The sequence below is a fragment of the Zea mays genome, chromosome 8 (assembly GCF_902167145.1).
Source record: "Zea mays cultivar B73 chromosome 8, Zm-B73-REFERENCE-NAM-5.0, whole genome shotgun sequence".
NCBI lineage: Eukaryota > Viridiplantae > Streptophyta > Magnoliopsida > Poales > Poaceae > Zea > Zea mays.
The window spans coordinates 4,275,656-4,347,507 of NC_050103.1; the positions used below are offsets into that span (position 1 = coordinate 4,275,656).

The window sequence follows — 71,852 nt, forward strand, 5'->3', positions numbered from 1 at the left end:
CAAACGAAGTACACGCAAGATCTGCTAAAGCGGTTTGGAATGAAGGACGCCAAACCCGCAAAGACTCCGATGGGAACCGACGGGCACACCGACCTCAACAAAGGAGGTAAGTCCGTTGATCAAAAAGCATACCGGTCAATGATAGGGTCATTACTTTATTTGTGTGCTAGTAGACCGGATATTATGCTTAGCGTATGCATGTGTGCTAGATTTCAATCCGATCCTAAGGAGTGTCACTTAGTGGCGGTGAAGCGAATTCTGAGATATTTAGTTGCTACGCCTTGCTTCGGGCTGTGGTATCCAAAGGGGTCTACCTTTGACTTGGTTGGATACTCAGATTCCGACTATGCTGGATGCAAGGTCGATAGGAAGAGTACATCGGGGACGTGCCAATTCTTAGGAAGGTCCCTGGTGTCGTGGAACTCTAAGAAACAAACTTCCGTTGCCCTATCCACCGCTGAGGCCGAGTACGTTGCCGCAGGAGAGTGTTGCGCGCAACTACTTTGGATGAGGCAAACCCTCCGGGATTTTGGCTACAATCTGAGCAAAGTCCCACTCCTATGTGACAATGAGAGTGCTATCCGCATGGCGGAAAATCCTGTTGAACACAGCCGCACAAAGCACATTGACATCCGGCATCACTTTTTGAGAGACCACCAGCAAAAGGGGGATATCGAAGTGTTTCATGTTAGCACCGAGAACCAGCTAGCCGATATCTTTACCAAGCCTCTAGATGAGAAGACCTTTTGCAGGCTGCGTAGTGAGCTAAATGTCTTAGATTCGCGGAACTTGGATTGAATTGTAGCATACATGTGTTTATGCCTTTGATCATGTTCATTCTGCATTTTGTTGTTTATTGAGGTGCTCAAGTTGTACAAACACTCCCTGGACCTCACAAGTCCGTTGCAAAGTGATGCACATGTTTAGGGGGAGATGTGTTACAACTTGACCCTTTGAGACTAACCATATGCTTGAGTTTGCTTGATTTAGTCTCGAAGGAGGATTGAAAGGGAAAAGGTGGACTTGGACCATGAAAGACTTCCACTGCACTCCGATGAGAGGGTAACTTATTCCAAGTCCATCTCATGAACTCTTATTGCCATTTGATCTTAATTAAAGACTTTGGTGAGGCAATGGGGTTAAAGGGCCAAGATTGATCCCGTTTTGGTGCTTGATGCCAAAGGGGGAGAAAATAAAGGCCAAAGCAATAAATGGATCAGCTACCACTTGAGAAATTTTTGAAAATAGTAGAATAGAGTTTTTGGTGTAGATTAGAGCTTTTGTCAAAACTCTCTTATTGTCTCTTTTGTCAAAAGTTGGCTTCTTGTGGGGAGAAGTAGTGATTATGGGAAAAAGGGGGAGTTGTCAAAACTCTCTTATTGTCTCTTTTGTCAAAAGTTGGCTTCTTGTGGGGAGAAGTAGTGATTATGGGAAAAAGGGGGAGTTTTTGAAATCTTTGATCAATCTCTTTTGGAATGACTCTCTTTATGCTTCAACATGTGTGTTTGAATTAGAGATAGTGATTTGAGTTTGATTTGCAAAAACAAACCAAGTGGTGGCAAAGGGATGATCCATATATGCCAAAATTAAATAGAACTCAAATTTATTCTATTTGAAGTGTTTTTGCACTTGTTCTAGTTGCTTTATGTTGTGTTGGCATAAATCACCAAAAAGGGGGAGATTGAAAGGGAAATGTACCTTTGGGCCATTTCTAAGTATTTTGGTGATTGAGTGCCAACACAAGTGCTCAAATGTGAATATATGCCCATGGATGAACAAAGTGCAAATCACAAGTAAAGGTATGTTTCTAAGCCTTAGTACATTGGTTTTGCGTACTAATATATTTGTCTAAGTGTTAGAAACAGAGAGAAGAAGAAAAGGAGAATGTTGGCTGTGTACAGCCAACAAGCTGTTTTGGTCTGGGGCACCGGACTGTCCGGTGGTGCACCGGACAGTGTCCGGTGCGCCAGGCTGCCTCGACCTGAAGACGCCGCTCTCGGGAATTTGCCGACGGCGTACGGCTAAAATTCACCGGACTGTCCGGTGTGCACCGGACTGTCCGGTGAGCCAACGGTCGGCCGAGCCAACGGTCGGCCGCGGAATCTGCGCGCGACACGTGGTCTGGCCAACGGTCGGAAGAAGGCACCGGACTGTCCGGTGTGCACCGGACTGTCCGGTGCGCCAGATCTGCAACGGTCGGCAACGGTCGGCTGCGCCTGTTAAGGAAAGAAATCGGGCACCGGACAGTGTCCGGTGTGCACCGGACTGTCCGGTGCGCCCGACGACAGAAGGCAAGGATGGCCTTCCAGATTTGTTCTCAACGGCTCCTAGCTGCCTTGGGGCTATAAAAGGGACCCCTAGGCGCATGGAGGAGGATACCAAGCATTCCTACAACATTCCTAAGCACCAAGACATCGATTCCACGCATTTGGTTCATTGTGATAGCATCTAGAGCTCTCGTTGAGTTGTGAACTCATTGAGTTGTGTTGCGAGCTCGTGTTGCGACTTGTGTGCGTGCTGTTGCTCTGATTTTGAGTCTTGTGTGCGTTGCTAGTTCCTCCCTTACTCCGTATTTCTTTGTGAATCTCAAGTGTAAGGGCGAGAGGCTCCAAGTTGTGGAGATTCCTCGCAAACGGGATATTGAAAGGCAAAGCAAAACATCGTGGTATTCAAGTTGGTCTTTGGACCGCTTGAGAGGGGTTGATTGCAACCCTCGTCCGTTGGGACGCCACAACGTGGAGTAGGCAAGTGTTGGTCTTGGCCGAACCACGGGATAAACCACTGTGTCATCTCTGTGTTTGATCTCTTGTGGTATTGTGTTTTGTTGAGACTCCTCTCTAGCCACTTGGCGATTATTGTGCTAACACTTAACAAGTTTTTGTGGCTATAAGTTTAAGTTTCACAGGATCACCTATTCACCCCCCCCCCTCTAGGTGCTCTCAGATGGCATAATAAGCATCTTTACTAAGAGCATCAACTTAGATGTTGCAAGCTTCATGATTTAAAGTCAAACATCTTAGTTCCTTCTTAGATGAGTTCTACTAATTTTAGAAGGCAAGATACTCCTGTAAAAATCCGTTCTAAATGAGGAATTATACTCCTAAAAGCATTTAGAATAGTAACGGACCACTCTTTCTCGCAGCAGCACTTCCTCTCTCTCTCTCTCTCTCTGACTAAAACACGCGCCAACACTTGATCTAGAGAAAAATACACAAGAGAGGGATAGAGAATAGTTGCACACTTATACTACACTTCTTTGTTGTCTTGGGGTCGCGAAGGGGTCATTTATAGCCCCCATGCCCCAAGTAGCCATTGAAAACAAAACAAGGAAATTGATCTACGTGGGAGCACCGAACCGAGTCCTTTAGCCCCTAGTCTAGGACCTTGATTAGCAGCTTCCTTCTGGTGGTCATCGGACTAGTCCGGTGCACCACCGGACCGAGGTTCACGTAAGCTTGTCATTGGGCCAGCCATTGCTATGTGAACTAGCTGTTACTCAGCGTTGTAGACGGTCCAGTGAATTATAAAATATAATTATCGAGACCGTTGAGTTCATCCGTACAAGCGGTCCGGTGCACCCGGACCACTACTGTAGGTCTGATGCGTCAGGCCGCCTATGTCTTGTTCTGACTTCTTTGCAGAGGCGGTCCGGTGCACCACCAAACCAATACTATTGAAGGTCCAGTGCGCCCAGACTTCCTACAGTGAAGCCCTTTCTTCTCCATTTCTTCTCCATTCAATTTGAACTTTTTGGAGGACTTCCCTATGACTTAGACACACATGATTAGAGTATAATCCAATTGACTGTCATGGAAACTCACATCTTTCTCGTCTCCTTCATTTCTCTGTTTCAACTCATCGACACCAAAACACACTTTTCGCTAGAAACTGAGTTAGCGACCAAGTAAAAGTGCTAGAAACACTGTAACAGGTCTATGCGACATGTTTGAATACCCAAACCTCTGATATTTTACCTTTTTCATCTTTTTGGCCTGTTTGAGCTCGGGGTTGGATTCGAAAACCTCAAGTCGACATAACTTGATCTCCTTAGTCATCTATGAGCTCCAACACCCTACAATGGTCAACAAAAATATTTTCAAACATAGGAATGACCCAAACTATAAGTCAAAAGTATACTTAGCTCTTTTGGGCTCTTCCCGGTTCTGATTCTGATACTTCTGCACTTCTTGTGACCATGTCTCTACTTGATCTTAGATCTTGAGCCTTATGACTTGAGTCATACAACCATAGGAATTACCTCGATGTCTTCAAGTCATGTCCTTATGTTGTGATCCTCAATGCACCATAACCCTCCTCAACTTGGTCAACCCTAACTTCTGCAAGAGCCTCTTCTTCACTCTGGCTTTAGATACATCTGTTCTCTTGACCTTCTTCCTTGCTCTAGTACCTCGAATATCATCTTGCCTTGTCTCTGATTTGACCGGTTGTCTCCAAGTCATGTACATTGAGTTCCACTTTAGCAATGTTCATCCTTCTCTTCGACTTGTGATATCCATAGTCCATAGCCACTTCAGCTTATATGGAGTATCACATTTGTCTCCATGTGTTGAGCCTTGTAATCTTTTCACTAAGTACCTGCTCAACGCTTAACACTCTGATTAGACTTTTAATTGTGTTGTCATCCAAAACACCAAAACCCACAAGGGACCTTTCAATAGCATCATTGATCCGCTCGGCCAAGTCACAGACAAATCGGTCCTAAATGTTGTTAAAGAGGGTGACCTTGTGGTTGCTCGTGGACCATCGATCCATAACCTGCTTAGGAGTATGATGGCGAGGGGAGCACGATGATGAGTAGAAACATACGTATATCAGTGCAATATTACCATTATTAATATAGAGAATTAAATGTATTTCTTGATTTTTGAATACGTCAAGGAGTAATAACGTATAAGTAACTTAGAGTGTGTTTGGTTGCGGGACAGTCAGGATAGGGACGTCCCCAGACGTCCTCTCTCGTCCCTTCAATTTTGAGAGACAACTGGAACAACACTGGGATAGTCATGTCACAACTCTTGACCCTGAACCAAACAATCTTATTTGAGTGATCGTCACGTCTCATCCTGTCCTGTCATTGCAACCAAACGCACCCTAAGTTAAATTATTCGAGACCGAAGAGACAAGCGTGCCCTGACAATAATGTCTTTGAGCCTTCTGAGGAGATATTATTCGAGAACGACGCCTGTGCTTGCGGGCTGCCACTTGTCAAATTGCCCTGCATCGACGGTGCCAATACCGACACTGGAGCAACAACTCTGCCATGGCCTACTAGTCCCAACCCTCCATTTGAATAACAGGGCTTCTCGGGTGAACTTCCACTTGATTACCACACCCGCAATACACTCGCCATAGCGAAACTGATCTAATCGTTAGATCCAAGGAATAGGATACATACTGTATTTGAATATCCTACGGATATTAGACATATTGTAACAAAATATATGTATCCGTTGTCTGCAGAAAAAAATCCAAATATCCAAAAAAAACTCCGTTCGAACCAGTATTCAAATATCCAAAAAAACTCCGTTCAAACCAGTATTCACCATCTTCAAACCTCAGATGGATATTTTTCGAACCATATTACATCCCTAGATACAGTACTCGAAACAGAACAAGTGGCATGCCAAAATAACACTTCACTCTGGTTGATGTGGCTTCACTTGCCAACTTCGTTTATATATTGTATTATAAAACGAACATTGTCGTAAGGTTTCTCAAAATAATTGAGATTGTGGCGCCAGTTTTAGTTTTCAAAATGATCCTGACATCATTTTTAAAGGAGCATCATTTTTTATTCTACAACTTTAGATGGTAGAAATAAAAGAAAAGGCTTTAACTATATGATTCGTTGCATCATTTTAAATTCGAGAAGGTATTCAAAAATCAAGTTCTCAAAGATGACTATGCCATCAACATAGCCCACACCCTAAAAAACAGCACCGAGCCACCACAAAGGCTTTAAACTCCATTCTCTATGATATGTCCATTTAACAAGAGAGGAAAAAAAATATCTATGTACAACTCCCACATTGACATTGGTGCCAGGAAGGTAATGAGAAAAGGAGGGAAAATTTCTGGGCAGCCACAACACACGGCACTGGCAGGGGATATAGCAAAATCTGCACATGTCTACCCGAATCATTACTTCTTCGCAAAGAAAAAGAAAACGCTACTTCCTCTTTTTGCTGGGGCGACCACCGAAAATTTTCATGCGGGACTCAGACCTGCTTAGTCTCAGCCTTGCTATGACTTGCGGCCACCACCACACTGCTGCTACTGATGCCAGTTCCTTTCTCCGTCGTCGCTCGGGCTTTCTCCTTTGCCTTGAAGTCCTCTAGGGTCTGGAACTCCTCCCTCAGAAGCCTCTCCAGCTCTGGAAGTTTATCTACAGGACCGATATCTGGATTTCGGTAATGGTGAAATGCCCTGGTGCAATTAGGGAAAAAATCAATGTCAGTTACTGCTCAAAATCAGGCAAGTTGCACTCCAATTTGCAGATTCCATTATCAAGTTGGACCAGCAGCTTTCCTGGTATACACCAGTTTCATGTAGAAACTGCATGCATGACAATTTATAGAAATAGAAATTGAATGAACTGCATGCGTGCAGCTACTCATAGGGTGGCACTATAACAGTAAGTTCACATTAATCGTAGAAGATTCAGCAACAGTATGTTCATTCACTAAAGATACACATAATCTCTGGTGACAATTTCACATACCAGTATTTTTCGAGTCCATAAAGATCACCATTACGGTAGAATTCGAAAGTAAGCTTCTCGAAATCTTCATATACATTGGGTTGGAATTTTTTCTCCAAACCATAACTGCAAAAAAAAAAAGTAATAATCAATGCTGCTCTAATGCAAAATGTACTGGCCAAATAAGATACTGTAAAATGCAAATAAACAGCAATTGGAAGGTTATTCTTCAAACTACAATGTCGATACCTATAAAATCTGAATAGACACTCGAGACCATATCTGTAGCTCGCTGCAGCATCCTCCAGTGCGAGTTTCTTAAAATCCTTGTATATATCTTCATTAAAATTATCTCTCAGATAGTATGACCAGAAGCGATACAGTGAGTTCATTTGCTGCAGAAAGCACACATGTCAATAGTAATGAAAAGTATAAGTTTTCAGTTAGGCCATTCACAGTGGAATATTTCATATTTGTGTTTCTAAGATGCCACATAATCAAGAAAGAAATGAAATGAGATCTTGGTTGAAAGTCTCTCACAGTGAAGAGTTTCATTCAGCACAGTTTTATAGAAAACATGCAAGAGAATATGTCTAGGTAACAGTGTAGACATGGTTTCATCCCCATGGAACCCATGTCATCTCTTTCTTCATTAATTGAGAATGGCCTTAAAAAACAAGGGCACATGCAGTATTAATGAAAAGTCTCCGATGGTCCAACTGACAAAACTACGAATACAATATAATGGCAGGAATTGATTAAAGCCAATTAGTTTTATGCTTTTTCGCTAGTTAACATTTACAAGGCTACGATTGCCAGATAAATATAGGAGAGAACTGCACCTCACTCTGGCCAGTGCCTAATTTCTTACGCTCCATAAGGCAGTGATGTTTGAACTTATTGTACCTTCACTCAAAACAAGAAGGTTGATATATATAGATATAAGACGAAATAGAATGAAGCACTGATGAATAATGTTTAAATAACATCAACTTATAATACACGTCCATGCAGGAAAACACGTACCTTTGCGGCTGGAGTTTATTTTTTTCTAAAAGATGAAAAGTAAGATGCTGAGATTGTGGAGAAGATTTGGGCACAGACCCAACAGGCGAGCTCCCAGTAGGAATTCCATGAGGAGATGAACTCAGCTTTGAACTTTTATAACTAGACAGCAATGGAATCATCAAATCAACATCAATTGAGGCAACAATTAGGTAGGTTTTACTAATGTAGACAAGGATTAATTGTTGAGCCACCTGTGATTTTCTGGAGTAGATCCATAGAAATATCCAACTGAATTGCCTGGAGGGCTTTCTGACACACCACCATACTGATCAGGATTATTCACAAAATTACCAGCAAAGAATCTCTGTTTACGTGAGCTGTGCGCTTTTCTGTTGCCTTTATTTTGGCGCCTACGTGGAATGGGCTGTCCTGCTTCTTCAGTAACTTTAGTCCCAGTGCGAATATGGCTTCCCTTTGAACCACTGGTTGGTTTAGAATCAGCATCTGCAGGATCAGCCTGGGAACTTCTTTGATTATCAGTGCATCGACCATGCAGTTTCTGAAGTCAGAATTAATATTACAATATTAGCATGAGAATAGAACAAAAGGTAAAATTTAATACTCCCTCTGTTCTTTTTTATTTGTCGCGGTTTAGTTCAAAAATGAACTAGTGGGCGACAAATATTCGAGAACAGAGGTAGTACCAAATAGAAGGTCAACGTATGCAGCACCCGTCTCAGAATGCCCTCTAAGCAGAAAAGCTAATTAGTACAATTAAGCTCAGACACTAAAGCCTGACCTCAAGCCAGCTTGATTCAGATGTAGCCCCACAAGGAATACACATATTTCAAGATTCCAAAACACTTATTTCAATGACTCCAAATTAAAATATGCAAACATTTGAATCAATGATACAGCTTATCAGTCCAAGACTCAAACAGCAACAGGGAACATAGCTGAAACATTATCTATTGCTACCAATAAGTTTACCTGGGAGCTGACACTGAAGGTTATAATTGTAAACAGAACACCTTGCAACTTTTCACAGATGAGAATTTGAAATAATGAGCTTATTTTACAAATGAAGCATTTGCTCAGTTTACTATAAATATAAGGACAAACGAATCTGTTAAGTAGGTAGTATTAATTGTACCAAACCCACCAGCAATCTATGTTCTCACAGACGTGGTAGAGGTGTTAAATGAGCTAACTTCGTTATAAGAGCCAAATAGTCTTTTTGCAGCCAATCAATTGTTGGTTAACAGGCAAATAGATAGCATGGCAATGTCCAATGAGCATTGGCCAGTGGCATATAAGGAATTTTCCCATTTTGTAATGCTAAGAACTGTTAACACATCACCTCATAGCAGTATAAGGCATCACTTATTCTTGAAGCTTCCTCAGTTGAAAATGCCTGTGGTATACTTGTGCGATTTTTGTCATCCTTTTCTAACCTAGTATCCTGTGAGATACAAAATTGAAACAATATATATGTGAAATGTTCTCAATATATCATCAAATGATACAGCTTAACCCTAGCTCGACACAAAAAGTTTCATCTCGGACATCAACTCGATCTGCAAAATACTTCGGACATCAAATTGTATTGTAAAAAAAACAATGAACAAACATTAGGATCCTGACGTTTACAAGGATGTTGTCTTTCAACTGAAAATAGTTTCAGCATGCATTATAAATGGCACTTTATTAATTCCTAGTGCTGGTTTGGTGGACAGTGGGGAGGAACCCTAAACCCTGAATTCCTCCCCCATATGGATCCCATCCATTTCCATGTCCACCAAACCAGCCCTTAGAGCTTTTCTACAACCCACCAGTCCCAGGTTCAAGCAAACATACAATACAGCTCACTGCATAGTTTGGGAAAACAGAAGAAATTAACAATTAATTACCCATTACTCAAGGGCAACAATAATCTAAACAAAGGCAAGCATTCTAAAACAAATAAGCATGATTTCAGTGACCACACAAAAGTATCTCAACCACACAAGTCTGAGCTAAACCCTTAAGGGACTGTTTGGACAGCAGGTGATCAGATTCCAGATCCACCCGTTAGAATTTAGTGCAAGCTTGAGCTTAAATTCCTACTCTGCTGCAATACAACCTCCTCTAAACAGGACCCAGCCCCAAGAAAATTTTTACAGATCTTATAATTGTAAACAGAATAAATAAAAGGACTCTGCTCATTGAAGCTTGAAATGCAAATCAAGTCTAGAGATACTATCAAAGATAACTAAACATAATCTAACAGTCCAATAACATCAACTGAAGGAATGCTATCTAATGAATCCACCCATTTGCCCCAACACTGTCAAATATGACTAGTTTATTAAGTTGCATGTGTCAACCAGTTCATCCCAAAAGCTTAAGTTGTTAAGAAAAGGTAGGCAATCCATTTATACAATTCAACACCCCCACTCACGTGCAGCGGAGAGAAAGGAACAAACGTGGAAATAAAGGGGTGGAGGCACAATTAAAGCATCTGTCATGATTCGAACTTCAGACCTCTGCCTTTGATACCATATTAAGTTGCATGCACCAACCAGTTCGACACCCCCACTCACGTGCAGTGGAGAGAAAGGCACAAACGTGGAAATAAAGGGGTGGAGGCACAATTAAAGCCTCTGTCATGATTCGAACTTGAGACCTCTGCCTTTGATACCATATTAAGTTGCATGCACCAACCAGTTCAACCCAAAAGTTTAAGCTGATAGGAAGCGGTGGTCAATTGACTTATATTATATTCCAACACTCATGTTCACGTCGAGCCTCTCTTGGGTCTTAGACGTGGAATAGGAGCAAGCAACAATTATTTTATTTAAGTGTGCTAACCAGGATTCGAACTCGAGACCTCTGGCTCTGATACATACCCTGTTAGAGTGGAGATACTAACCAGTTCAACCCAAAAGCTTAAGCTGATAGAAACAGGTGGCAATTCACTTATATATTCTAACACTCCTCTCACGTCGAGCCTCTCTTGGGTCTCAGACGTGGAATGGGAGCGAACAACAATTATTTTATTTTAATTGCGCTAACCAGGATTCAAACTCGTGACCTTTGGCTCTGATATCATATTAAGTTGCATGCACAAACCAGTACACCCCAAAAGCTTAAAGTGTTAAAAGAAGGTAAGCAAATCCACATATACACTTAGTTAACCTCCAACTAGTCAATGGAGAAATAATAGATAAAGATTACAGATGTTAAAGAAAACTATGATTTAAAGTTTCAAAAAGCAAGTGTTGTGTTTTTGGCCTACCAAGTTGTGACATTTGTGCAGTATGGCATTACATGTAGCCACTCAGAGTAAATGTATTGTTTGGTCCATCACAAATTTTATTGAAGAACAATTCCTACTACTAAACTATGAATGTGCTCTCCTTAAGGGCAACAATAGCAATGCAATTATAAAGAGTGGCATCAATGCAAATATCTTAAAATAGGCAAACAACAGACAGAAAGAATTAACTGAAAATTCTAGATTTGGTAGTACATGATACATGTGACATGAAAAGGATGAATCAAATAAAAGAGCCTATATTACAATGAACTTCTAAGTTCTAACCCAAATTGCCTAAAAGCATTTGATCATTGTCCATATTAAGAAACCAACAGAGACTAACTCAAAGTTCATTATTGGATATGATAGCAGAAACAGGAAAGTTAGAGGCATTATATCATTAAATAAAACAAAACACACAAAATCATGCAAGTCCAACCTGTGTAACAATCATTAGCCTACTAACGTCTTGATCATCAACAAAGAAGTCCTCATCTTCATCATCACCCCTGCTTGAAACAGAAATATTGCGGGGGGAAAAACATTAATGCATGCACAACTTCTAGTCCCTGTAGCATAGGAGATGTGGAATGGAGCACAACAGAACTACTTGACTTTCTGATGTGTCTGGTAAGACTTGACATCTAGTATGCCAAATTTCTTTTTTTATGCAGAGATGTTATTATACCATTCTACTATGGAAGCAGACCATTAGTTGCTGGAAAAAACATTTTATGTGTAATGCAACTAAAACATAATATTTTAGTAAAATGGTGACATTAAATACGGCTCGTGTATATTTTTCTGACATTTACATAGTAACTTAAGATTTCTCCTTGTGGTTTTGCCATCTAGTTTGCATGATAGGAAGTAATAAACAAGCACATGTATAAAAGTAACATTTTCTGCTATTTAAAAGGTGTATTATTGTTATTATTATCTAAAGTATATAGTACCTTTTGTTCCAAAAGAAAACCTATGATGCACGGATACTTCACAAAACTCATGTACCGGTGTCGGATACCGTATCTGATACGGATACTTCCCATATACTTCCGGATACGTATCGTAGACGTATCGGATATTTTCGTGGATTTAAATAAATAAAAATACCGGATACTCCTGGGACACCTGTGATACGTTCCAACCCTAGACTTCATATACGCACGTACTCCTGTATCGCATAGCCGCTGCCCCGAAGCCGCCTATCTGTGCCTCCACTTGCGCGTTGGTAGCCACAACCGTTCGCCGATCTAAGCTGCCGCCGTTGATCTGTGGCCGTCGTCGTTCGTTGATTGGAGCCGCCGTCGTTCGCCGATTGGAGTCGTCGTCACCCAGTAGTGTCCGATTGGAGCCGCCGCCGCGAGGCCTGTTGTCGTCAGCCTGTCAGGCGCCGATTGGAGCCGCCGCCGTGAGGTCTGTGGCCACTTTCTTCCCTTCTTGCTTCTCAATCTCCTCCTTTCTCCTTAATCTGCTCACTGCTACTTGTCTGGTCTTGTTAGATTCCATGGCCACGAGTTCAAATGCGTCTACTGAAGTCAGTGGCAGTGGAGGAAGTTTTCCCGTCGCCAATAACCCTGCCATCGCAGGACAGGTCTTGGCTGCTGCTTGTATGGTTCCTCCAGATGATGATGAGAAAAAGCCATTATGGAGGTATGCTGAGATAATTGAAAGAACTGGAAAGGGTCTGGGGGAAAATGTGAGGATTAGATGTAGACTTTGTAACCATGTTTGGAATGGAAGCTATTCTAGAGTTAAAGCACATCTGTTGAAAATTCCTGGTTTTGTGGTGAAGTTTTGTCGAGTGGTGACAGTACATGTTCTTGATCAACTGAAAGCTGAAGTTGCTGCAGCCAGTGCTGTTGCTGATAGAACCATGCCTAGAGATATCCCACTCCCAGTTGAGGGCAAAGAGAAGAAAAGGAGGAGGGGTGTTTCAGCTATTGAATCTAGCTTCAATTTGGATGTTCGGTGACAGCTTGATGAACTAATAGCTAGAATGTTTTACACTGGTGGTCTGCCTTTTAATCTTGCATGTAACCTATTTTAGACAGGCTTTCATGTTTGCTGCCAATAATCCAATTGGAGGTTATGTCCCTCCAAGCTACAAGTTGAGGACAAGTATTCTTATGCAAGAGAGGACACATGTGGAGAGAATGCTGCAGCCCGTGAAGGAAACTTGGAGCTCTAAAGGCGTCAGTATTGTTTCAGATGGATGGTCAGATGCTCAAAGACGCCCACTCTTGAATTTCTTGGCTGTTACAGAAGATGGCACAATGTTTCTTAGAGCGATCAACACTGAAGGAATATCCAAGACCAAGGAGTATATTGCAGAGAAGATGTTAGCAGTAATTGATGAGGTTGGGGCACAAAATGTTGTGCAAGTGATAACTGACAATGCTGCCAATTGCAGAGCTGCTGACATCATAGTTGACCAGAAGCACCCTCATATTTTTTGGACCCCTTGTGTTGTGCATACTTTGAATCTTGCTTTGAAGAACATATGTGCTGCTAACGAAATTGAAGATGTGCTTTATACTGAATTCCAGTGGATTAGCGAAGTCATTGGAGATGCCAACATGATTAAAAATTTCATCATGAATCACTCCATGAGGTTGGCTATGTTCAATGAGCAAAGCAATCTGAAATTCCTTGCAATTGCTGACACAAGATTTGCCTCTGCTATTGTGATGTTGAAGAGATTTATTATTATAAAAGATGCTCTTTCAGTGATGGTAGTAAGTGAAAAGTGGAGTACATATAGGGAAGATAATCCACGTCAGGCTCAATTTGTCAAGGAGAAGATTGTGAATGATCTGTGGTGGGATAAAGTGCGCTATTTTCTTAGTTTCGCTGAGCCTGTCTATACTATGATACGAGCAGCTGGTACTGACAAGCCATGCCTCCATTTGATGTATGAGATGTGGGACACAATGATAGAGAAGGTGAATAGTGTGATCTATCGTCATGAAATAAAAGAGTCACATGAAGAATCTATCTTCTACTCTGCTGTGCATGACATCTTGGTGAGTCGATGGAGAAAAAGCAACACACCCTTGCACTGCTTGGCACACTCACTAAATCCGAAGTATTACACTGATGCATGGATCAATGAGGTCCCCAACGGACAAGCTCCTCATAATGATGAGGAAATTTCAGAGATGAGAAATGCTTGTTTCAGGAGTTATTTTTCTGGTGAAGAATTAAAGATTAAGTTACAATATGCTAATTTCTCTTTGTTTGGAACTGGATTCAATTCATTTGACTCAATTGAGGATAGAGGTTATATGGAACCAAAACTGTGGTGGAGAATTCATGGCCATTCTGCTCCAGAATTGAAAAGGTTGGCACTTAAATTACTTGGACAGCCAGCATCATCCTCCTGTGCTGAGAGAAATTGGAGTACATATGGGCTGATCCATAGTTCATTGGAAAAATAGGTTCAATTCTATCTCATTTTATTTTACATATTCGTTATGGTCATACATGTATGAATTTTGGTTCCTAATGCAGATTTGCGATTTAACTGTAGGCTAAATCCTGGACGTGCTGAGGATTTGGTTTTCACACACCAAAATTTGCATCTTCTTTCTAGAAAAACTGATGAATACCGCAGTGGTGCAGTGGTCCATCAGCAATGTGGGATGTTGGAGCTGACACTTTTGAAGCTGATTTTGAGGGTGGTGCTGGTTTTCTTGAGCAAGCTGATCTGTCTCTCGATGAGCCAGAACTTGAAGAAAAATTGTTTGAAGATCTTGGGGCATTGGATTTAGCCAAAGATGCAGAACCAAATGAAGAATGAAATCTAGTTTTGCTGCACAGCAACAGCCGCTGCCTGCTACTTTTGTGCACTGCTCTGAGTGAAGGCTGCAGCAGCAGTGATACCGTTGCTGCAAGTATCACAGCTGATGGAAGCAGTTTTCTTTATTTATTATGTGATAGTAGTCTGTTACTGTTAGAAATTGAAGGCTGAACACTGAAGTTTTTAGGTTTGATGCCTTGGTGGCCTAAACTTTATTGTCTATGTACTATTTGTGAAATTGTGTGGTCAACTATTTCAGCATTTAATTTTATTTAGAATATTTACGTAGCGGCGTATCGGTGTTTTTTGAGAAATACTGTATCGGGGTATCGGCGTATCGCGTATCAGTATCCCCGTATCAGGGCAACATAGAAGAAAATACAAGTGTGCAGCTTACATGGATAAGGAAACGTTTGTGAACATCTATCACACATAACTATGGTGAAAAATAGGCAGCAAATATCAAACAATCATCAGTAGGCTAAGGGCATGTTTCTTCACAACGCACACCCTGCTTTGTCAACGAAGAAAAAAGCTATGTAGCTAGCCCATATGAGCAATGGCTAAAGGAAGCAAAGTTGACAAAGCTTAAGGTATGTTTGGTTTGCTACTGTCACCTCTTAGGTTCTTAGCCAAGCCAAATTTTGGCTGGCAAATGGTCCAGGATTTGACCAACTTTGGCCATCAAAATAAATTAAGGTGGAGAAAGGCATCAAACCAAACTTAAGCACTCAACCAAAATGGCGGCTAAGATTGGTCAAAAGTAGACAAGATTTGGCTTGGGCAGTTTGAGAAAATTTGCACCAAACCACATGCAATGGCAGTCTGGCAGAGCTTGGGCTAAAATGAAGGGGGGGCATGCATCAAGTGACACTGGATTATGAATGAAATTCATGATTACTTTCAAGTCCAATAAGCTCGCGAGAAACAAGATTAGTGGAGAATCATATAGGAGGGTTCATGGCCCATGTTAATCTACACTAAGCTCCGCCCCTGACCACATGCATACACACCTAGAAAAAAATAATAAAGACATGGAAAATAGAGAGTATACCAGCTATAATTACCTTTTATGTGAATGGAGGTCATCACGTGAATGGTCGACATGTTCCAGTTCCAACTCCTCATCAAGCAAGAAAGTGCTCTGGTCACCACCACCACCAAAGCTAGAGAAGGCACTTGGGAAACCAATAGAGAAACCTCTTTCACTCTGAGCATTAGGTACTATCTTCGACCTTGTTTTCTGAACTTCACCAAATCTAAAAGAAGATCCATATTTGCGTGAAGGATGTGCAGAAAGGTTCTTAGTCTTTTCATCAATACTGATGACAGAAAAGTCGTTATTCAATGAACAACCATGTGAATCTTGCACTTGTTCATCGATAACTTTTTCCCCCATACCAATATCTGTATTACATCTAATATCTTTGGATTGACAATGCGTCTTTTGATCTTCAGAATAAGCATCCTTATTTGAAAAACCACCAATGTTCTTCTCACCCACACTGCTATTCACACTGGCAGATGATGGGCTCGCAACTGATGTACCAGAAAGCGAGACCCACTTTGACCAATCATAACGCCTTCTAATCTTGTCATCCTGTCAGTAGACCAGCAGAGGATAAGGTAAAACCAAATACCTAAACAGAACATGGAATTTGAACAATGACTATTGAAATAACATTGCAACCTGAACTTCTAGAAGACTTGAGCTTGTCAGTGCATCCAATATCAGGTGTATATCTGCGGTCATTTTCTTAAGCTGCAAATAAAAAAATGAGTTGTTTCCTAGCACAAGGGCAAAATAATAGAAATTTAATATTAAGCAATCTGGAAAGAAAACATACTCTATTGAAATCTGCAAGTTTTGAAACTGGAACCCAACCATGCTCATCCATTAAAGATTTCAGGAAATCATCACGCTCCAGATTTGCATCACTGAAAAACATGATTGCATGAACAAAGGATTGCATGCCACACTTGCTAAAAGAACATTTAATCGCTCCTGATGTTATCGAAACATATGAGATTTTATCAGATTGTAGGCTGTATTGGTATTTGTGTGCATGTTGCACCATGACATTACAACCTTGAAGTGTGATACAACATCAAACTGAACTTTTTAACATCATGTTTCTGACAATAGACAAAAATCCAATTAAAATAAACTATTTGGCACCACTACCCAGCACCCAATAAAAATAAATGAGAATCTATCAACATATTGTTACAAATCCACGCATCTATGTTTATAGGTATCATCACGCTTTGTTATGACTCCAAAGGAAGATAATAAGAATTTACCTGAAGTAGTACTCCACTTGAGTTAGTATATTAGATCTTAACTCAGCAGCTTCTGGGGATAAAACAGGATTAGGAGCTGGTTGATTTTGAATGTAGTGTGATGGACTTCTCATCGAATCCATAGGCACAGTGGGCATGTAATAATACATGGGAGGGATAGGCCCTGAGTTTAAAGCATTTATCAATATTTGAAAACTAAAAAGAAATCTGAACTGCAAACATGTCATAAATGGTGAGCATAGCATTACCAGGATATGGTGGTCCATTGATGTATCCAAGAGGCACCATTGGTCTTACAAAAGCTCTTGGCCCAAGACCTTGTGGTAGATTTGTGTTTTCTCTAGTACCAAACATCTGAGGATTTTGCCAAGCCTGTCCATAATGGCCATGGCCTTCAGGAGAAGGATGGGGCCTAGTGCCATGAGTGCCAACAGGAGGCCGCCAAAGATGAGGACCTCCTCTTGGATGTGGAGGCGTTGGCCTGTTACTTTCATGGGCACCAACTTGATCTACTGGAACAAAAGGAGGCACGGAATTCTCAAAACCAGACTTTCCAACATGCCGGTCATGATTCGGGACTGGGATAGGAAATGGCTGGTAAGAATATTCTTGTAGTATCATTGGACTGGGAACCACGGGGTAAAAAATGGGTTGCCCTGGATGTTGGGGATAATGCATTGGTGGAGGGTAAGGTGGTGCACCATTAGCAGCAGGAAAACGTCGCCTGGGCCCATTTCTATGATGGGCTTGGTGATTTCTGTTGGGATTTCCATTTCCATGGCCATCAAACTTGTGCATACGACTAGCCACCTGACAATGTTTGCCCATTTTTATCAAACTGAAGCAAATAATGTAGTAAATGGAAAATGCACATAGGATCTAACCTAGGAAGAGTGACTCTAATCGTATATGCATCAGTTGATCAGTAACGGAATGCTATAATGTCTTTCCAAAAAACCAAAGAAGCACCACATTTTTTATTGAGATACAAAAGATGCAATGAAGCAAAACAAAACCAAAATAGATTGAAATGTTTACATAGTAGAGAAAGGGGGATGGGAATGGCAAGACCTGCCACAATGCCTATCAGACTTCAGAATGGTGTTGTGTCAAAAGTGTTATACAGAATACAGGGTAAAAGTCCAGCACATTCAGAGCGAGATTTGGACTGGCCATCCTCGAAATGAAGCATGCCACGCAAAAGAATACTACCTAACTGCAAAGATGATGCTTCAGCAGTTCAGCTAGGCGACAAATTTGAGTTACCATCATGACAAGTGTAACATGCTTCAAACGTAGCGCAACCTGGTCAGCTGGAACCCAACATCTACCATGAAAGCACTGGACAAAAAGCTGGAGCTACTATAAAATAGCTATCTGTTACTACTCGCCAACGAATCGGCACACACCTACATTCAACCAGGCAGCACAAAAAAAGTACTGTAATAACTACCCATATCCACGGAAGTGATCAACAGCTAGCATTTGCATCAAAAGTACCTTACAAATGAGCTACACGAAAATAGACACAGTCACACAGACCCAGTGAACAATAAAACTTACATATGTGAGCAGATTAGAACCAGGCACAGATCATACCTGCGATGGAGCCGACGGCAGAGGGGAGCCCTGCGGCCCCTTCACGAAATCGCTGCCAGCAGCATTGCCTGCCGCTGCCTTTGCTGGAGGCTCCGAGGCAGCCTTCTGCCTCGCCTCCTCGAGCGCGGGCCAGGATTCGGCCCCCATAACGGCCGCCTCGCCGGACGCCGCCGGAGGTGGCGTGGTCTTCCTCCATGGCGATGCGCTAGGCCCGACTCCGGCGTCGCCAGCCGGATCCGCCACCTCCACCGCAGCCGCGCCGGCGGCGCCCGCATTCGGCTCCTCCATCGTCAACGCTAACGCGCAACAGAAACACAGAGCAGCAATAAGAGATTACCTGTCTGCAGCGTTTTTATCCCGCCGCCGCCGCCGAGAGCGCGAGACACAGGCGCAGGATTCGGAACAGACCAGCGAGCGTCTTATTAGCGTGCGTCCATGGACGCGCCGGCGACCCACGGCGACTAGGTACGGGCGGCGGCGGCGGCGGCGGCGGCGTAGGGTTTTGGGCGGAGAGATGAGCGACTAGGGTTTTTGGGTGGGAGTGGAAGGCGAGGAAGAGAGTGAAAGACAGCAGAGACAGAGAGCCAGAGACCGAGAGGGATTGGAAGCTGTGTGCGCGTCTCTGCGTGCGTGGAGCGCGTGAGCGGAGGGGACGGCCGGACGGGCGCCGCGGGCTGTGTGGGTGGGACCAACGGGCAATGGCTGCGGCTGGGCGGTGGCGGGACTGCGTGCCTGCTGGCGGTTTTCGTAGGAGTGTTAGGTTCACGTGGAGAGGACAGTGTAGACTCCGCATCCCCTCCCGTCCGCCCGCCGCGATTTCCCTAACGTCCGCGGATCACTATTAAGAGGACAGTGTAGACTCCGCATCCCCTCCCGCCCGCCCGCCACGATTTCCCTAACGTCCGTGGATCACGCGTACATTGACTGCCCCCGCCGCTGCGATCCCCCTCGCCCCCCGCCGTGAGATTCCCCTAGCCCCCCACGCCGTGATTCCGCTCACGCCCTCGGATCACGCCCGCCCCCACGCCGCGAATCCCCCGCTACGCCCGCTCTCCCCCGCCTCTCCCACGCTTCCTCCGCCCCTACCGTGCAGTCCGCTTCCCCCGCACGTCGTCCACTGCCGCTTTGTCCATGGATCTGCTTCTCGCGCCGCGCTCCCCTGGTAAGCTCGGTGACGAAAACCGCCATCCCGCGTCGGCGCCGCTCGCGATGTCAAGCCGGTTGTTATCCTCTCATCCTGCTCGCGATGCCTAGATCCCATCGGCACATGAACACCTCCACGGATGCCCCCACACCGCCACCAAAACCCCTCTCGCTACCCCCTCCCCCAAACCCTAGCGCTCACTCTATCTCTCTCTCTATTCGTGACAGTCACCACCAAGGCACCAACAAAACCCCTCTCGCTCCCCTTCCCCGCCAAACCCTAGCGCTCACGGTTTCTCTATTCGTCGGCAATGGTGGTGGCGGGGGCGAGGAGGAGGCCGGCGAGAGCCGCAAGCTCTTCGTGGGCAAGATCCTAGCTGGGGCGCAGGAGCCAAAGCTGCGGGCCCACTTTGTGGTCACGATGAGCTAATTGAAGGTAACGACCAGCTATTCCGAAAATGAATCTTCTAAGGCTTTTACATGTGTTTGTGATTCGTTTCAAACGGTGGGCGAATCACGCGTGTTTGATTCCGGTTGACTTCGATTGCTAGGCTGCTTGCTTTTGCCTCACTCCTTGCAGCAGTGGGTGCTACTTGCATCTTTGTTTCTGTCTCCTTCCTCGCCGTAGAGCAACAACAACAGTTGCAGGGGCACGGGTAGAAGGTTGGGGGACAGGTGGAAGAGGACAAGCAGGAAGGCGACCGAAGGTGGGCACTAAAGGCCGAGGATGGACATGAAATTGCAACTTGTTGTCGCAAAGGTATTAGAACCCAATGCATTTCTTTGTATCCCGTATTTAGCTTCCTCTTATCTTTTTTCGAAATTGCAACTTGGTGTTTGGTCATTCGATTTTAGGGATGGGCTTATCGCCCCCTTAGAATCTCTCTCTAGATAGTGCGGTGCCGCATGAAAATAATAGGTTTTGGGTTGGATTGTGCGTTTCTGTAGTTTATTTGCGCTGCCCTCATACTTGGACCTTGAGACCTTTACCTTGGTGTAAAAGGATTTATTTTTACAGTGAATTGAAAGTTGGTAGTTGTAATTCCCTGTTGCAATAATATGTGTCGCATGCTTGAAGAACACAAGAAGTTGACAGTAGATTTAAACCTGTAGCATTAGAAGATGTTATATGATGTATTTTGGTCCTTACTTTGTATGGGTATGCATTTCAAGTTTATCATTATACATATAGCAGAGTGAAATAACATATTTCTGTAAGTCCAACAACATATAGGATCTTACTAACATGCTCTCTCTGATTCACAATATTTGTCCATGGCATATAGACAAAAGGATGATGCAATGTCCACCGAGTGTTTTCTGGAATTGACTAACACACGCATCTGACAGTAACAGAGTCAGAAGAAATGCAAGCGGTACAAGTTTGTAAGATAAGCTACCTTACCCTTTATTCTGGTTTGGAAGTCAAAATAGTTTGTTTCTCTGTATGCAACATGTGAGATTGTGATTGAAATAATCCTTATAGCTAATCTCTCTATAGTTGCCTCAATTTTAGAATCTATTTAACTTCTCAAGAATACAATGATAAAAAATTATGAGTCAATTTTAGAATCTATTTAACTTCTCTTGCTGAGACCTGGCCAAGAATTATGGTTTTCTGCATCTAGTTACTCTTACCTATGTTTCAAACACAATTTCAATCTGTCAGTTGTGATTGCGTTTGATTACTTTTCTGCATCGAGTGTCTGCAATTCGCGAGGATGGTGGCATTGTTTCCTTGAACTGAACCATGGATCACGTGCTCGCAGGACTGATGGGCGACCATCTCGCATTGATCGTGGACCGGCTGCTGACATAGTCGACGCTGGAGGCGGCGATCGGTGGTGGGAAGCAGATGGTCGATCTGCGTCAGGAGACAGTGGACGTCAAGTACTGCCATCGCGGGCTAGGCGGCGGCTCGGCGACGAAGGTGGTGGAGTGCAGGATTTGCCAGGAGGACTAGGACACCTGCATGGAGGCCCCCTGCGCCTACTGTGGCAGCCTCAAGGTACCTAACCTCTTTAATCATGCTATGTTTTTATTTGGGACCAAAATAAATGCTCTTGGTTAGACAACAGATTCATGATCGTGCTATGGTGATTATGCAACTGTTTCTCAGTTTCTAAAAAATTGTCTTACAGTTCCTGTTGTCAAATGAAAAGTCGATCCTTCTTTTCAGTAGAAGATGTAGTTGTTGCCACTTGTTGCTACAGTAAAAATTTTCCCTTCTTGATTGATTACCATCTATGCATATATGTGTGTGTTTTTGTTTGTGCAATATGGGTACATGGTGAGCCCTTGCTTGTGTTTTAAACAATAACCTTTATTTACTAGCTAGCTACTACACGACTTATGTTCTAGCTAGGTTTGTCGTTTGTAGGATTAGTATGAGAAATCAAAATAAAGTTTAAGTCTCTACTATCTATTAAGTTAACAGCGTAGACCGTTCTCATGCCCTCGCCTCTCCTTCTGCGCACCGAGGCTTCTGAAACAGCAAACACCTCCTTCTGTATCCTCCACATGACACAACCATACTTGCTCGTGCACGCTTCGCCAACCACCGGTCTCCCCTCACGGCCTCACCATTTCTCTCTCTCGCAACCGCCGACTCCGATCCATATGCCGTCACCCCAGTGCCCATAACCTAGATCACGCTCTCTCTCTCCCTCTCCTCTCTCCCTGTGCTAGTGCCGCTGCTCACGAGAGGACGACATTGAGCTCCAATCGAGGCGACGAGTTCTGTGGCGAAGGGGCTGGTTGAGGGCAAATCAATTTGGAGGGTGCGTTAAGCGGGCAGCACGAGGGGTGAATCAGAACCCACCTCCATGGTTGGGGGCAAGATCCAAAACAAGCGCCACGACGCTGTGGAGGCGCTGGAGGAGGGTGCGGCTGACTACAGGGTGGGATCCCGTTCGAGAAGTCCAAGAGGCAGCACATCATGTGGAATCCCGCACTGGTGAACTCCATCGTCGCTAAAGCCAGGCTTAATCCCACCGGCACCATCCTCGAGATCGGGCCAGGCGTGGAAACCTCACCAAGCGCCCCCTCGATGCGGTGCTACAAGGTTAGTCAATTTGATGTGTTGGTATTTCAACCTCGTTGAATAACTTCTTTTATTTACCAGCAACAAAAAAATATTGCTTATATGGTTCTCATGTTTGAACTTATTCTGCAGGTCATCAAAGGATTGAAGCTAATAGAGCGTTGTTTGCTCCTAAAGTTTGTGGCGAGGTTTTGGTCTTAGTAGTCTTTGCTTTTAGTTCAGAGATGATCTGTGTGCCAGACTTAATCATTGGCGCGATAGTCGTTTGTTGTTAGCTGCTTCCAGTACCACACATGAAATTTCTAAGGTTTAAAATCAATTCAGATTTAGGCAAGAAAGAAAAGATTATCAGGTTCTGGTTTTGTATTGCTGAGCATCACTACAACTGACAGTGATTTTTTTGTGGTACAAGTTAAATTTCTCACGTACGAAAGATTTGTGTTGCAGTCAAACAACTGATAAACCATTCAGGACTGGACACAGGAGGCGTCTTGAATTGGCCTTCTGGTTCAAGGTAAAGCTCTTCAAATTTTGCTAGATTTATGAATGCACTCTGGCTCATTTTCTTTGCTATAGCATCAAGTGGTCTTCATGTAGTATTTTCAAAACCCTATATATGTTCGTCACATTAATTACAAACCATCAGTTCATATTTGTTATTTTGGTATGCAAGTGTATTTTGTTCCTCGAATGATAGGACAAGCTTGGCTTTATACACAGTTGGTTCTTCATATTATTCCATAGAAAATAAATTATAATAATGATAATGGTGGTTTGCTACAGAATGTTGGAAATATGTCAAGACACCTCCCAAACTGTTTAGTTTACCCACTCCAAAAATATGTAAACTCTCTGTAGCAGGTCATTGCAAAAGGAAAAAGTTCTCTTCTCAATTCCATCAGTGATTGGCCCTATGCAGGCGCTTATTGCCGGGTACCGTAATTAGGGGTACCCCCAACACTCCTAAACACGGCTGGTAACCACCATCAGCACAAACCGCAAAGGCTGATGGGCACGATTCAGGTCAAGTCTTCGTCTACTCAAGGGACGCGATCTCGCCTCGCCCGAGCCCAGCCTCGGGCGGGAACAGTAGTCCCAGACGAATTCACGCCTCGCCCGAGGGCCTCCTCAAGCAATGGGCGCACCCTCGACTCGCTCGAAGCCCAGCTCGGGCAGGCTTCATTGTGAAGCAACCTTGGCCAAATCGCCTCACCAACCGACCATATCGCAGGCGCATTCAATGCGAGGATCTCCTGACACCTTATCCTGACAGACACACGTGCCTCAGTCGGCAAGGTCGAAGTGACCGCAGTCACTTCGCCCTTCCACTGACTGACCTGACAGGGAAACAGTGTCGCTCGCCCCGCTCCGACTGCTGTGCCACCCGCCAGGGTGAGGCTGACAACAGCCAAATTCAGCCTCAGGCGCAACAGGAAGCTCCGCCTCGCCCGACCCTAGGGCTCGGCCTCAGGAGGAATCGCATCCTCGCCCGACCCCGGCCTCGACCTCAGGAGGAGTCTCCGCCTCGCCCGACCTTGGGCTCGGACCGACCGTGCCACGGGGGATACATCATTACCCTACCCCTAGCTAGCTCAGGCTACGGGGGAACAAGACCGGCGTCCCATCTGGCTGGCCCCGGTAACAAGTAATGATGGCTCCCCGCGTGCATCCATGACGACTGTGGTTCTCAGCCCCCTACGGAAGCAAGGAGACGTCAGCAAGATCCCAGCAGCACCGACAGCTGTGCTTCTACAGGGCTCAGGCGCTCCTCCGACGGCCACGTTACTGCGTACACAGGGCTCTAGCACCTCTCCGACAGCCACGTTGGCATGTACACAGGGCTCAGGCACCTCTCTGCCGGACACGTTAGCGCATAGCTACACCCCCATTGTACACCTGGACCCTCTCCTTGCATCTATAAAAGGAGGTCTAGGGCCTTCATGCGAGAGGGTCGCGCGGGAGAACGGGCTGACGAGCAGGCTCACTCTCTCTCTCCCTCGCGAACGCTTGTAACCCCTACTACGAGCGCGTCCCCTTGGCGCAGGATAACACGAGCCGCATTTTCCCCCTTGTGTTCCATCTCGCGCCAACCCATCTGGGCTGGGACACGCAGCGACAATTTTACTCGTCGGTCCAGGGACCCCCCGGGGTCGAAACGCCGACACTTATAGTTTTGTAAGTTAGACTATAACTTCTAAGGTTTGCTAAAATCTAAACAGAGGCATTGTCCCTTATATGTAAAGACAATGTTGAAACAAATTTATTTTACCATGAAATGATCCTGCAATCTGAGTTTCAATAAGCTATCTGGACCAATTAATACCATCTATATTGCGCAACTTGATATACACTAGTAATTGTAAGTTTTCTGTTTTCACTTTTTTGCACATTTATTTCATAGTTGATTGGTCAGTGATGCTTTTACCTACGCATTTGCATGGCAGAAAATTCTAGCTTCCATCAAACTTTTTTTCTAATCATAAGGGTGATTCACAATGTTTTTATGGCAGATGCCTGCAAGGCAATTGTCGGCGTTTCGACCCCGGGGGGTCCCTGGACCGACGAGTAAATTGTCGCTGCGCGTCCCAGCCCAGATGGGTCGGCGCGAGACGGGACACAAAGGGGGGAGAACAGTAAAGGGGAACCCGCGGCCTTCGTGTTGTCCTGCGCCCAGGGCGGATGGATGCGCTTGCAGTAGGGGGTTACAAGCGTTCGCGTGGGAGAGAGCGAGAGCCTTATGCGTCGGCCCGTTCTCCCGCGCGACCAACCTTTTCGTATGAGAGCCCTGGACCTTCCTTTTATAGGCGTAAGGAGAGGGTCCAGGTGTACAATGGGGGGTGTAGCAGTGTGCTAACGTGTCTAGCAGAGAGGAGCTAGAGCCCTAGGTACATGCCGTCGTGGCAGTCGGAGAGGTTTTGGCACCCTGTTCATGTGATGTCGTGGCCGTCGGAGGAGAGCTGGAGCCCTGCGGAAGGACAATTGTCGGGGCTGTCGAATCCTTGCTGACATCTCCTTGCTTCCGTAAGGGGCTGAGAGTCGCCGTCATCATGGAGCACGCGGGGCGCCATCATTATTTGTTTACCGGGGCGAGTCAGATGGGACGCCGGTCTTGTTCCCCATAGCCTGAGCTAGCTAGGGGTAGGGTAATGATGCCCCCCTGTGACGTGGTCGGTCCGAGCCCTAGGTCGGGCGAGGCGGAGGCTCCTCCGAGGTCGAGGTCGAGTCCGTCTTCCGAGGTCGAGGCTGAGTCCGAGCCCTGGGGTCGGGCGAGGCGGATATCGTCTTCCAAGGCCAAGGCTGTGTCCGAGCCCTGGGGTCGGGCGAGGCAGAGTCCGTCGTCCAGCGTCGAGGTTGAGCCCGAGCCCTGGGTCGGGCGAGGCGGAGACCGTCTTCCGAGGCCGAGGCTGTGTCCGACCCCTGGGGTCGGGCGAGGCGGAGTCTGTCGTCCAGCGTCGAGGTTGAGCCCGAACCCTGGGGTCGGGCGAGGCGGAGCTTCCTATGGCACCCGAGGCTGGACTTAGCTGCTGTCAGCCTCACTCTGTCGAGTGGCACAGCAGTCGGAGCGACGCAGGCGACGCTGTTTTCTTGTCAGATCGGTCAGTGGAGTGGCGAAGTGACTGCGGTCTCTTCGGCTCTGCCGACTGAAGAGCGCGCGTCAGGATAAGGTGTCAGGCGGTCCTTGCATTAAATGCTCCTGCGATACGGTCGGTTGGCGTGGCGATCTGGCCAAGGTTGCTTCTCTGCAAAGACTGGGCCTCGGGCGAGCCGAAGGTGTGTCCGTTGCTTGAGGGGGCCCTCGGGCGAGACGTGAATCCTCCGGGGTCGGCTGCCTTTGCCCGAGGCTGGGCTCGGGCGAGGCGAGATCGTGTCCCTTGAGTGGACTGAGCCTTGACCTTAATCGCGCCCATCAGGCCTTTGCAGCTTTGTGCTGATGGGGGTTACCAGCTGAGATTAGGAGTCTTGGGGGTACCCCTAATTATGGTCCCCGACAGTAGCCCCCGAGCCTCGAAGGGAGTGTTGATACTCGCTTGGAGGCTTTTGTCGCACTTTTTTGCAAGGGGACCGACCTTTCTCGGTTGCGTTTCGTTCCGGTGGGTGCGCGCGAGCGCACCCGCCGGGTGTAGCCCCCGAGGCCTCGGAGGAGTGGTTTGACTCCTTCGAGGTCTTAGCGCGTTTCGTGATGGTTCGGCCGGTCTGGTTGTTCCCTCATGCGAACTGGCTGTAGCCCGGGTGCATAGTCGAGTCCCAAGTTCTCGGACTGGTACGTTGACGCTGTCAACGGTTTGGCCGGAGCCGGGTTTGCGAGAGCAGCCCCGAGCCTCCGCACAGAGCGAGAGGACGGTCAAGGACAGATGTAACGCCCTGAATTTGGGGGTAGAATTTTTTCTTCTTTTCTCTCACCAAATTCGGGCGTTACTCTCTTTTCTCTTCCCTGTTTTGCTCCTTCTTCCCAATTTCAAACCAGTATAGCGACAGGTGTCCGTGTCATGTATAAACCAAAACCTAAGTGTCATGGGTGTTGCATCATGCCGACACACATTTCTTTGTCTGATATTGAGTGTTCGTCTCATTCCGTTCCGGATTTCGATTTGCGATTTAATTCCGTTTAGTGGTCGTGCACGTCGTGGGGTTTCGATCCGCGAAGTCGCCCGGCCCAACCCAGCCCAGCCCGGTCCGGCCCGGCCCTGCGCGCCCCTGGCGCCCACACCCCCCCATGCGCCCCTCCTCCCTCTCTCTCTCATTTGGATCTCCCGCGCAACAACCTCCCTCTCCCTCCACCTCTCTCTCCCCGTGGTGCCCTAGGAATTGGAGACGGCGATCACCGGAATTTGGACCCCGAGGTGAGCTCCCCTCCCCTTCTCCTCTCTCTCTCCCTCTCCCTCCTCTTCTTCCTCCCTCGCGCGCGCCCTCCCTTTCCCCTGCTCGCGCGCGACCCCGCCCGCCCCCCTGCCCGCAGCGGCGGCCCCCACCCCCGCTCCCCTGCTCGCCGGCGGCACCCCCCCCGCCCCCTCCCCGGCCCGCGGCGGCGCGGCCCTGCCCGCCCCCTGCCCGCGGCGGCGATCCCGCCCGCCCCCCTGCCCGCGGCGGCGACCCCGCCCCCTCCCCCTGCTCGCCGGCGCGCGGCCCCACCCGCCCCTGCTCGCGCGCGGCGACCCCGCCCCGTCCCCTGCTCGCCGGCACGCGGCGGCCCCCAGCCCGCCCCCTGCCCGCGGCGGCGCCCCCCGCCCGCCCCCGCCCCCTGCTCGCCCGGCGCGGCCCCGGCGCGGCCCCTGCCCCTGCGCGCGTCGTTCTGGCCCTTGGCGTGGTTCGCGTGGCCTTGGCGTGGCCTCGCGCTTCCCCGTTTACCGCTAGCGCGTTCCCGCGTGCGCGACCCGCGTTCGTGGTGATTATTTTTTTGGTTGGTAGTCAATGTCAAACTCCGTTAGTTAGCGTGCTGCGTCGCGCGCTTCGTCGCGTGACGGATTCGTCTAATTTCAGATGCTATTTATGTGTTGCATCGTGCGCTTCGTCGCGCGACGATCCTTTTTAAATTTCAGGTTGTTTAAGGTACAACGTCGCGCGGGTATTCACGCGACGTTCCACTTTAGACTCAGTCTAGTTGACGTATGCCGTCGTGCGTTTCGTCGCGCGACGCTTAACGTCTCTTTATAATTAGTGCGAAGTGTCTCGTTGCATGCTCGGTCGCGCGACGAGTCGTTAATTTCTTAATTCATTTTAGAGTGCTATGTCGCGCGTCTCGCCGCGCGACAATCCTTTTTATTTATCTTCATCTGCTTATAATGATTAGACATGAAACATGACTTTACTTTATGCTAAACATAGTGTCTACATTAATTTCCTTCTATTAAGCGAGTGGTTAATTTATAATCATGTAACGTGACCGTTTCTCGACTGTCTTGTTCTCCTTCTCTCTTAACTGTAACTGCGAGCCCGCGTGGAACGTTTGTTTACTTACTGCATTCTATTGTATGGTGTACTGTTCTTTTGTATTAAATATGTGGATGTATGTGTGTTTGCGCTCGCATAGAGAACGATCCGGTCGGAGAACCCCAAGAACTCGCAGGAGAAGCCCCTGAGCAGCAGTCGGTTGGTGGAGGCAGTGTCCCTTGACCTATCTCTGTCCTATTCATTCTTTAATTCACCTCCCGCATTCCACATGTATACCTAAGGATTGACTAGCTTTTGTTATCCATGTCCTTGTTCACCTATTTGGGTTGGATTATTATTGTTTAGCTTTATGCTATTGCTCAACCTCTAATCAATGAACATGATAAGATTATCTATGATACGCTGTTTTCCCTTCTCTTATTATGATGTTGTACTTGTGGTTTTCAAGGGTGCTCGAGCGGTTTCTCGAGTGCCTCTCCGTAAGGACCTGTTCTATGGATGACCGCCCGGGAAAACAGTGCAACCATGAGGGTGGAAATGGGATGCCCTTAGCTGAATAATTAGAGGATCCGGGGTGTAGTTCACTTAGCCGTCGTGCCGTCAATGGGGCTCGGTGTATGCGGCTCGCTCTGCCAAGTTTGGGTTCGCCCCTTGGGGAGGAGTGCGGTGCATTTAGGAAACCTAATGGGTGGCTACAGTCCCGGGGAATCTTTGTAAAGGCTACGTAGTGATGCCCTGCTAGACCACCTAGGTAGTGGTTAATGGAGAGTAGCTCTCTCCGGGCAGAATGGGAATCACGGCTTGTGGGTAAAGTGCACAACCTCTGCAGAGTGTTTGAAAACTGATATATCAGCCGTGCTCGCGGTTATGAGCGGCCAAGGGAGCTCCAGTGATTAGTGGTACTTGATCAGAGACATTATGGTGCAGGTGGCTATGAGATCGATGGTTCTGGTTATGACTATGGTGCTGGTAAGTGGTATTCTTTCCGTTTGGAAAGGGAACATCGGGCTAATAACTTAGGTTAATGCTAAAACCTGGCTTTCTATTAGTAAATAATGATCTGACCAACTAAAAGCAACTGCTTGACTTATCCCCACATAAAGCTAGTCCACTACAGCCAAACAGGATACTTGCTGAGTATGTTGATGTGTACTCACCCTTGCTCTACACATCAAACCCCCCCATCCCCAGGTTGTCAGCATTGCAACCACTGCTCAGGCGAAGATGAAGCCGTGGAAGGAGACTTTCAGGAGTTCCAAGACTACGACGAGTTCTAGGCGTGGGTTAGCGGCAACCCCCAGTCGGCTGCCTGTGAAGGCCGCGTTTATCTACGTTTCTTTTCCGCACTTTGATTTATTGTATGGACTATATGGACGTCTCAGACGTATGATGTAATCAACTACTATTTCCCTTTTAATACTATTTTGAGCACCGTGTGATGATGTCCATGTTATGTAACTGCTGTGTACGTGAATAACTGATCCTGGCACGTACATGGTTCGCATTCGGTTTGCCTTCTAAAACCGGGTGTGACATAAGTGGTATCAGAGCCGTGCTGACTGTAGGATCGCTAACCTAGAGTAGAATGGTCGTTCTAAGGACTATAGACCTCTGTCCCTGCCTTGACTTTGATATCTCTTCAAAAGTTGGTCATACCGACCAAACCTATGTTCTACTATATATTATACCTTGCTGAAAATTGTGTTTTATTCTAATCCTTCATTTATTTATGGTTCATTATTTGCTGGTCATATTAATTCTGTTCTCACCCTTTTGCTTGCGATGTCTTTTGTAGATGGCTCGACTTAGACACACTGCACGAAAGTCGGTCATCCCCTTCTTACCCTCCCATCTTGCTGAGCGTCCGCTTCGCCGTCCCGTGGTCGGACAGTCCAGCCACTTGGAGAGACTGCACCTCCGCCTGCATGAGGAGCAGGAACGTCGACGATAGGAGCAGCAGGGCTCTTCTTTCTCGCTCCAACAGGAGATAGAGTCTGTGAGGAGCTGCTCCCCTGTGCTTCCCCTGGAGGCGCCCCCTGCACCACCACTGGGCGCCCCAGCCTCTAGAGTAGCTGCTGGGGGAGATCCAGATGACGGAGGTGGCGACGACAGCTCGAGCCACGACACTGACTTCTCTGCTGACCAGGAGCCGGAAGGATGGGTTGCTCGACCTATCACTCGCGACGCTGCTCGCGGGTGTCACTTCCACGATGCGCTCGATATCCTGCTACGTCGGGCACTTAACCGGCGTACTTGGTCCATCGAGTATCGCTGTGTGGTCTACCAGCATAGTCGTGGGGTCTACCCGGACCGCTGGGAGGCGACCTGCTTGGTGCGCCGCCCGGAGAACAGTCTCCAGGGTGCGGAGGCCTGCTGAGAGCACTATTCTATCTCTGAGCGGGACTCAGCTGAGGCAGCCATGCAAGATGCTGCACGGCGTGTGCTTTCGCACTACTGCTCGGTTCTCGGTGGGGTAGCTGACGGTCTTGACCTGAAGTATTACCCCCGCCGTCCATCTGGCAGCACAGGAGGCGTGATTGTCTCACCTGTCGGTGAGGACAATCCTAGGTTGAGCAGCACAGTCAACCTAGCCGCCGTGCTAAACACGGAGCTGGACCATGCATTAGACGAGCTGAGTAGGGCTCGTGCTGAGGTCGCCCTGCTGCGGGCTGAGCGCGCGGAACGTCGTCACCTGTATGATGGTTCCCCCGCTCCCGTCGGGACTCAGCACCCGTACCGCTCACCTCAGCGTGGACGCCAGCCTTATGGCAACCCCGACTGCAAGACCAAGATAAATCTAGAACCATAGATCGTTAGAGTTGGATCTTGTAATTAATACAAAATATATATACGTAGAAGCTTCAGTCTTAGCGTTAGTCTCGGTCTTAGTTAGTCTTAGTTAGGCAGGGTAGTTTACTATATCCTGTGCATTTATGTTTGTCATGATGAACTGTGTTTGGTTTGGATCTTTGTAATGACTGTCACCAGAGTGTGGGTATCCCCTGCATTTTGGTTTACCTATTATGTTAATGGAGTTAGTTAGCTAGTTGGGAAACCTTTTATTCCACTTTCCTCTTTATCTGAGAAGTTGTGTTGGTCTGTGTTGGAGATCAGTGAAGATGCTCATCTGTTCAGTGCTGTTGAAGAATTCTATACTCTTTTCTTATGCTGCAAGATTTGCCAGATCAGTTCTGATGTGTGGTTGCATTCTGCAGATGTCAGAGAACAGGCGCAGAGGAGGAAGGCGTGCTCAGCAGGAGCGAGCCGCTCAACAGGAAGAGGTACCCCAGCAACAGCATCTGCCGCCCCCGCCCCCGATGTCGATCGAGCAGATGTTTCTGATGCAGACTCAGGCAGTTCAAGCCATCGGTCAGACTCTGGCCGCCATTCAGCAGCAGTAGAGCAGCAGCAGCAGGCACCACCTCAGCCTCAGATGCCTCAGATGCCCAGAGACAAGCGTGCTGAATTCATGAGAGGTCATCCACCAACGTTCGCTCATTCTTCTGACCCCATGGATGCTGAAGACTGGCTGCGCACTGTGGAGCGGGAGTTGCATACCGCTCAGTGCGATGATAGGGAGAAAGTCCTGTATGGTCCCCGTCTGTTGAGAGGAGCAGCTCAGTCATGGTGGGAGTCTTACCTCGCCACCCATGCCCACCCCGACACCATCACCTGGGAAGAGTTCAGAGGTAGCTTTCATCAGTACCATGTTCCTGCAGGTCTGATGACAGTGAAGAAGGAGGAGTTCTTGGCCCTCAAGCAAGGGCCATTGTCGGTCAGTGAGTACCGGGACAGGTTTCTGCAGTTGTCTCGCTATGCTCCTGAGGATGTCAACACCGACGTCAAGCGGCAGTACCGTTTCCTGATAGGCTTGGTTGACCCTCTGCAGTACCAACTGATGAATCATACCTTCCCGACATTCCAGCACCTGATTGACAGAGCAATCATGACAGAGAGGAAGCGTAAGGAGATGGAAGATCGTAAGCGCAAGATCAGTGGACCCCAGCCTGGAAGCAGCAACCGCCCTCGTTTCTCAGGCAATCAACCTCAGCAGTTCAGGCAGAACCAGCGTCCACCTCAGCAGCATCAGCAGTTCCAAAGGCAGTATCCTCAGCATCAGTACCAGAACCGTCAGAGCAATCGGTCAGGAGGTCAGTTTCAGAGGCAGAATCAGCAGGCACCTCGTCTTCCTGCCCCAGCAAACCAGCAGAACAATCAGGCAGCACCAGCTCAGGTTGGAAACAGGGCATGTTTCCACTGTGGAGAGCAAGGCCACTGGGTGATGCAATGTCCGAAGAAGGCAGCCCAGCAGCAGTCAGGCCCCAATGCCCAAACAAAGCAGAATGTGCCTCAGCCTGGAGCAGGCAACCGCTCTCAGCCGCGTTATAACCATGGGAGACTGAACCACTTGGAGGCTGAAGCAGTTCAGGAGACCCCCGACATGATAGTAGGTATGTTCCCAGTCGACTCCCATATTGCAGAAGTGTTATTTGATACTGGAGCAACGCATTCTTTCATTACTGCATCATGGGTAGAAGCACATAATCTTCCAATTACTACCATGCCAACCCCCATTCAAATTGACTCAGCCGGTGGTAGAATTCGAGCTGATAGCATATGTTTGAATGTATGTGTGGAAATAAGGGGGATATCGTTCCCCGCCAACCTCATAGTAATGGGTACTCAGGGAATAGATGTCATCCTAGGGATGAATTGGCTAGATAAGTATCAGGCAGTTATCAGTTGCGATAAGAGGACAATCAAGTTGGTGTCCCCACTAGGAGAGGAAGTGGTGACCGAGTTAGTCCCGCCTGAGCCAAATAAAGGAAGTTGTTATCAGATAGCTGTTGATAGCAGTGAAGCAGACCCAATCGAGAGTATCAAGGTTGTGTCCGAATTCCCAGATGTGTTTCCAAAGGACTTACCAGGTATGCCACTAGAGCGGAAGGTTGAGTTTGCCATAGAGCTTCTTCCTGGAACCGCCCCCATCTTTAAGAGATCTTATAGAATATCTGGACCAGAGTTGGTTGAGCTTAAGAAGCAGATTGATGAGCTGTCAGAGAAAGGTTACATCCGGCCAAGCACCTCGCCTTGGGCCGCCCCTGTCTTGTTTGTGGAGAAGAAAGATGGCACCAAAAGGATGTGTATCGATTATCGAGCTTTGAATGAAGTCACCATCAAGAACAAGTATCCCTTGCCCAGAATAGAAGATCTGTTCGACCAGTTGAGAGGAGCTAGTGTGTTCTCCAAGATTGATCTGAGGTCAGGTTATCATCAGCTCAGGATCCGACCTTCGGACATTCCGAAGACGGCATTCATTTCCAAGTATGGTTTGTATGAGTTCACAGTGATGTCTTTTGGTTTGACCAATGCACCAGCCTTTTTCATGAACTTCATGAATAGTGTATTCATGGATTACCTTGATAAGTTTGTGGTGGTATTCATCGATGACATTCTGATTTATTCTCATAGCGAAGAAGAGCACGCAGATCATTTGAAGATGGTATTGCGGAGGTTGCGAGAGCACCAGTTGTATGCAAAGTTGAACAAATGCGAATTCTGGATCAGTGAAGTCTTGTTCTTGGGTCACATAATCAACGAAGAAGGATTGGCTGTGGATCCGAAGAAAGTGGCAGACATTCTGAACTGGAAGGCGCCAACAGATGCTCGAGGAATCAAGAGTTTCATTGGAATGGCCGGATATTATCGGCGATTCATTGAAGGGTTTTCAAAGATTGCGAAACCAATGACAGCGTTGATAGGCAACAAGGTTGAGTTCAAATGGACCCAGAAATGTCAAGAGGCCTTCGAAGCACTGAAAGAAAAGTTGACAACAGCGCCTGTCCTAGTCTTGCCTGATGTGCACAAGCCCTTCTTGGTGTATTGTGATGCTTGTTACATAGGTTTGGGATGTGTGTTGATGCAAGAGGGAAGAGTTGTGGCTTACTCGTCCCGACAGCTGAAGGTTCATGAGAAGAATTACCCAATCCATGACCTAGAGTTGGCAGCAGTGGTTCATGCACTGAAGACATGGAGGCACTATCTGTATGGACAGAAATGCGATGTTTACACAGACCACAAGAGTCTGAAGTACATATTCACTCAGTCAGAGTTGAATATGAGGCAGCGAAGATGGTTAGAGTTGATCAAAGACTATGAGTTGGAGATTCACTACCATCCAGGCAAAGCAAACATAGTGGCAGATGCTTTGAGCAGGAAGAGTCAAGTCAATCTGATGGTCGCTCGTCTGATGCCTTATGAGTTGGCCAAGGAGTTCGACAGGTTGAGTCTCGGATTTCTGAACAATTCGCGAGGAGTCACAGTTGAGTTGGAACCTACCCTGGAGCGGGAAATCAAAGAAGCGCAGAAGAATGATGAGAAGATCAGTGAGATCCGGCGACTGATTCTAGATGGAAGAGGCAAAGATTTTCGAGAAGATGCAGAAGGTGTGATATGGTTTAAAGACCGCTTGTGTGTTCCTAATGTCCAGTCTATTCGGGAGTTGATCCTTAAGGAAGCTCATGAGACAGCCTATTCGATTCACCCTGGTAGTGAGAAGATGTATCAGGATCTGAAGAAGAAATTCTGGTGGTACAGAATGAAGAGGGAAATCGCAGAGCATGTGGCTATGTGCGATAGTTGCCGAAGAATTAAGGCAGAGCACCAGAGACCTGCTGGATTGTTGCAACCGTTGCAGACCCCTCAGTGGAAATGGGATGAAATCGGTATGAATTTCATAGTCGGATTGCCTCGCACTCGAGCCGGCTACGATTCCATTTGGGTAGTAGTGGACCGCTTGACCAAGTCAGCCCACTTCATACCTGTCAAGACCAACTATAGTAGTGCAGTATTGGCAGAGTTGTATATGTCTCGGATCGTTTGTCTTCATGGTGTGCCAAAGAAGATAGTGTCAGACAGAGGAACGCAGTTCACCTCTCATTTCTGGCAGCAGCTGCATGAAGCTTTGGGCACACATCTGAATTTCAGTTCAGCTTATCATCCGCAGACAGATGGCCAGACCGAAAGAACCAATCAAATTCTTGAAGACATGTTGAGAGCCTGTGCGTTGCAAGATCAGTTCGGACGGGACAAGAGATTGCCTTATGCAGAGTTTTCCTATAACAACAGTTATCAGGCCAGCTTGAAGATGTCACCATTTCAGGCGTTCTATGGAAGGAGTTGTAGAACTCCGTTGCAATGGGATCAGCCTGGAGAAAAGCAGGTGTTTGGGCCAGACATTTTGCTTGAAGCTGAAGAGAACATCAGGATGGTCCGAGAGAATCTGAAGATAGCACAATCAAGGCAGCGAAGCTATGCACACACAAGAAGAAGAGAGCTGAGTTTTGAAGTCGGAGACTTTGTCTATCTGAAAGTGTCACCGATCAGAGGAGTCAGAAGGTTCGGAGTCAAAGGCAAGCTAGCACCCCGCTACATTGGTCCGTACCAAATTCTCTCAAGGCGTGGGGAAGTGGCCTGTTGGGGGCCTTCGGCTTACGAAGGTCCTCAAAAACAGGATTGAACAGTATTTCTGGAGTATAATGTGTGAGCAGGTACCTTCGGACTCAAGTCGGTATCGCGGCAGGAGAAGACCAGAATAATACGAAGGTCGATACAGCGCTGAAGATGTGAGCAGGAAAGCTTCGGCGTGGTAGCAGAAAATGAAACCGACTTAAAGATGAAAAGGCTATTCAGACCTCGATAGATTACTATAGAATTATTATCAAATGTAAAGGGCATGAATGTAATTTTGTATGGGCTGTGTCCCGTGCCTATAAATAGGTGAACAGTACCCCCGTACTGTTCACGCGGATTTGACATTTGCTTTTGTGTCACACCTGTACTTTTATTCCCTTCCAAGCTGAAGGTACATTTGTAATTCGATATCATTTCTGTTTTTCTGCAATAATAATAAGTTGATAATAATATATAATTATTTATGTAATCCTTCATATTCTTTATGATTCATTCTTCGTCATCGTATGTTATGTTTATGAAGGTACGTCCTTCATAACCTTCGTCCGAAAATCATTATATCCTAAGGGAAATAATGCTTCGAAGGATGAAGGACTTTATCGTTTAACATTTTCTGTGTTGCCTTGTTCTTAACTCATAGCATTTGAGAACAAGTCCCCAACATTGGCGCCCACCTCCAGTGAACTCACTTCCACTCTTTGAGTTTTTGAACACCTTCGGCGATCATAAACCTTCGCTATGGCGCCGAAGAAAGCTTCAACAACTGGGGCTGCAGCTCTGCAGCCTTTGGACCATAACCAGGAGACAGTCTCTCTTCAGGAGGCCCGAAGCCAGAAGAGGAAGGCTGTTAGCCCGACACCACCAGAGGATGAGATAGATCAAGAAATCAGAGACATGGAGATGCTTCATCAACAGGTGCAGAGGAAGAAAGAAAAGATGGCCAGGCTAGCTGAACTACAAAGGCAGATAGACGAAGCATCTGAAGAAGTTCGTCATCTTACTCAGGATGAGCAACACCGAAGGCCTCAGCACCAAGACCTTCATCAGGAGGGTTTCCCCAACGAAGATGACTGGTATGACAATTTCCATCATGGGAATTTTGTTTTTGATGATGCTTCTCCTCTGTCCGCTGAGCTGCAGGCTACACCTTGGCCTCCGTCTTACAAGCCGCCTCAGCTTCCCATATTCGATGGCCACTCAGACCCGAAGCAGTTTTTGATGAGCTACGAAGCAACAGTATCTTCATATGGTGGCAATGCTGCAGTCATGGCCAAATCTTTTGTTATGGCTGTCAGGAGTGTTGCTCAAACCTGGTATTCCTCCCTTCGACTAGGAACGATCACTTCATGGCAGAAGCTGAAGGACTTGTTGTTAACCAGCTTCCAAGGGTTTCAGACGAAGCCGGTCACTGCTCAAGCTCTATTCCAGTGCACTCAGGATCACGAAGAATACCTTCAGGCGTACGTCCGGAGGTTCTTGCGTTTGAGGGCACAGGCACCAACGGTGCCCAATGAAATTGTCATTGAGGCCATGATCAAGGGGCTTCGGCCAGGACCGTCAGCTCAGTACTTCGCTAGGAAGCCTCCTCAAACTTTGGAGAAGCTGCTCCAGAAGATGGACGAGTACATTCGGGCCGATAATGATTTTCGCCAAAGAAGGGAGGAGGCTCTCAGGTTTTCTGAAATGACCAGGGGCTTCGGAGGAAGGTTCTATCCGAGGCACGTTAGATCAATTCATAACTCTACCCAAAATGATGGTAGAGGGAGCCAACAGCAAAGGCCACAGTGTTCCTCACAGGCTTCGGGGCAACAACAAGGCTCCTTCCGACCACCAGCTCCAAGAGGCAGAGGCGCCAGGGGCTTCGGCGGAAGATTCGGAGACCAACCAAGAAGAATCTTTTGCTTGTTTTGTGGTGAGAACAAAGGCCATACCACCAGGATGTGCCATGTTACCATCCAGAAGCAAAAGGAAATAGCCGAAGCCGCAGCACAACAAGCTCAACCGAAGCAGGTCATGCATACTGCTTCGTATCATTCGCCCTACATCCCAGAATATGTAGGCAACCACCCTGCAGTTTCTGTTGCTTCGGCGAGTCAACCTCAAGCTTCCTGGCAACAGCCTCCGCCTCCACCTCCGCTGCAACAAGGCCAGCAGCCAGAAGGGAGCCAGTATGCTCCACACCAAAGGGACTTCAGAGAGCAGTCCAAAGCTCGTACAGTCAACAGTACTGTGCCAGAGTCAAAGCACATCTATTGACAAATATCCTACCTTAATAGCAGTCTTTCTCATTCAGTTTTATTTTCTATGTAATAAAGGACATTGTTTAGATTTCATGTAAATAGTTTCGTTGTTTGCCACAAGGAAAATATATTTTCTTCACAGGCCTAAGTTGTTGAAGCTCAAAGATTTGCGATAACAAAGAGGACCTTCGAACTATTAAAAAAAAACTTCGAAACAATAAAAAGTCGTTCTAAGGAACGCAGAGTAAGTTTGCTGAAGTCACAAAAAGCCGTTCCAAAGGGAGCGCAGTGTAAGTTTTCTGCTCCAAAGTCGTTCCAAAGGGAATGCAGAGCATACAGCGAAAAGTCAACGCTGATACCGCCTAAGTAAAAGGCGAAGCGCGAAAAGTCAACGCGAATACCGCTGAAAGTAAAAGGCGAAGAAGCTCCTAAGGGAGGCTTACAGCGAAAAATAAACGCTGATTCCGCTGAAGTAAAAGGCGAAGAAGCTCCTAAGGGAGGCTTATAGCAAAAAGTCAATACTGATTCAAAAAGATTATGTGATTTATCGCAGGATGTGCCTGTACCTTCGGAATAAACATCATTTTGCATAACATAACATCATCGCATCATTTCGCATAACATAAGCATCATACATCATGCTGCATATAGCACAAAAGGGGGCCATAATATCGACCTTCGAAGAATGTTTTGAAAAAGGGGGAAAATCATGCCAAGTTACAAAGAAATACACTATTGATCTTCGGAAGTGCAACTTCGGAAAAATATTTTCACGAAGCTTGGATATTATTCATCAGAATACTATGGATATTGTTGTGACAAATAGAAATTCTTCTTCACGAAGCATGAAAAGAAGGGAAGGTGTTTTTTCGTCAAAGACTCAAAAACGGTACGTGAGTAAAATTTCATGCATCGTAAATAATTGAGCAGTAAAAACAGGTATATTACATTCAGGGTTACAAAATGTTACACATATTACATTTCAGAAGTTTTTACAATAATGCTTAATCTTCTCTCAAAACAACTTCTGCAGCTTCGTTCAGGAGTCGGTTAACAACTTCATCCATGATAGCTTCAGCCATCTTTTTAATTTCCTCGTCTCCTTTCGGGTGAGGGCCCAGAGACGCTTTAGTAGGATCTGAAGGAGGACAGGATACGGCTACATCGATATTACAAATTGCGAGCGAAGTTTAAAACCAAAAATTACAACACAATAAAAACCATTAGTTAATACCTATTTGCCCTTCGGGCTCTGCGTTTTTTTCAGCAGCCTCAGCTACTTCTCTAGCATCATGAATGCCCTTCTCGCTTTTCTGGATAATTTCTCGAGCCATTTCCCGACCACCATTATCCCAGACATCGGTGAAAAATTTTCCACCAACCATGCTAGCTTTGGCCGAAGGATCTCTTGCACCTTCGAAGGACAAAGCAGCTTTGGATTGCGCTAAAATCTTTACATGCTCGCAGCCCTTTTTCTCTAAAATGGTGGCAATTCCTCTGGCACCCGAGAAAGCACATATATCTCCACGGCTATTTAAAATTTCCTCGAAGGCCTCAGCTTCGTGATCGATCCATTCGATGGGACCTTCGGGATTGCCTCTTGTAAAGTTTTCTTCGCTTGAGAATGCGCCGACCCTGGCGAAGCTAGCTTTTAACTTCTTAACACACTCTATAGATTTGTTATAGCATCTCTTCTTGGACGAACGAAGCTCTTCAACAGTTCCTTCTAAGTGATTTGCCCATTGGTCGCTGAGTTCTCGCTTCGTTTCTTCAAGTATGCGTTCTTCCTTGGCTCTGGCCAGTTGTTTCCGAAGATCTTCAATTTCGCGCTTCTGAGCCTCAGCTTGACCTTTAAAAGCAGCTTCGTCTTCCTTTATTTTATTTATCAATGAATGTAATATTTTATCTTTTTCGAGACCTTCGTTCCTCAGTTCAATTACTTCGGAACGAAGGTTGCTCAGGGCTATAGCACACCCTTCGTCTTCAGCATCTTTCTGTGCCCTGAGGGCATTGCTAAGTATCAGGCCCTGCAAAGAGAAATATGTGTGCGTCAATAGATTTAAGTAAACGAAAAATTTTGGTCTCAACAAAAAATACAAAGATCCCATTTGCTGCACCTTTAAGCTATTATATGCCAGGCTGTCGGCCAGATCGTTCTTCGACAGCACCGAGAGCCCGTCTTCTAGTGTTGGGAATCCGAAGCTTTTGCTCATCTCCCGATAGACAGAAATCTCCTTGCTGTCAGGGAGACAATACAAAAAGTCTTCTTCTCCACTGCCATTGAATATTAACGCCCCCTTTGGATACTTCAGTTTTTGGGCGTAAAGATGGGCCTCTTGTTTTTCTTTTTCTGATAATTGTTTCCCCGAAGCATGACGAACAATATAATCAAGGACTTTGGGGGATGCTTCGGGGGCAATGCCACTGGTTTCTTCAACAAAAGTTGGCTCTGTTATTTTTTCTTCCTCGGTTTCCAAGGATTTTATCTTCGTGGGCTCTGAGGACCCAGCTTCGGCTTCAGTTTCTTGCTCTGGAGCTTTAGTATCAGAAATTTCAGTTTTCGCTTCGGGAATGGCAGCAGTCTTCTTCGGAGGTGTGCTTGAAGATCTAATTGTTTCCAGTACATCTAGCACATTAGCCATTCTCTTTCTCTTCGGAGTCACTGATGGCACCTTTTGATTTTTTACTGTCTCAACATTTGCTGCAGGACTCAAAACTTCTGATGTTTTTTCCTCAGTTGGTTTTTTCACTTCTTCCATTTTTTCTGTGGATGGCGCTTCGGCCATCTCTTTGGTTTCTGGTAGCAAAATCTTCGGTTCTTCCAATTCTATCCTTGTTGGCGCTTCGGCCATTTCTGCGACCTCTGGCAGCAAGGTTGGTTTGGTTGGCTTTTCAGCTTCGGTGGCCGAAGAGGTTTCTCCGGTGAACTCAGGCACCGAAGCTGGTTCAATATAGCGCGGCCGATGTGTGAGGACCTTTATCCTCTTTCTTTTCGGTTATGGCTCGCTAGGAGCAGTTGCAGCTTCTTCTTTCGCAGAGGTTGTGTTTTTTCTTTTCTGCCCTCGAATGGGATAACGATAGTCAGGGTAGACGAACCCGATTGCATCAAACACCCGGTTCAGCCTTTTCTTTTTTCGGCCTCCAAAGGCTGCTGACAGTGCAGTACCTTCGGCCTTCGAATAAACCCCAAGTAGCTCATCACTTAAATTTTCAATACTTTTTAGCCAGTCATCATCTGGCTCAACGAATTTATCTCCAAACTTGAAAGTATACTTCAGCCTGATAAGACCACCTTCATCAGCCTCCTTTATGGTCTCTTGCGGCATTTCCCAACTTTCCACAAGCGGCCATACTCTGAAGGCAATATGTTCTTGGACCAAATCTCTCGTTCCAATAAAAGAACAAATAACTCCGAAGGCTCTCTGGCATTCTTCGACAGCTTCGTTCATTTCAACCTTCGGCCTCCGCAGGCCGAAGCTTTGCCAAATAGGGCGCATAACTATACCTTTGATATCTTCTCGTGCTTTCAGGTCATTCTTCACATAAAACCATTCTGTCATCCAGTCGCCGGGCCATCTCTTCCGAAAGGTTGGCACGGGACAGCTTGACCCAGACCGAGAAACGAAACTGTAGCAACCAAAATTATTGTGATACTGTTCCTTACCCCAAGGTTTCGTTTCGTATGATAATTCGTGTATATTGCAGAAACTTTTCGCATCAGGTTCCAGACCTTGGCTTCTCACGGCCCACACGAAGATATTCAGCCTTATGATTGCCTCGGGGGTAAGTTGGTGAAGATAGACTTCGAATATACCTCTACGACGAAGCTGCTCAGGGGAAATCTTAGTCCAGCTTTCAAAAAGCTTCGGTACACTACGACTTCATTTTCTTCAGGGTGTGGACAAGTCTTTTCCCCTTCGTCGGCCCTCACAACGGACAAATCCCGGAAATACCTTCCTCTCATGTTGACAAGATGATTTTCTTTGATAGTTGATTTGCCGAAAACCGCATGGCTTGGTCGCCAAGGACGATCTTCGGAGTCTTCACCACCGCTGTCCACATCATAACTGTCGCTGTCACCAGTATCTTCAGACAAACCCTCTAGAATCTCCTTGGTGATTTTTTCTGTATTGGTCTTCGACATCGCTATAAGAAACCCCAGATTCTTCTCTTCATCGAGACTCAGCTTCATCTCGGTAGCAGCCTTCTTATCTTCAGACATCTTCGGGAATACTAAAAAACTGTTTTCAATGTCGAAGCTTCAAAACTTAAAAGCTCATCAAATCTTGGTGCGCAAAAGCTAAAAATTGAGTGAGCGGGAGCAGATGGCAAGAGAGCGTGCCAAATGAGTCTGCGGTATGATCTTATTTATACGCCCAGTGCGTTGAAAATTGAAAGACCCCGCTTGTCAGTGAATGTTGCTATTCTAGCAAAGGGAAGGTGTTTTTTTGAACCTTCGGCGTAAAGCCTTCGTCCATGTCGCAATCTAAATTTATTATTTTAAACAAATTAATATTGCGAGGGGCTACTATTGGGGGCCTTCGGCTTACGAAGGTCCTCAAAAACAGGATTTAACAGTATTTCTGGAGTATAATGTGTGAGCAGGTACCTCCGGACTCAAGTCGGTATCGCGGCAGGAGAAGACCAGAATAATACGAAGGTCGATACAGCGCTGAAGATATGAGCAGGAAAGCTTCGGCGTGGTAGCAGAAAATGAAACCGACTTAAAGATGAAAAGGCTATTCAGACCTCGATAGATTACTATAGAATTATTATCAAATGTAAAGGGCATGAATGTAATTTTGTATGGGCTGTGTCCCGTGCCTATAAATAGGTGAACAGTACCCCCGTACTGTTCACGCGGATTTGACATTTGCTTTTGCGTCACACCTGTACTTTTATTCCCTTCCAAGCTGAAGGTACATTTGTAATTCGATATCATTTCTGTTTTTCTGCAATAATAATAAGTTGATAATAATATATAATTATTTATGTAATCCTTCATATTCTTTATGATTCATTCTTCGTCATCGTATGTTATGTTTATGAAGGTACGTCCTTCATAACCTTCGTCCGAAAATCATTATATCCTAAGGGAAATAATGCTTCGAAGGATGAAGGACTTTATCGTTTAACATTTTCTGTGTTGCCTTGTTCTTAACTCATAGCATTTGAGAACAAGTCCCCAACATGGCCTATCAGCTCAGTCTGCCAGAGAATTTGTCTGCTGTGCATGATGTCTTTCATGTGTCTCAGTTGAAGAAGTGCTTGCGTGTGCCAGAAGAGCAGTTGCCAGTGGAAGGTCTTGAAGTCCAGGAGGACTTGACCTACGTTGAGAAGCCAGTGCAAATCCTTGAGGTTGCAGACAGAGTCACTCGAAGGAAGACCATCAGAATGTGCAAAGTCAAATGGAATCACCACTCCGAAGAAGAGGCAACCTGGGAGCGTGAAGATGATCTGATGGCTAAATACCCTGAGCTCTTTGCTAACCAACCCTGAATCTCGAGGGCGAGATTCTTTTAAGGGGGATAGGTTTGTAACGCCCTGAATTTGGGGGTAGAATTTTTTCTTCTTTTCTCTCACCAAATTCGGGCGTTACTCTCTTTTCTCTTCCCTGTTTCGCTCCTTCTTCCCAATTTCAAACCAGTATAGCGACAGGTGTCTGTGTCATGTATAAACCAAAACCTAAGTGTCATGGGTGTTGCATCATGCCGACGCACATTTCTTTGTCTGATGTTGAGTGTTCGTCTCGTTCCGTTCCGGATTTCGATTCGCGATTTAATTCCGTTTAGTGGTCGTGCACGTCGTGGGGTTTCGATCCGCGAAGTGGCCCGGCCCAACCCAGCCCAGCCCAGTCCGGCCCTGCCCTGCGCGCCCCTGGCGCCCACACCCCCCCATGCGCCCCTCCTCCCTCTCTCTCTCATTTGGATCTCCCGCGCAACAACCTCCCTCTCCCTCCTCCACCTCTCTCTCCCCGTGGTGCCCTAGGAGTTGGAGACGGCGATCACCGGAATTTGGACCTCGAGGTGAGCTCCCCTCCCCTCCCCTTCTCCTCTCTCTCTCCCTCTCCCTCCTCTTCTTCCTCCCCCGCGCGCGCCCTCCCTTTCCCCTGCTCGCGCGCGACCCCGCCTGCCCCCCTGCCCGCAGCGGCGGCCCCCGCCCCCGCTCCCCTGCTCACCGGCGGCGCCCCCCCCTCCCCGGCCCGTGGCGGCACGGCCCCGCCCGCCCCCTGCTCGCGCGCGGCGGCCCCGCCCGCCCCCCTGCCCGCGGCGGCAACCCCGCCCGCCCCCTGCCCGCGGCGGCGACCCCGCCCCCTCCCCCTGCTCGCCGGCGCGCGGCGGCCCCCCGCCCGCCCCCCTGCCCGCGGCGGCGCGCGGCCCCCGCCCCCTGCTCGCCCGGCGCGGCCTCTGGCCCCCGGCGCGGCCCCTGCCCCCAGCGCGGCCTCGGCCCCTGCGCGCGTCGTTCTGGCCCTTGGCGTGGTTCGCGTGGCCTTGGCGTGGCCTCGCGCTTCCCCGTTTACCGCTAGCGCGTTCCCGCGTGCGCGACCCGCGTTCGCGGTGATTATTTTTTTGGTTGGTAGTCAATGTCAAACTCCGTTAGTTAGCGTGCTGCGTCGCGCGCTTCGTCGCGCGACGGATTCGTCTAATTTCAGATGCTATTTATGTGTTGCATCGTGCGCTTCGTCGCGTGACGATCCTTTTTAAATTTCAGGTTGTTTAAGGTGCAACGTCGCGCGGGTATTCACGCGACGTTCCACTTTAGACTTAGTCTAGTTGACGTATGTCGTCGTGCGTTTCGTCGCGCGACGCTTAACGTCTCTTTATAATTAGTGCGAAGTGTCTCATTGCGTGCTCGGTCGCGCGACGAGTCATTAATTTCTTAATTCGTTTTAGAGTGCTATGTCGCGCGTCTCGCCGCGCGACAATCCTTTTTATTTATCTTCATCTGCTTATAATGATTAGACATGAAACATGACTTTACTTTACACTAAACATAGTGTCTACATTAATTTCCTTCTATTAAGCGAGTGGTTAATTTATAATCATGTAACGTGACCGTTTCTCGACTGTCTTGTTCTCTTTCTCTCTTAACTGTAACTGCGAGCCCGCGTGGAACGTTTGTTTACTTACTGCATTCTATTGTATGGTGTACTGTTCTTTTGTATTAAATATGTGGATGTATGTGTGTTTGTGCTCGCATAGAGAACGATCCGGTCGGAGAACCCGAAGAACTCGCAGGAGAAGCCCCTGAGCAGCAGCCGATTGGTGGAGGCAAGTGTCCCTTGACCTATCTCTGTCCTATTCATTCTTTAATTCACCTCCCGCATTCCACATGTATACCTAAGGATTGACTAGCTTTTGTTATCCATGTCCTTGTTCACCTATTTGGGTTGGATTATTATTGTTTAGCTTTATGCTATTGCTCAACCTCTAATCAATGAACATGATGAGATTATCTATGATACGTTGTTTTCCCTTCTCTTATTATGATGTTGTACTTGTGGTCTTCAAGGGGGGCTCGAGCGGTTTCTCGAGTGCCTCTCCGTAAGGACCTGTTCTATGGATGACCGCCCGGGAAAACAGTGCAACCATGAGGGTGGAAATGGGATGCCCTTAGCTGAATAATTAGAGGATCCGGGGTGTAGTTCACTTAGCCGTCGTGCCGTCAATGGGGCTCGGTGTATGCGGCTCACTCTGCCAAGTTTGGGTTCGCCCCTTGGGGAGGAGTGCAGTGCATTTAGGAAACCTAACGGGTGGCTACAGTCCCGGGGAATCTTTGTAAAGGCTACGTAGTGATGCCCTGCTAGACCACCTAGGTAGTGGTTAATGGAGAGTAGCTCTCTCCGAGCAGAATGGGAATCACGACTTGTGGGTAAAGTGCACAACCTCTGCAGAGTGTTTGAAAACTGATATATCAGTCGTGCTCGCGGTTATGAGCGGCCAAGGGAGCTCCAGTGATTAGTGGTACTTGATCAGAGACATTATGGTGCAGGTGGCTATGAGATCGATGGTTCTGGTTATGACTATGGTGCTGGTAAGTGGTATTCTTTCCGTTTGGAAAGGGTACATCGGGCTAATAACTTGGGTTAATGCTAAAACCTGGCTTTCTATTAGTAAATAATGATCTGACCAACTAAAAGCAACTGCTTGACTTATCCCCACATAAAGCTAGTCCACTACAGCTAAACAGGATACTTGCTGAGTATGTTGATGTGTACTCACCCTTGCTCTACACACCAAACCCCCCATCCCCAGGTTGTCAGCATTGCAACCACTGCTCAGGCGAAGATGAAGCCGTGGAAGGAGACTTTCAGGAGTTCCAAGACTACGACGAGTTCTAGGCGTGGGTTAGCGGCAACCCCCAGTCGGCTGCCTGTGAAGGCCGCGTTTATCTACGTTTCTTTTCCGCACTTTGATTTATTGTAAGGACTATGTGGACGTCTCAGACGTATGATGTAATCAACTATTATTTCCCTTTTAATACTATTTTGAGCACCGTGTGATGATGTCCATGTTATGTAACTGCTGTGTACGTGAATAACTGATCCTGGCACGTACATGGTTCGCATTCGGTTTGCCTTCTAAAACCGGGTGTGACAACAGACTTGGATTTTTTCATACACCCCTGCGTCGCCTTTCCGCAAGGAGGAGGGGGGAAGCGCCATGTTGCCCTCGGAGGGCGCCGAACATGGTGTCTCCAGTGAGTTGCTAACGGGTAATCCGAGTGGACGCCTGTGCCCCATTCGTTAGGGGTCGGCTAGTGGCCCAGAGGCGCGCTCCAAAAGTACTTGCGGGTGATTTACCGGACCCGGTCCCCTTTTGACGGGGTCCGAGGGCTCGATGCCTCCCTCTGGTGGGATTTCGTTACAAAATCGTTCCCGTCGATCTCGGAAATGTCCTAGGGTACTGTTGGGGACTTGTTCTCAAATGCTATGAATTAAGAACAAGGCAACATAAAATGTTAAATGTTAACGTCATTCGTCCACGAAGCATTATTCCCTTGGGGATAATGAACCTTGGACGAAGGTTGATGAGAATATAATTACGAAGGTTAAGTCTTCGTAATTGAATTTTAATAGATTGTATAAAATAACATAAAATAAAGGGTATCAAAGGTAAATGAATCATAAACGAATCATATTATATTTACTTAATATATTGAATCATTGAATATAGTTATACCTCTGCCTTGGCAAAGATTGGTTCCCGAATGATGCGATTGCAATTACAAGAATGCGTGAACAGTAAAGGAATACTGTTCACTATTTATAGACACAGGACACAGCCTGTGAAGAATTACAATTATGCCCCTCATAAAAGTTTACAACATTGACTCAGACCTTTATGGACTAAAAGGTCATTCTATCTTTAAGTCGGTTTGTAATACCGAAGCTTCATGAAGAGGAACCTTCGGCCATCTCATACAAACAACTTCAGCCGAAAGCCGCTTCTTCCTACAAGACCTTCGGCGACGAAGCATAGTCCCAACAGGTACCTCGGGAGCGTAGCCTGAGCCTTGGTTATGTATCGAACGTAGCCAGGGTCATCCCTCGCTCTGCGTGCTCTGAGGCGGCTGTCAGAACCCTTCGGGGGCCAGCCTACGAACCCCTGATCAGTAGTGGGCGCGGAGCTCGAGTGGCCTAAGGCGGCCGTTGAACCCTTCCAAGGGGCCAGCCTTCGAACCTCTGACCAGTAGTGGGCGCGGAGCCCGAGTGCTCTGAGGCGGCTGTTGAACCCTTCCGAGGGGCCAGCCTTCGAACCTCTGATCAGTAGGGGGGCTTGGGGCCCGCTTCCTTCGCGGAGAAGGATCCCTTTCAGAGTATCCCCTTTCCCGGTCCCTGTAGCAAGAGAGAGAAAGAGGAAGTGGAAAAGGATATGAAATCGAACGACGTGGCGCACCTTTTTTGACTCGGTCATTATGGCGGAGGTGAAGCGTCGCCTGCTTCGCCTGCCAAAGGTGCCGCCTGTCCTGCCACAGAGTTAATGCGACAAGACGAGTGGTTCGCGGGGCAGCCGTTGTGCGTGCGCGAGCCGTTCGAGGAACGTAACACGGGCGCGTCGTCTTCACGCCGTGGGAGAGGGTTCTCTCGCTGTCCCAGGAGGGGGCGTGAGCTTGCTGACGACTTGACTGCTGCTTCCGCCCGCCTGCCACCGCCATTACTTCCGGCCCATTTCTGGCCGGATCGACCGTCGCGCCTTCTCCCGCGGCTGACTGACCCATGACCGATGTGCTTGGTTGGCACTGTCGGGTCATGCGCAGGGTCGCCTCGAGTCGCGGCACCGGTTCCGCAGTTGAGAAGGCGCGGTACTGGCGCGAGTGGTGGTGCAGTTTCTTGCACGTAGTAACCGGCGCGCCGGTTACATGACGTGTGGGCCTGGGCCTCCATGCTGGACGCATCGAAGTCGAAAGGGTGCGCCCCCTTGGTGCGGTTGCATGCCGCCTGCATGGCGGTCCGCCCTTTCACCCGCTGGTCCGGGCGATAGTGGAGGAAAGCTTGTAACCGCTGGGCCGTTGTACGCTCCGCGCGTGGCGGTTTGGCTTCTTCTGTCCTGGGCCAGCTTGCATGACGCGTGGGACCCAGCCCCCGTGTCGTAGGGGGAGAACCTTGGAGCGTGTTGGAGAAGACTCAGTCCGCGCCGGCTGAGGACGCAAGTGGGGAGAGTCGCCTTTTAAAAGGAGGGTGACCCCCTTGGATGGCAACCATGTCTTCGCACTCCATGTATCGCGTCCTTCCACCTTCCGAGCCCCCGGATGGGGAGCGCTCGCGTCGCTTTCGTCTTGCTGTCGTTGGAGGAACGCAACTTCGCGGAAGTTGGTACCTTTCAGCCATCGCTCGGCTTCAAGGATTTTCATCAGGCAGCCCGGCTGCATCTTCTCGTCGGTGGTCACCCAAGACGGTGACCACCAGTTTGATGGTGGGGAGAAGCAAGCCGGGCTGCGACCTCTGCCCCGCCCTCAGCTTCAAGGATCTTCATCATCCTGGCTGGGGCGGAGGGCGAGGCGAGCCGGAGCTCTACCTCCCGCGCGGGTCGGCGGACCACCTCTTCTTCCAGCTTCTGGGGGTGGAAACCATCCCCTAGCTCCGTGGAGGAGGCGCCCTCCAGCCATGCCGGGGAAGGCGAACTGTTGCTGCTCAGCTAGGATGCAACATTCCGTCCTCTGTCCTCGCTTTCGTGGCGAGGACGGGAGTGAGGACCTGCCGGTGCGCTTTGGGGCGACCGGCGCTCGCTGGTGCGGCGTTGGTGGGCAGGTGGACACCGCCGTCGGTGCTAAGGTGGTGGCGGCTGGAGAAAGCTTCTCTGCCATTGAGACCGTCAGTGCCACCTCCGGGCCGACCTCCGGCTCTTTGGCTTTAATGTCTGGTTCTCGTCCCTTGAGTGGGGACGCGAACGAGAGCCTTCGCGGTGGCAGCGTCCGTCCTGGGACCATCGCTGCCGCTGCAGAGGTCGCTGGCGGGTCGCCTGGAGTTCGTCGTCCCGCAGGCTCTCCGATGTGGAGGTTGTTCATACCCGCGGGAGCGGAATCGGAGTTCCGTTTGTAATGGCACCTTGAGTGTCGGTGTCTTGTTCATTGTGGCTGTCGGGGCCTGAACATGTATGTATTTTTGGCATGAAGCCGTGTTTTTTCCTCATTTCGAGCACTAGGACTCACCTGTCAGCTAACTGAACCGCTTAACCAAGTGTGAGTTGCCTCGTGCAAAGGTGACGAGTGAGGTATCCATATCCCGGAGGCATAGGAGTCCCTCAGCTCGGTCGGCCTTGCCGCCCGAGGCTTCTCTTGCTTAGTTAAAGGAACCCTCGGCCGCTCTGCGGTGAGCCGGGGCCGAGGGCAGCGGTGTCGGCATGGACAGAGGCAGAGTTGGCTCGAAAAGAAGACTTCGTCGACCGGAGCCTGGCCGGGCCGTCCACTGGCGGGACCAGCGCCGGAGTTGGGTTGCTGAGGCCATGAGCCGGGCTGGTGTCCTCGAGAGATAGCTGGCTGAGGCTTCGGGGCGGCCGACCGAGCCGTCTGCTCGGGTCGGGTTCCTGGAGGAGACCCTGACGGCGATGGCCCAGGCGTGGTGCTGACGTCGTCCTTCGGAGCGGAGATCCTCCGACCGTGTTGCCGTCCGAGGCTCGATCGGACTTTGCCGAAGGTGGAGTTGACGCCGAGGGTGCTGCTGCTCCCCCTCCATCGACGTCTGAGCCTGCAGGATCGGTTCGCCTGTAGTATGCATATGTTTTTTGCGGCCGCCGAGGCCCAAACATACTGTCGTCGCGTTGTAAAGCTGCGTTTCTTTTCCTCTTGTTTCGAGTATCAGGGCTTGCTCGTCGGTAGCAGAATCGTTTATCCGAGCTAGAGTTACTTCTCACGGAAGGTGATGAGTGAGGTATCCGTATCCCGGAGGCGTAGGAATCCCTCGGCTTGGTCGGCCTTGCCGCTTACATGTACTCTTGCTCGTCCGCGGGATTCTATTATCGACGTAGCCGAGAAAACCCGAAAAACCGTTTCGGCAGAAAGTCTTTTGAGCGTTAAGGCTTGTTCGGTCAGCAGGATCGCTCATCCGAACACGAGTTACTTCTCGCAGAAGGCGATGAGTGAGGTATCCGTATCCCAGAGGCGTAGGAGTCCCTCGGCTCGGTCGGCCTTGCCTGCTTACGTGTACTCCATCGTTTTCATGATCCCACTGCCGAAGTAGTCAAAAAGCACGAAAGATATTCTGGCAGAAAGACTTTTTCCGAGGAAAATTTTGACGCGGAGGGGGTTCCCCCCTTCTAGCCCCCGAGGGAGGGTCGGGCTTTGCCGAGGCAAGGCTGACCCTTCCTTGATGGTTAGACTTTATATGTAAACGAGGTATATGAATGGCTTGAAAACATCTTAAGGGTAGAAGCGACGTAGCTGTCGGATGTTCCAAGCGTTGCTGTAGACCTCGCCTTGACTGTTGGCCAGCTTGTAAGTCCCGGGCTTCAAAACCTTGGCGATGACGAACGACCCTTCCTTGGGAGGCGTGAGCTTGTGCCGCCCTCGGGCGTCTTGTCGTAGTCGAAGCACCAAGTCGCCCACCTGGAGGTCTCGGGACTGAACCCCTCGGGCGTGGTAGCGTCGCAGGGACTGCTGATACCGCGCCGAGTGTAGTAAGGCCATGTCCCGAGCCTCTTCCAGCTGGTCCAGTGAGTCTTCTCGGTTGGCCTTGTTGCGTCGGTCGTCGTAGGCCCTCGTCCTCGGGGAACCGTATTCTAAGTCTGTGGGCAATATGGCCTCGGCCCCATAGACTAGAAAGAACGGTGTGAAGCCTGTGGCTCGGCTCGGTGTTGTCCTCAGACTCCAGACCACCGAGGGGAGTTCCTTCATCCATCGCTTGCCGAACTTGTGGAGGTCGTTGTAGATCCTCGGCTTGAGTCCTTGTAGAATCATGCCGTTGGCACGTTCTACCTGCCCATTCGTCATGGGGTGAGCCACGGCGGCCCAGTCCACCCGGATGTGGTGATCCTCGCAGAAGTCCAGGAACTTTTTGCCGGTGAACTGGGTGCTGTTGTCGGTGATGATGGAGTTCGGGACCCCAAAGCGATGGATGATGTTGGTGAAGAACGCCACCGCCTGTTCGGACCTGATGCTGTTTAGGGGTCGGACCTCGATCCACTTGGAGAATTTGTCGATGGCGACCAGCAGGTGCGTGTAGCCCCCGGGTGCCTTCTGCAAGGGACCGACGAGGTCCAGACCCCACACAGCAAACGACCAGGTGATGGGTATTGTTTGCAGAGCCTGAGCGGGTAGGTGTGTCTGCCTTGCGTAGAATTGACACCCTTGGCAGGTGCGGACAATTCTAGTGGCGTCGGCCACCGCGATCGGCCAGTAGAAACCTTGTCGGAAAGCGTTTTCAACAAGGGCTCGAGGCGCTGCGTGATGATCGCAAGCCCCCGAGTGTATTTCTTGTAAGAGCTCCTGGCCTTTGGCGATGGATATGCATCGCTGGAGGATGCCGGAGGGGCTGCAGTGGTAGAGCTCCTTCCCGTCCCCCAGCAAGACGAACGACTTGGCGCGCCGCGCTAGTCGCCGAGCTTCGGCTTGGTCGAGGGGCAGCTCTCCTCGGTGGAGATATTGCAGGTACGGGGTCTGCCAGTCTCGATTAGGCGGGACCCCACTCCGCTCTTCCTCGACGCGCAGTGCCTCACCCTCGGGGGCCGAGGATGCCTCGGGCTGAGCCGAGGGCACCTCGGGCAGGGCCGAGACCTTCTCGGGCTCGGGCGTGTCATTTGTCTTGACTGAGGGTTGATGTAGGTCCCGGGAGAAGACGTTCGGGGAACCGTTGTTCGCGTTGAAGCTATCTTCGCTAGCTCGTCCGCAGTCTCGTTGTACTGCGGGGTGACGTGGTTGACCTCGAGCCCGTAGAACATGTCTTCCAGGCGCTGAACCTCGTCGCAGTAGGCTTCCATCTTCGGGTCACGGCAGTGGGAGTTCTTCATGACTTGGTCGATGACAAGCTGCGAGTCACCGCGAGCGTCGAGGCGTCGGACCCCTAGCTCGATGGCGATGTGCAACCCTGTTGACCAGAGCCTCGTACTCAGCCACGTTGTCGGACGCCGGGAAATGGAGGCGCAACATGTAGCGGAGGTGCTTCCCAAGGGGCGAGATGAAGAGCAGGCCCGCGCCTGCCCCTGTTTTCATCAGCGACCCGTCGAAAAACATGGTCCAGAGTTCCGGTTGGATCGGAGCTGCCGAGAGCTGGGTGTCGACCCATTCAGCCACAAAGTCCGCCAAGACTTGGGACTTGATGGCCTTCCGAGGGGCGAACGAGATTGTCTCGCCCATGATTTCCACCGCCCACTTTGCAATCCTACCCGAGGCCTCTCGGCACTGTATGATCTCCCCCAGGGGGAAGGATGACACCACAGTCACCGGATGAGACTCGAAGTAGTGTCGCAACTTCCGCCGCGTCAGAATCACCGTGTACAGCAGCTTCTGAATTTGTGGGTAGCGGATCTTGGTCTCGGACAGTACCTCACTGATGAAGTAGACCGGCCTCTGGACGGGCAATGCATGCCCTTCTTCTCGTCTTTCGACCACGATCGCGGCGCTGACCACCTGAGTGGTAGCGGCGATGTAGATCAAGAGGGCTTCTCCGGCAGCGGGGGGCACCAAGGTGGGCGCGCTGGTAAGGAGCGCCTTCAGGTTCCTGAGGGCTTCCTCGGCCTCGGGGGTCCAAGTGAAGCACTCGGTCTTTCTTAAGAGGCGATACAGAGGTAGACCTCTTTCGCCGAGGTGCGAGATGAAGCGGCTCAGAGCCGCAAGACATCCCATAACCCTCTGTACGCCTTTCAAGTCCTTGATGGGCCCCATGTTGGTGATGGCCACGATTTTCTCCGGGTTGGCCTCGATGCCCCGCTCGGAGACGATGAACCCCAAGAGCATGCCTCAGGGGACTCCGAAGACGCACTTCTCGGGATTGAGTTTTACGCCTTTTGCCTTGAGACACCGGAATGTCATTTCAAGGTCGGAGAGGAGGTCGGAGGCTTTCCTCGTCTTGACTACGATGTCATCGACGTAAGCCTCGACCGTTTGACCAATGTGCTCTCCGAACACGTGGTTCATGCACCTTTGGTACGTCGCACCCGCATTCCTCAAACCAAATGGCATAGTAACGTAGAAGTACATGCCAAAGGGCGTGATGAAAGAAGTCGCGAGCTGGTCGGACTCTTTCATCCTGATTTGGTGATACCCTGAGTAGGCATCGAGGAAAGACAGGGTTTCGCACCCATCAGTGGAATCCACGATTTGATCGATGCGAGGCAGAGGGTAGGGAACCTTCGGACATGCTTTGTTTAGACCAGTGTAGTCTACACACATCCGCCATTTCCCTCCTTTCTTTCTCACAAGCACAGGGTTGGCAAGCCATTGGGGATGGAATACCTCGTTGATGAACCCTGCGGCCATCAGCTTGTGGATCTCCTCGCCTATGGCTCTGCGCTTTTCTTCGTCGAATCGGTGCAGAGGCTGCTTCACGGGTCGGGCTCCAGCTCGGATATCCAGCGAGTGCTCGGCGACATCCCTCGATATGCCAGGCATGTCCAAGGGACTCCACGCAAAGACTTTGGCGTTCGCGCGGAGAAAGTCGACGAGCACTGCTTCCTATTTGGGGTCGAGCTCGGAGTCGATCCGTATCTGCTTGGAGGCGTCGTTGCTGGGGTCGAGAGGGACGGATTTGACTGTCTCAGCCGGCTCGAAGTTGCCGGCGTGGCGCTTCGCATCTGGCGCCTCCTTGGGGAGGCTCTCCAGGTCGGCGATGAGGGCCTCGGATTCAGCGAGGGCCTCGGCGTACTCCACGCACTCCACGTCGCATTCGTACGCGTGTCGGTACGTGGGGCCGACGGTGATGACCCCGTTGGGGCTCGACATTTTGAGCTTGAGGTAGGTGTAGTTGGGGACGGCCATGAACTTGGCGTAGCATGGCCTCCCTAGTACTGCGTGGTAGGTTCCTCGGAACCCGACCACCTCGAACGTGAGGGTTTCCCTTCGGAAGGTTGAGGGAGTCCCAAAGCAGACGGGCAGATCGAGTTGTCCGAGGGGTTGGACGCGTTTCCCGGGGATGATCCCGTGAAAAGGCGTCGCGCCTGTCCGGATCGAGGTCGGATCGATCTGCAGGAGCCCAAGGGTCTCGGCGTAGATGATGTTGAGGCTGCTGCCTCCATCCATGAGGACCTTGGTGAGCCTGACGTTGCCGATGACGGGGTCGACAACGAGCGGATATTTCCCCGGGCTCGACACGCGGTCGGGGTGGTCGCCCTGGTCGAAGGTGATGGGCTTGTCGGACCAGTCTAGGTAGACTGGCGCCGCCACCTTTACCGAGCAGACCTCCCGACGCTCTTGCTTGCGGTGCCGAGCCGAGGCGTTCGCCACTTGCCCACCATAGATCATAAAGCAGTCGTGGACCTCGAGGAACTCCTCTGCCTTGTGATCCTCCTTCTTGTCGTTGTTGTGGGCCCTGCCACCATCCGCCGGTGGCCCGGCCTTGTGAAAGTGGCGCCGAAGCATGACACACTCCTCAAGGGTGTGCTTGACGGGCCCCTGATGATAGGGGCACGGCTCCTTGAGCATCTTATCAAAGAGATTGGCACCTCCAGTAGGTTTACGAGGCTTCTTGTACTCAACGGCGGCGACAAGGTCCGTGTCGGTGGCGTCGCGTTTTGCTTGCGACTTCTTCTTCTTCTTCTTGGTGCCGCGCTGAGTGGACGCCTCGGGGACGTCTTCCGGCTGGCGGCCCTGGGGCTGCTTGTCCTTCTGGAAGATGGCCTCAACCGCCTCCTGGCCAGAGGCGAACTTAGTGGCGATGTCCATCAGCTCGCTCGCCCTGGTGGGGGTCTTGCGACCCAGCTTGCTCACCAGGTCGCGGCAGGTGGTGCCGGCGAGGAACGCGCCGATGACGTCCGAGTCGGTGATGTTGGGCAGCTCGGTGCGCTGCTTCGAGAATCGCCGGATATAGTCCCGGAGAGACTCTCCCGGCTGCTGGCGGCAGCTTCGGAGATCCCAGGAGTTCCCAGGGCGCACGTACGTGCCCTGGAAGTTGCCGGCGAAGGCTTGGACCAGGTCGTCCCAGTTGGAGATCTGCCCCGGAGGTAGATGCTCTAGCCAGGCTCGAGCGGTGTCGAAGAGGAACAGGGGGAGGTTGCGGATGATGAGGTTGTCATCGTCCGTTCCACCCAGCTGGCAGGCCAGTCGGTAGTCCGCGAGCCACAATTCCGGCCTCGTCTCCCCCGAGTACTTTGTGATGGTAGTCGGGGTTCGGAACCGGGTCGAGAACGGCACCCGTCGTATGGCCCGGCTGAAAGCCTGCGGACCGGGTGGTTCGGGCGAGGGACTCCGATCCTCCCCGCTGTCGTAGTGTCCCCCACGCCTGGGGTGGTAGCCTCGGCGCACCCTCTCGTCGAGGTGGGCTCGACGGTTGCGGTTGTGGTGCTCGTTGCCGAGGCGACCCGGGGCCGCAGGCGCCGTGTTGCGCGTGCGCCCGATGTGGACCGAGGCTTCCCGCATAAATCAGGAAGTCGTGGCGCGATGCTCTGAGGGGTACCCCTGCCTTCGGGAGGCAGAGCTTTCGGCCCGTCGGACCGCGGCATCCTCTAGGAGATTCTTGAGCTCTCCCTGGATACGCCGCCCTTCGGTGGTTGATGGTTCCGGCATCACGCGGAGTAGTATTGCTGCTGCAGCCAGGTTCTGGCCGACCCCACTGGAAGCCGGTGGCGGCCTTGCCCTGACGTCGTCGGCAACGCGGTACTGGATGCCCTGGGGTAGATGACGCGCTTCTCTGGCCGGAGCTTGGTCTGCCCATTCCTGCCCGATGTTCCGCCGGAACTGCTCAAGTGTTCCTGCTCCCTCGTCGAGCCTGGCCTGCATCTCGCGGATTTGCTCGAGCTGTGCGTCCTGACCCCCCGCAGGGACTGGGACCACAGCTAGCTCCCGAAGGATGTCAACGCGAGGCGCAGACCTAGGGGGATCACCGTTTTCCGGCATACCAAGATGGTTGCCTTTGCCGGGACCCCCTAGATCGACGTGGAAACATTCACGACTTGGGCCGCAGTCCTCGTCGCCGAAGCTGCGGCTACCATCGGAACAATCGGAGAGGCAGTAGTCGCATGCGGTCATGAAGTCCCGCATGACACTGGGGTTACCGAGCCCGGAGAAATCCCAACAAAAGTCGGGCTCGTCATCTTCCTCGGAACCCGAGGGTCCGTAGGTCGAGACGGCCGTCAGTCTGTCCTAGGGCGACCGCATATGGTACCCCGGAGGGTTGGTACATGCCTCTATGAAGGCTTCCACCGAAGCGAGGTCGCTTGGTGAGTCAAAGCTGAATCCAAAAGGCATGAGATGAGAATCAGTCGGTACCTCTTGGTCGACGGGCGGTGACGAAGTCATGTCAGGGGCGGACTGCACCGTTGTCTCAGGTACGAGGGCGACGCCCAGCAAAAGTCCTTCGCGAGCGTGCTGGCGTCGTTCGTCTGCTTGGGGTTGGCGTGTTGCGGGGAAACGGTGCTCATCTTCGTCTCAGACACAAGGTCGAAGCCCGACATGTCCCCCGCTGGGGCGCCGGCGTCGTCGACTTGCTCGACAGCCGACGAGGTGTCGCCTCCTGCTTGGCCATGGTTGCCCCGCCTCCTCCTCCGTCGGTGGGGGAGGTGATGGGACAAACCCGGATGTTGTTCTTCCGCCATGTGGGGAAGACGTCGTTGATTCCACCGCCGGTGGGCGGGCTGACGACCGCCATTGTCGCTGTCGCGTGGCGGAGGAAGGAGTATCATGTCGTAGCTGTCGTCGAGGGACATGAATTCAAGACTCCCGAAACGGAGCATCGTCCTGGGTTGGAAAGGTTGATGGAGACTACCCATCTGGAGCTTGACGGGAAGCTGTTCGTCAACACGCAGCAGGCCCCTACCTGGCGCGCCAACTGTCGGCGTTTCGACCCGAGGGGTCCCTGGACCGACGAGTAAATTGTCGCTGCGTGTCCCAGCCCAGATGGGTCGGCGCGAGACGAGACACAAAGGGGGGGGGAGAACAGTAAAGGGGAACCCGCAGCCTTCGTGTTGTCATACGCCCAGGGCGGATGGATGCGCTTGCAGTAGGGGGTTACAAGCGTTCGCGTGGGAGAGAGAGCCTTATGCGTCGGCCCGTTCTCCCGCGCGGCCAACCTTTTCATACGAGAGCCTTGGACCTTCCTTTTATAGGCGTAAGGAGAGGGTCCAGGTGTACAATGGGGGGTGTAGCAGTGTGCTAATGTGTCTAGCAGAGAGGAGCTAGAGCCCTAAGTACATGCCGTCGTGGCAGTCGGAGAGGTTTTGGCACCCTGTTCATGTGATGTCGTGGCCGTCAGAGGAGAGCTGGAGCCCTGCGGAAGGACAGCTGTCGGGGCTGTCGAAACCTTGCTGACGTCTCCTTGCTTCCGTAAGGGGCTGAGAGCCGCCGTCGTCATGGAGCACACGGGGCGCCATCATTATTTGTTTACCGGGGCGAGCCAGATGGGACGCCGGTCTTGTTCCCCGTAGCCTGAGCTAGCTAGGGGTAGGGTAATGATGGCCCCCTTGTGACGTGGTCGGTCTGAGCCCTAGGTCGGGCGAGGCGGAGGCTCCTCCGAGGTCGAGGTCGAGTCCGTCTTCTGAGGTCGAGGCTGAGTCCGACCCCTAGGGTCGGACGAGGCGAAGACCGTCTTCCGAGGCCGAGGCTGTGTCCGAGCCCTGGGGTCGGGCGAGGCAGAGTCCGTCGTCCAGCGTCGAGGTTGAGCCCGAGCCCTGGGTCGGGCGAGGCGAAGACCGTCTTCCGAGGCTGAGGCTGTGTCCGACCCCTGGGGTCGGGCGAGGCGGAGTCCGTCGTCCAGCGTCGAGGTTGAGCCTGAACCCTAGGGTCGGGCGAGGCGGAGCTTCCTATGGTGCTCGAGGCTGGACTTAGCTGCTGTCAGCCTCACTCTGTCGAGTGGCACAGCAGTCGGAGCGACGCAGGCGGCGCTGTTTTCTTGTCAGGTCGGTCGGTGGAGCGGCGAAGTGACTGCGGTCACTTCGGCTCTGTCGACTAAAGAGCGCGCGTCAGGATAAGGTGTTAGGCGGTCCTTGCATTAAATGCTCCTGCGATACGGTCGGTTGGCGTGGCGATCTGGCCAAGGTTGCTTCTCTGCAAAGACTGGGCCTCGGGCGAGCCGAAGGTGTGTCCGTTGCTTGAGGGGGCCCTCGGGCGAGACGTGAATCCTCCGGGGTCGGCTGCCTTTGCCCGAGGCTGGGCTCGGGCGAGGTGAGATCGTGTCCCTTGAGTGGACTGAGCCTTGACCTTAATCGCGCCCATCAGGCCTTTGCAGCTTTGTGCTGATGGGGGTTACCAGCTGAGATTAGGAGTCTTGGGGGTACCCCTAATTATGGTCCCCGACAGCAATAACTAACTAGATCGATGCCTCCGGAGCTTTCAGTTTTGCATTGCTTGTAATATGCCATGAATCTTTGTTTTCAATTTCGATCTGTCCAGGAAATGATTTAGCTTTGGTTCTCCTATTTTGTATAAATTCCTGTCATTCATTGAAGTTTTCTATTCTTAAATTCCATATAGTTGTAATTAGCTGTGATTTTCACTATCAAGTATTTGTGTTGGGGTGATGTCTAATCTCGAAGGTTACAATGATATGAAGGGTTCTTTTCTTGTTCACTATACTATGTATATTTATTATGAATTTATGATTCCACATTTCCACTGCTTTTGAAATTACCCTGCCATCTCCCCTGTATGACTTTTTGGAGTGGGTGATGGCAATAAAGCTCTATTTGGCCTCTACTTAATTTATAAATGGTTGCATTCACTGGATAAAAGGTTTAGTAATACAGTGTTATGTATCCCCAACCATGCCAATTAGACATTATTAGTAATATGATATAACTATATAAGCTGCATAGACATGATTCATGCTGATATGTCTTGCTGATAGGATTGGCTCAGCTCTCTCTATATCTGACAAAATATGGTTTCTTACATATGTGCATTGGTAATCCCTAATTAGGGTCTACTCCTGAAAGTAGCAATTGAATTCACTTTTCCGAACCATGATTTGAAGCAAATGACATCATCTTTCTTTGCTTTTCATATCCTCTGGGGTTTTCACTGATTGAAATGTTATGTGCTCCGCTTCTGTAGTTTATATCAAATCGAAAGAGCTTGATTGTACAAATGTTCCTCTTGCTAACACATCCAAGTCAGATTTAAATCTAATCAATAGTTCAATTGATGACGAGGGGCATAAGAAGATGGAAGGGTCTGGACATCACATATGGGTCTAAGTCTGAAAAATTGTGCTAAACTTAAGAATGTAAGTCTCACAAATTTAGTATCTTGTGCTTATATAATTAATTTGTTTCAGTACTTGATCGATAGACATTATTGCCTTGACGTATTAGCTCAGTGACTGTTGCATCGGTTTCCTATTGTGTATTAATTCAATGCCTTGATGTTATTGTTGTATTCATCTACCATGACAATTTATTTGTAATGTAATATCTCCATTGTTAAGCACGATAACTTTACTATCATTCAAATGATTATAAATAAAGTGTAGACACTTATCTCCATATTTAGTGTATCGACTTATCTCCGTATTTAATGTTATCGCGATATATTTGACGCCGATTGGCCGATCTTAAAAGGTGCAAAAACTGCTTGGTTGTTGCCTTGCTTGTTCCCTGTAGCTACTGCTGCAGCGTAGCCTGTGAATAAACCAGGTGAGGGCACTGGTGTATTTTTTCTCGAGGGGCACTGGTGTATGAGTGCCATGTCTCTTTTGTTTGGACAACATTTCTCTCATACATGTCGCATATGCAAGCAGTAGTGCAGTTTGTTTATCCAACATATAGGATTATGTTGGTCCTGACAAGAGCCCAGAGATGAGTCACGTTGTCCAGATGCTTGAAGCAGTTTAGAATACATAGCATTAGGTATCCATCTTATCCTAGCATCTTTCTTTCTCGGCACTCCTATTTTTTTAGCACAGGCATGTAGCCTCCTCGGATCATCTCTATATATGCACATAGGATTAGTCACTGCCATTGCATCGATAATTTCGTAAGTGGAGATACAGTAGCAATTTATTCAACTAGATTTTTTTCTTCAAAATTTCTTTTTATAACTCGTGTGATTTTGTTTAATCCAACAATATTTTTCAGCCCAATCATAGAAATATATATTGCACATTCCTTGTTTTATACATAGCTTTACAATTTGAGCTGAGGATTAGTTTGACTTCAGTTCCTGAAACTGTCCACTAAGCAAAATCTGAATTTTGGTTTTAGCATATTTGAGATAGCTCATCCATATCTCTCTTTTTCCCTTAAAAAAACTGGAGAGCTTGAAAACCATTAACAAGAAATTGAGAGTATGATAGTATGTTGACTCCGTAGCAACGCACGGGTATACACCTAGTTTGAATATTAATTACGTCTATATTTAATATAGATTTAATTAAATTTAATAAACTTATCTCGTCATTTATTGTTTATTTATGTAATTAGATTTATAATTATAATATATTTAATTCATGTAATTATTATTTAAATATCTGACTGTTCGTGCATTGATATTGTTTCTATATATATCACATAGACATATTTTGTTTAAATGAGAGAGTTGTTAAAACACGTTTTAAACTTTTATAACAATATTAACCATGAAGATATCATTGTTAATAAGCAATTTAATAGCAATAAGTTAAATATTGATATAACATCTTTTCACGATCAAGCCATTCTCATCATCAATCAGAACTATATGTCTGCCTATGAATGGAAAATAAAGAAATTAGTATTTAATTGATTAGACCATACTTCTATATATGTTGAAATAAGTATAGACATACCATTGTGTTGTAACCAGGGTTTACAATTTTATTGTACCATTCAAAAAAAATACCAAAGTTTGACTTTTGTTTTTTTTGAATTGGGAACTGAAATATATAATTTTTGGACTGCAAGTTCAATTTCGTATAGTATCGAAAACAAGAAAAACACCGAAATTTGGTGAATCTCGGGCGAGATTTATAACCCTGGTTGTAACCATTCGATAGAAGAGATAAAAAAACTATGGAGAGAAGAGATATAAAACTATGGGTGTTGGATCAATCGTCGTAGCCTCAACTTCTGCAATAGTTGCATATGGCTTTCCATTATATTCTTAAGGATTATGGTTGCAAAAAAGAGCAGGTTCTTAGTTTACCAAACTAATCTGGTCTCTCGGCCACTGAAACAATTAAGTAGGTATTGCACACAAGACATAGTTTATGGACCGATGAAAATAAATGAAATAGAATTATATTAATATCAACACCTTTCACTTACAAGCCACCAACTTTTGTAGAAAAGATCACGGTAAAAGCCTTTCCACCATCAATCTGTGGAATCTGTGGCTGAAAGCTTATACCCCAGCCTGCCCTAAATGTACAGACTACAGTGGACTATTCCATGGAAAGATCTAATATTTACAAGCACTTCTCCAAATGTCTCTTGGTACCGCTGAATGCATTAAAATTGTGGTGTTCAATTTTCTTTGTGTACATAGAGATTGTTTTTTTGTCGCTAATCACTTTCTATGCTATTTATGCTTAATAATACTTCACTCATCTTTGCGAGACAATTGTTCAGAGTCTGCGCGAATATGGGTGTTGTTTGGTTCACGAAATGTAACGTAAATGGTAATGGTAATGATTTACACTCGAGGACCGGCGATAACAAGTTTGAATAGGCCGGTATCAATTTGTAGTGTGGTATTTGATTACGGTTGGACTAAAACAAACATGATTTAACGTTATCAGTTACTCATTGCATTACAAATATGTGAATCAAACGGCACCATGGTGCCTTCACTTCCGCCATTGCAGTTGGTCAGCCTGCTGTGAACGCCAAACGCTCACCCAAGGAAACTAATGCGCAAAGCCAAAATATTGGCACACCTGGGAACTTGACAAGAATGGCTAACATACCAAAATAACAACGCCCAACCTCATACTTCTGTTCACCTATTTACTAAAGATCTACACTAGCAATCGTTTTGTAGCAGACATTAAAACAACTAGAACATAAGGCGCCCTTGCGGATGCCCTACAATTTTATGAAATACTCCTACACTATTACTTGGCTAATACGTACCACAAAGTTAAGGCTTAGATGCACTCCTTCAACAATCACATATGGCCTTCTACCCTTCTACTGCATTTGTATCATGCACGTGCGTTGCGACGGTACATCAATCATATTTGATAGGGTCTCTACTCTTTTGGCAGTTGTATGGGTTGCATATCATCTTTGCTGGCAGCATCTACTCCTTCAACTTGAGATTGTACCTTTCTGAGCTACGCTAAGCTGCTCCACTCTTGTATTCTCAACCAGTAGACCAAGATCTTTGGATTGATATTCAACCCCTGGACAAAAGAAACATGCACAAACAGATCATAAAACAACCACCCGACTTAACTTCTAAGTTCAAGTAGAAAATTAATGCATATGTTATTTCACAAGGTCCAATCAATTCGTTCACACCAAACACAATTCTAGTGCTAAGCGCATCGATTGGAACTTAAAATTACAAAGTTTTGTGCTTTTCTAGCTAGACAATATGGATACCATTGAGCTTGCCCATATTCTAGGATAAAGCAGAGGTGTATAGACTCATCAAACAGATATTTTTTTAGATAATGGAAATCAGGTTCTGGATTTGTCCTCCACATGAGGAGGGTACAACCTTACATACAAACTGATATCAAAAGACCAGCACTCCTAACATAGAGTGCAATCTTACACCACAAACATTAACATAAACACGACACCCAACAGACAAATTATAACCTCAAAACGTAATCCTGTTCGTAAAACTCCAACCAAAATAAGAAAAAAATGCATAAATGCGGCTTCGATCTGTCGACACGTTCCTTGATTATCTCCTAGTCTTCAACCCTCTGCAAACTCTTCGGCTATGACTTCAAGGTGGAGTACAGACCGGGGCGTCTCAATATCGCAGCGGGCGCTCTATCCCGCCATGATTACACGGACGATGATGCGCCCCAGGCCACAGGCGCAATATTGGCCATATTCGGGTCGTCGTTCGCCTTCCTGGAGAACGTGCGCAGGGCCATGGCAGACGCAACTGACACTCAGCAGCTACTGGGCCGCCTCTGCGCCGGTGACCTGGGCGTGCCATGGCGCGAGGACGCGGGACTTCTACTACACGACCGACGCATTTATGTGACGGACTCCGAGGACTTGCGCCACCAAGCGCTCCTACTAGCTCACTCGGCCGGGCATGAGGGCATTCAGAAGACACTGCATCGACTACGCGCCGACTTCTACATCCCGGGAGATCGGTCCCTGGTCGCGGACTAGGTCCGGTCTTGCGTCACGTGCCAGCGCAACAAGACCCTGACTTTACCGGCGGCTGGGCTGCTACAACCCGTCGAGGTGTCGTCCCAGGTGTGGGCCGACATCTCCATGGACTTCATCGAAAGGCTGCCTAAAGTCAGGGGCAAGTCTGTTATCCTCATGGTGGTCGATCGCTTCTCCAAGTATGCACATTTCATCACGCTCGGCCACCCATACACGATATCGTTGGTCGCCTGAGCTTTCTTTGATGGCATTGTTTTGGTTGCACAGGTTCCCCACTTCCATCGTAAGCGATAGGGACCCTGTGTTTACTGGCAACACGTGTCACGACCTCTTCAAGATGGCGGAAGTGAAGCTACGCATGAGTACAGCTTTCCACCCTCAAACGGATGGCCAATCGGAGGTGGTTAACAAGGTCATTGCTATGTATCTTCGTTGTGTTACAGGTGACCAGCATCGCGCATGGGTGGATTGGCTTTCATGGGCAGAGTATTGCTATAATGCTTCCTTCCACACCGCTCTTCGGATGACACCTTTTGAGGTGGTGTATGGCAGGCCGCCCCCGCCCTTGCAGTCGTACTCGCGTGACACATCACGCACGGAGGCTGCGGATACTCTCCTACGGAACCGCGACGACATCTTGATGAGGTTCGCCAGCGCCTTCTTCAAGCTCAGGAGTTGTCCAAGAAACACTACGACACCGACCATCGTCCCTTGGAGTTCGCTGTTGGGGACTAGGTGTGGCTGCGTTTGCTCCACCGCACCACTCAGTCTCTAGAGACCGGCGCACGGAAGAAGCTCGCGCCTAAGTACGCGGGACCATTTTGGGTACTGAAGCGCATTGGTTCCATGGCTTATAAACTGCAGCTATCGGCCGACTCACGCCTTCACGACGTCTTCCATGTGGGCTTGCTGAAGCCCCACAGTGGTGATCCCTTGGAGGCGGCGGGTGCTTTGCCACTAGTGCATGACAGGCGTATACTGTCGACGCTCGAACGAGCTCTCGGCGCATGCAAACAACGCGATGTCTGGAAGGTCCTTATCAAGTGGCACGAACTTGGGTACGGAGATGCAACGTGGGAGCTCTTGGAGGATTTCCGAGCGACATACCCCAACTTTCAGCTCGAGGACGAGCTATTTCAGCAGGCAGAGAGAGATGTTATGACCGGCATCCCCTACACCAAGCGCAGGGACATTAGTGGCTAGGAGGGCTAAGGTCCACGGCCAGGAGAGATTAGATAAGGATTAGCTAATAAAAAGGAGATATTATCTCTAATTGGTTGGATAAGATTAGATAAGGATTAGCTAATAAAAAGGAGAGATTATCTCTAGTTAGTTGGATAAGGATTAGAAGAGGTCTCATAGCTCTTATCCTTAGATCAGCTAAGCATCAACTGGGATATAAATACTTGTAAGAGGTCATCTATGAAATTAAGCAGAATCAGATTATTCTGGCTTCCCTGAGGGAGCCAGAAGTTGGAATCAATCTCTCTTGCCCGCTGAAATGGAAATGTGCCCTTGGGCCATTTCTATTATATTTTGGTGATTAAGTGTCCAACACATACTAAGTGAGTTGATTATGTGCCAAACAAGCAAGAAGTGCAAATCATGTAACAAGGTATGTTTTTAGACTTAGTACATTGTTTTGTGTACTAACATATATTATCTAAGTGCTAGAAACAGAGAAAAGAAGAGAAGAACAGAAATGCAAAAGACTTGACAGTGTTCGGTGCGCCAGGCCAGCCTCCGGTGAACAGGCCGCTCTCGGGAAAATTTGACGGCGTACGGCTATAATTCACCGGACTGTCCGGTGGTGCACCGGACTGTCCGGTGGTGCACCGGACTGTCCGGTGAGCCAACGGCCGCCAGCGCAACAGTCGGTCGCGCAATCCGCGGGCGACGCGTGGCCCGCGCCAACGGTCGGCAGGGGGCACCAGACTGTCCGGTGTGCACCGGACAGTGTCTGGTGCGCCAACTAGCTCGGCGCTGCAACGGTCATTTGCGCCAGAATAGGAAGGAGATCCGCACCGGACCGTCTACAGTGACTGTCCGGTGGCACACCGGACTGTCCGGTGCGCCCCCCGACAGAAGGAAACTTTGGCCTTCCTTGTTGGCATCCAATGGCTCCTAGCTGCCTTGGGGCTATAAAAGGGACCCCTAGGCGCATGGAGGAGTAACCCAAGCATTTTCACTAAGCATTCTAAGTCTCGCACACTCCGTCTCCGCGCACTTGATCGATCGTGTTAGTGATTTGAGCTCCGTTCTAGTTGTGAACTCTTTGTGCTTCATTTTGAGCTCAAGTATTGGCTTGTGTGCGTGTGTGTGCTGCGGATTTGTGTGTGTTGCTCCCCAACCTTACTCTTGTGCTTTCATTGTGATCTTTGTTGTAAGGGCGAGAGACTCCAACTTGTGGAGATTCCTCGCAAACGGGAAAAAGAGATAAGGAAGAAAAGCCGTGGTATTCAAGTTGATCATTGGATCACTTGAAAGGGGTTGAGTGCAACCCTCGTCCATTGGAACGCCACAACGTGGAAGTAGGCAAGTATTACTTGGCCGAACCACGGGATAAAATCGCGTGTCTCTTGTGTGCTTTCTCTTTGATTATCTGTGTTCATAAGAACTGGTTTCAAGCTACTTAGCTGTTCTAACTTTCATAATCAAGTTTTTGTAGCTATTAGTGTTGAATTTTACAGGATCACCTATTCACCCCCCTCTAGGTGCTCTCAATTGGTATCGGAGCCATTCTCTTCATCTTAGGGACTAATCGCCCAAAGAGATGGATCCTAAGGGAAAGGGGATGGTGGTCAACGACAAGGAGAAGGAATCCCTCTTCAACGAGCCAAGGGACAACAAGCCCACTGACTCAGGATCGAGTCACAAGAAGAGGGACAGGAAGAAGAAGAGGCGGATCAAGAAGATCATTTACTACGACAGCGACGCCTCCTCTTCTTCACCAAGAGACGACGACGACGATGACTCGTCTAAAAAGAAACTGGTAAATCAAAACTATTCATTTGATTATTCTCGTATTCCGTTCAATCCCAATGCTCATTTGCTTTCAATTCCTCTTGGTAAACCTCCACACTTTGATGGAGAAGACTACTCTTTTTGGAGTCACAAAATGCGTAGTCACTTATTTTCTCTCCATCCTAGTATTTGGGAGATAGTTGAAAATGGAATGCATTTCGATAGTACGGATAACCCCATGTTTATTAATGAACAAATTCATAAGAATGCACAAGCTACCACTGTTTTGCTAGCATCTTTGTGCAGGGATGAATACAACAAGGTGAGCAGCTTGGACAACGCCAAGCAAATTTGGGATACCCTCAAGATATCACACGAGGGAAACGACGCCACCATGATCACCAAGATGGAGTTGGTGGAAGGCGAACTGGGAAGATTCGCGATGATCAGGGGAGAGGAGCCAACACAAACATACAACAGGCTCAAGACCCTGGTCAACAAGATTAGGAGCTATGGAAGCACAAGATGGACGGACCACAACGTCGTCCGACTCATGCTAAGGTCATTTATGGTAATTGACCCCCATCTTGTCAACCTTATTCGTGAGAATCCCAGGTACACCAAGATGACGCCCGAGGAGATTCATGGGAAGTTTGTGAGCGGGCGCATGATGGTGAAAGAGGCTCGATATGTGGACGATGCTCTAAACGGTCCACTACCCGTCCATGAGCCTCAAACCATTGCCCTCAAAGCAACCAACAACAAGGAGACGCTACCAAGCAAGGTAGCACAAGTGGAGGCCGCTGGCCTCAACGAAGATGAGATGGCGCTTATCATCAAGTGCTTCAAGACCGCTTTGAAAGGGCGGAAGGAGTACCCCAACAAGAACAAAGCAAGGGGAAAGCGCTCCTGCTTCAAATGCGGTAAGACTGGTTATTTTATTGCTCAATGCCCCAATAATGAAAATGACCAGGGGAAGAAAGACATGGGAAGAAGGAGAAGAAGAAAAGCTATAGGAAGACGAAAGGCGAGGCTCACCTTGGCAAAGAATGGGATTCAGACTGCTCTTCATCCGACTCCGACGATGAAGGACTGGCAGCCTCGGCCTTCAACAAGTCCTCTCTCTTCCCCAACGAATGACACACTTGCCTCATGGCCAAGGAAAAGAAGGTAAGTGTTCGTGATACCCCTAAATACACTACTTCTAGCGATGATGATTCTAGTGATGATGAAGTAGATTATACTGATTTATTTAAGGGTTTAGATAGAACTAAAGTAGATAAAATCAATGAGTTAATCGATGCTTTAAATGAAAAAGATAGATTGCTAGAGAAGCAAGAGGATATTTTGTATGAAGAGCATGAAAAATCTGTTAGTGTGCAAAAATTCCTTGCGTTAGAAATTAAAAGGAATGAAATGCTATCTTCTGAATTATCTGCTTGTCATGAATCTATCTCTAGTCTAAAAATTTTGAATGATGATTTAAATGCTAAGCTAGAGGTAGCTAGTAAATCTAGTTCATGTGTAGAACATGTTGTAATTTGCAATAGATGCAAGGATTTTGATATTAATGCTTGTAATGAACATCTTGCATCCATTACTAAATTAAATGATGAGGTGGCAAGTCTTAATGCTCAACTTAAGACTTGCAAGGTTGATTTTGATAAGTTAAAATTTGCTAGGGATGCCTACATCATTGGTAGACACCCCTCAATTAAGGATGGACTTGGCTTTCGAAAGGAAGCCAAGAACTTAACAAGCCAAAAGGCTCCCATTCCCAACAAGGAGAAAGGGAAGGCCCCTATGGTTAGTAGTACTCAAAGGAATCATGCTTTCATTTATAATGATAGAAAATTTTCTAGGAATGCTCATTATAATAGGAGTTATGATCATGATGCCTTTAATTCACATGCTATGATTGCCTCTAGCTCTACTTTTGTGCATGGTAGGCCTAGGAAAAATAATATTGTGCATCATGTGCCTAGGAGAGTATGTAATGAACCTTCTACTATTTACCATGCTTGCAATACTTCTTTTGCAATTTATTGTAAGAATGAAAAAGTAGTTACTAGGAAGTTGGGATCCAAATGCAAGGGAGATAAGACTTGTATTTGGATTCAAAAGGCTATTGTAACTAACCTTGTAGGACCCAATAAGAGTTGGGTACCTAAAACCCAAGCGTAAATTGTCTTGCAGGTTTATGCATCCGGGGGCTCAAGCTGGATTATCGACAACGGATGCACAAACCACATGACGGGGGAGAAGAAGATGTTCACCTCCGACGTCAAGAACAAGGATTCCCAGGATACGATCATCTTTGGAGATGTGAACCAAGGCAAGGTCAAAGGCTTGGGCAAGATAGCCATCACCAATGAGCACTCCATTTCAAACGTATTTCTAGTAGAGTCGCTTGGTTACAACCTCCTGTCTGTAAGTCAATTGTGCCACATGGGCTACAATTGTTTGTTTACAAATGTTGATGTTTCTGTCTTTAGAAGGAGTGATGGTTCATTAGCATTTAAGGGTGTATTAGACGACAAACTCTACTTAGTTGATTTTTCGAAAGAGGACATCGATCTAGATGCATGCTTAATAGCTAAGACTAGCATGGGCTGGCTGTGGCATCGCTGTCTAGCACATGTTGGGATGAAGAACCTTCATAAACTTCTAAAGGGAGAACATGTGTTAGGACTAACCAATGTCTTCTTCGAAGAAGATAGACCTTGTGCAGCTTGTCAGGCACGGAAACATGTGGGAAGCACTCATCACAACAAGAATGTGATGACAATATCAAGACCTCTGGAGCTTCTTCACATGGACCTCTTCGGAGGCGTCACCTACCTTAGCATCGGGGGAAGTAAGTATGGTCTTGTAATTGTAGATGACTTTTCCTGCTTCACTTGGGTGTTCTTTTTGCAGGATAAATCAGAAACCCAAGGGACCCTAAAGCACTTTCTAAAGAGGGCTCAAAACTAATTTGAGCTCAAGGTGAAAAAGATTAGAAGCGACAACGGGTCCGAGTTCAAGAACTTACAAGTTGAGGAATATCTTGAGGAGGAAGGTGTCAAGCATGAGTTCTCCGCTCCCTACACACCACAGCAAAACAGTGTGGTAGAGAGGAAGAATAGGATGCTTATCGACACGGCGAGGACGATGCTTGGAGAGTTCAAGACGCCCGAGCGGTTTTGGTCGGAAGCTGTGAACACAGCTTGCCATGCCATAAACCGGCTCTATCTACATCATCTCCTCAAGAAGACCTCCTACGAACTCCTTACCCGTAACAAACCCAATGTCTCTTACTTTCGTGTATTTGGGAGCAAATGCTACATTTTGGTGAAGAAAGGTATACATTCCAAATTTGCTCCCAAAGCTGTAGAAGGGTTTTTACTAGGGTATGACTCAAATACAAAGGCGTATAGAGTCTTCAACAAATCATTGGGTTTAGTTGAAGTCTCTAGCGACGTTGTATTTGATGAGACTAATGGCTCTCCAAGAGAGCAAGTTGATCTTTGTTGGGGACTTGTTCTCAAATGCTATGAATTAAGAACAAGGCAACATAAAATGTTAAATATTAACGCCCTTCGTCCGCTGAAGCATTATTTCCCCAAGGATTTAATGAGCTTTAGACGAAGGCCATGAGCAAAAATATCACGAAGGTCATATCTTCGTGATCAATCTTAAGAGACAATATGAAATAAAATATAAAACATGAGACATTATAGAAAGACATATCGAATATGGATTACATTATTCACATATTTTATTATATGAACTTAAATATTAAAACATTGTAGTTAGATACATTTATACCTTCGTCTTGGCAGGAAGCAATAATTCCAGCACAATGTGACAGCGATTACAGGATTTCGTGAACAGTGCCGGGGTACTGTTCACCTATTTATAGGCATAGGGTGCAGCCTGTGTAAAATTACATTTATGTCCTTTACAATTGACTACAATAATGACACAAAACATCATGGGTCTTTAAGTCAATCCATCTTTAAGTCAGTTCGGCCCTTCGTCTTGAGATTTGTCATTATGCCAAAGCTCTATAGGTAGTAGCTTCGGCGCTTGCTCCTGAGAGGATCCTTCGAAGGTGTTCTCTTTCTTTAGGATCTTCGGCTATGAAGCATACCCCCAACAGTAGCCCCTTCGCGGTGCTAGATCGTTTTTCGTAACGAGCTTGGTCCGTGTAAAAATCTTCTAGGCTTCGGGATGCCGAAGATCCGAAAAACACCTTCCCTGAGCTCGTTGGCGAGAAACAATTAAAATAATCGGCGCACGCGCGGTGGCCCCATCTTGCAGCAGTTACGCGCGCCCCAGCGATTCACCTTCTCGGACCCTGTGGCCCACCGTACAGCGAGTGCGGGTGACAGTTTGTTCGGTGCGGGAGACCTTGGCGATTCACCTTCCCACCTGCGACACTATATAAACAGACGGGTAGGTGTGAAGTTACCACAGCATTCATTGCTATTGCACTGTTTTGCTGCGAAAATTGTAGTCATAGCC

The 71,852-nt window shown here is 48.2% G+C and overlaps 2 protein-coding genes across 2 annotated transcripts; one reads left to right on the top strand and one right to left on the bottom strand.

The window, feature by feature from the left end:
• Nucleotides 1-5,965: 5,965 nt before the first annotated feature.
• On the bottom strand, nucleotides 5,966-19,272 carry LOC100193028 (uncharacterized). The gene is made up of 14 exons (NM_001358525.1): nucleotides 18,733-19,272; nucleotides 17,382-17,943; nucleotides 17,134-17,296; nucleotides 16,677-16,767; nucleotides 16,520-16,591; nucleotides 15,897-16,429; nucleotides 11,467-11,536; nucleotides 9,090-9,191; nucleotides 7,981-8,288; nucleotides 7,748-7,888; nucleotides 7,564-7,627; nucleotides 6,971-7,116; nucleotides 6,743-6,847; nucleotides 5,966-6,447 (listed from the first exon to the last, which is right to left on the bottom strand). Exons 1-14 carry the CDS (start codon nucleotides 19,018-19,020, stop codon nucleotides 6,240-6,242), a joined length of 2,853 nt encoding a protein of 950 aa, NP_001345454.1. The 5' UTR covers nucleotides 19,021-19,272; the 3' UTR covers nucleotides 5,966-6,239.
• On the top strand, nucleotides 13,771-14,800 carry LOC103634671 (uncharacterized). Its single transcript, XM_035961581.1, is given in 4 exon segments — nucleotides 13,771-14,463; nucleotides 14,557-14,641; nucleotides 14,644-14,739; nucleotides 14,741-14,800. Coding segments are annotated over 4 exon segments (807 nt in total). The 5' UTR covers nucleotides 13,771-13,897.
• Nucleotides 19,273-71,852: the final 52,580 nt, after the last annotated feature.

Coding starts and splice junctions, on each gene's coding strand:
- LOC100193028 (NM_001358525.1), bottom strand. CDS start 19,020: ATGGAGGAGCCGAATGCGGGCGCCGCCGGCGCGGCTGCGGTGGAGGTG. Junction 11,537..15,896: donor GACCTCCATTCACATAAAAG/GTAATTATAGCT, acceptor TGTTTCAAGCAG/GGGTGATGATGAAGATGAGG. Junction 6,448..6,742: donor TATGGACTCGAAAAATACTG/GTATGTGAAATT, acceptor TAATTGCACCAG/GGCATTTCACCATTACCGAA.